Source organism: Gossypium hirsutum, chromosome A03 (genome assembly GCF_007990345.1).
Source record: "Gossypium hirsutum isolate 1008001.06 chromosome A03, Gossypium_hirsutum_v2.1, whole genome shotgun sequence".
NCBI classification, from domain to species: Eukaryota; Viridiplantae; Streptophyta; class Magnoliopsida; order Malvales; family Malvaceae; genus Gossypium; species Gossypium hirsutum.
The window spans coordinates 10,675,652-10,747,740 of record NC_053426.1 but is presented as its reverse complement, the minus strand read 5'-3'; the positions used below and the strand labels follow the sequence as shown (position 1 = coordinate 10,747,740).

The following is a 72,089-nucleotide window of genomic DNA, read 5'->3' as shown; positions in this document are numbered from 1 at the left end:
ATCATTATACATTTTCGTACTACCCGGATGAAAGGATAAATGACTGTTGTGAGCTTCATTCAAAATCATCTGTATTAACTCTGGATTTCTCAAAACTCAAATTTGATCTCAGAATCTCAGAAAATAATCTTTATCAACTCTAAATTCTGAATCAGAATCTAAATCACACTGAGCTCGTTTTGCTAAAATCTCATTATCAACCTTCTGAGCTTCGATAATCTGTTGTAAAAACAACGGTCTCGTTTTTAATTCGGCTAAAATTGAACCATCATCAGAAAAAGCTAAATGAGCATTCATAGCACGTAATGCATGCTTTTCAACTTAGAGCATCAGCAACAACATTGGCCTTTCCCGGATGATAATCAATAACAAGCTCGTAGTCTTTCAGTAACTCTAGCCATCTTCTCTATCACAGATTCAAATCTTCTAAGTCATCAGATATTTCAAACTCTTATGATCAGAATATACGTGAAATTTCTCACTAAACAGATAATGGCGCCATATTTTCAAAGCAAACACAATCGTAGCTAACTCAAGGTCGTGCGTCGGATAGTTTTTTTCATGCGGCTTTAACTGTCTCGAAGCATAAGCAATGACTTTGTCTTCCTGCATCAAAACACATCCCAGACCATTCAACGAAGAATCACTATAGATCACAAATTCTTTACTCAATTCAGGTTTTACTAACATTAGAGCTTCAATCAATAGAGCTTCCAACTGATCAAATCTTTTCTGACACTTTTTAGACCATTTAAATTTCACATCTTTCTGAAGTAACTTCGTCAACGGAGTCGCAATCATGAAAAACCTTTTACAAACCATCGATAATAACTAGCCAGTCCTAGAAAACTGTGGACTTCAAAAACATTTCTCGGAGGCTTCCAATCCAAAATAGCCAAAATTTTGCTCGAATCAACTCGGATACCTGATGCTAATACAATATGTCCCAGAAAACTGACTTCTCATAATCAGAATTCACATTTGCTAAACTTCACATAGAGTTGCTTATCTCTCAAAGTTTGTAACACTAATATAAGATGTTTAGCATGTTCAATTTCATATCTCAAATAAATCAATATGTCATCAATGAAAACGAAAAAAATTGATCTAAATACGGTCTAAAAATTTTGTTCATCAAATCCATAAAGATAGCATGTGCATTCGTTAATCCGAAAGGCATAACTAATCTGAAAGGCATAAATAAAAACTCATAATGGTCATACATCGTTTTGAATGTAGTTTTCGAAATGTCTGAATCTTTTACTTGCAACTGATAATAGCCTGATCTCAGATTTTTCTTTGAAAACACGGTAGCTCTATTCAATTGATCAAACAAATCATCAATTTGGGGTAAAGGGTATTTATTCTTAATAGTCACCTTATTCAAATGATGATAATCTATGCACATTCTCATTGTACGGTCTTTGTTTTTCACAAACAGAACTGGTGCACCCCAAGGTGAGAAACTCGGTCTAGTAAATCCTCTATCGGTCAACTCTTTCAACTGAGGCTTTAATTCTTTTAACTCGGTCGAAACCATTCTATATGGAGCTATCGTAATCGAAGTAGTTCCCGGTACTAATTCAATGTTGAATTCAACTTCTCGGATCGAGGTAATCCAGAAGTTCTTCAGAAAACACATCAGGGAATTCACAGACAACATGCACTGATTCAATTTTCTTTTCTGGCAATTTCGAATAAATCACATAGGCAAAGTAAGCTTCACAACCTTTTTCTCACATTACTCAATGCTTTCATCAAAGATATCACTACAGACAATCCATTCAAATCACTGGACTCAATTCGAACTATTTCATCATTTTTACATCTCAAATCAATAGTTTTCCATTTGCAATTCACAATAGCATCATGCAAAGTTCACCAATCCATGCCCAGAATTATATCAAACTCATTAAAAGGTAATAACATCAAATCAGCTGGAAAGCAAATGTCTCAAAATATTAACAGGCATTTCTTGCAGACTTTATCAACCAAAACACATCTGCCTAGGGGGTTCGATACTCTAATCACAATTTCAGTAGACTCAACAGGCAAAGTTTTACTGTTCACTAAATTCATGCATATATAAGAATGCGTTGATCTAAGATCTATTAAAGCAATCACAGAGGTATCATAAAGTGTAAATGCACCCGTAATCACATTTGGAGATGAAGCTTCCTCACGAGCTCGAATGCCATAGGCTCTGGCAGATGCACGAGCCTTGGATCTAACAGCAGTGTCTTTTGTTCCCCCCTAACTGCCACTCAAATTACCTGTATTTCTGGGAATTCTACCACGAGATGCATTGCCACTTGACCTCAGATTTTGCACAATCTCTTGCTCGATAGATTCAGGACAATCGAGGATGAAATGATCTAACGATCCACATTTGAAACAAGCCCGATCATACAATCTACAATTTTCGGGATGTCTTTCACCACAGTGTTTACACTCGGGTTGATCAGATCAAACATTTCCAACACAGACAACATATGTAGCTGGAGCTCTGAAGCTTGAATGTGATTTAGCACGATCTCTACTTGAATGTCCCACATTAGTCTTTGAACAGCTAAAATCATATCGAAACTTCTTTGACACAGACTAAAATGGCTTGCTCGTTGATCTTTTCCGCACTTCTCTAGCTTCTGAATCAGCTTTTCTTTTCTCTTTTCTGAATTCTTCAGCTTTAAATGCTCGTTCAACAAGCACAACGAATTCTTTGATCTCAAGAATCCCGAATAACAAACGAATATCTTCATTCAAACCGTCTTCAAATCTCTTGCAAATTATAGCTTTAGTCGAGACACATTATCGTGCATATTGGCTTAGTCCCACAAATTCTCGCCCGTATTCTGTAACAGACATACGGCCTTGTTTAAGCTCAAGAAAATCTTTACATTTCTGATCAATAAATCTCTGACTGATGTATTTCTTTCGGAATTCAGCTTGAAAGAAATCCCAGGTGACTCGTTCTCTCGGAACCACGGATATCAAAGTCTTCCACCAGTGATACGTCGTATCTCTTAGAAGTGAAACGACACATTTTATGCATTCATCTAGATTCAAAGACAATTCATCGAATACTCGTATTGTATTTTCTAACCAGAACTCAGCTCTCTCAGCATCATTACTAGTTGTAGCATGAAAATCTTCAGCTCCATATTTTCTAATCTTATCAACCGGAGGCTTAATCAACTGATTCAGATTAGCTTGTGACATAGCAGGAACTTGCGGAGGATTGACCGGGGTTGGAGGTTGTTGAACAACTAGATTAGTTCTAATGTATTGACTGAACCAAGCATTCATCATTTGATAGAAGGCTTGTCTAGCCTCTCCATCATAGCTACTCGTAGCCGGTCTAGAATATGATGGCGATGTCCCTTGCGCGGAAGCAAGTGCATTACTCTCGATATCGTCAGCTACGGCTTGTTTGGGATCCATTTGCTATATAAAAACACATTTTCATCGTCAGGATTCATCACACTATCATAGTTCATAAATATGGCATGTATAGCTAGACTCACATACGCTACGCTAGTCCTAGAATCGAATAAACCGTAGCTCTGATACCAACCAAATTAACACCCCTAACCCGTATTCATCACCGGACTAGGGTTAAAGGTATTACCGGACAAATTGAAACACTTTACAAACAATTCAATATCATCATCCTCAAACATAGTCAAACATCATTATAGGGTCCTTTATATAGGTCAGTGAGACCTTAAACATGCATTAGAAAGGGGTCGAGACTAAATCGAGCTCATACAAAATTCTTCAAAACTTAAATAATTTTTCAAAGTTTCACAGGTCACATGCTCATGTGAACAGGTCGTCTACCTCACATGGCTTTAGACACACTCGTGTGTCTAGGCCATGTCAAAACAGGGCATACATACTGACTTGCCCACACGGCCACAAGAAACACCTGTGTGCCAGGCTGTGTGAAAATTAGGGAGGCTACTGACTTGGATCACACGGCCAGTCACACGCCCGTGTGTCTAGCCCGTGGTCGAAACTAACTTAGCCACACAGCCTAGCACACGCCTGTGTGTGCGACCGTGTAGTCTGCCCAGGCTCATTTCAAAATAGCCCTCGAGCAACATGGCTGAGACACACGCCCGTATTGGAAAAAATAGGCCATTTACAAGGCCAATTTTCCACCCATTAAGGTCCTCCCTACAATCAACAAAACCACAACATTTTATGCCTAAATCTCAACCATTTCTCAACCAAAACATATACCATTCATGCCATAACATTATCAACCAATTTCATACTTAATAGCCATACTAAAATATGCCAAATCATAAGACAAAATCATATTTAATCATTTGTTTCATAACTTTTTTTTCAATTCATTCATTCTCATATTAAAATCTTACCAAATCCTCAAATGAGCACACATCAAAACTTACCAAATTGATCAATTCACTTGGCCATTAATGAACACATCACATAAGCATAATTTGCATCGCATATCATATAACAAAATCAAACTATAAGATCAACCAAAACCAAGCCATATCACATGGCTAAATATATACATATCACAAAACATAATCTAATTACTTCTAGCCTATACATGCCATACTTCAATATATACACTTTCAAAACATACCAAAGTAAGGTTCCATAGTGTGGTAACAATCCTCGATGATCGCCGAGCTTCTGGTAGCTACGATATCTATAAAATAATGTAAACACACACAAAGGAAACTTTCGAAAGGTTAGTAAGTCATATGCAAATAAACTTATCAACTTAAGCATATACACATCATAAAATACATTTATTTCATGGCCAAGATACTAACATATACCTCATAGTTCACATACATTTCACATATTTCCAATCCATTTGCTCAAATAACAATTTTCTCATAATTATACCATATGTTCACAAAGGTACATATACTTACCTTTCATCATCAAATATGATACTCAATTCAAACGTACCTAAATAGGATACATGTTCACATAACAATTCATTTTCTCAGAATGTCTGTTGAACCGTTCGAAATCATAAGGATACACGGATAGCTTGGAAAGCTCGTACAATGCCAACGTCCCAGACGTGGTCTTACATGTAATCAAATATCGATGCCACTGTCTCAGGGTCTTACATGAAATCAAATACGATTCCAACGTCCCAAACGTGGTCTTACATGTAAATCATAAGTGGATACCAATGTCCCAGATGTGGTCTTACACCAAAACACATATCGAATCCTATGTCATGACATATGTATCCTAACTATTCCTAAGGTTCATACGGGGATTTTCGGATGTTGGAACTTTGTCGATACTTTCTCGGATGTCTCATACTCAACTCATATAACCATTTATCAATGTTCAATATCATATAATCAATAATAATTCAATTCAAAATACATTTTTTTGTATATCGACTTACCTCGTACGGATTCGGACGAACAGAGTCGACTATTCGATGACTTTCGACTTTCCCCAATCTAATTTCATTTTCTTTGGTTCTTGATCTAAACATATTTAAATTTAACCATTTTATTCACCTAATCATTCAAATCAATCCAAAAACACATATTTAGGGTATTTTTCAAATTAGCCCTCTTATTTTTACATTTTTATGCTTTAGTCTCTAGTTACAAAAATCAGAAAATACACAAAATTTCCTTATACACATGCTTAGCCAAATTTCCATAGAGTTAATATAACCCAAGTATTCCATTTATTTCACATTTTAGTCCCTCAAAATATGATTTTCACAATTTAGCCCAAATTACTCAATTTCATCAAAAATTCAAAGACAAAACTTAATAAAGCTCATATTATCATCAAACTTCATAAAGCTCATATTATCATCAATAGCTCAACTCAAAATCATCAACAGTTTCAAAAATTCAAACATGGGCTTTGGAGAACACTAAGCAACAATCACAAAAACATAGAAATTATCAAAAACGGATCAAAACACATACCTCAATCAAACAAAACTATAGTCGAAACCCTAACTTGTGTTTTATTCTTCTTTTTTTCTTCAATTTTAGCATATACAAACATAAAATGGCCTATTTTCATGTTCTGTTTAATTAATATAACTTAAATATACATTTTACCATTTTAACTTTATTATAAACATTATAAAATCATATATATTAAGGCCATTTATGTCCATTATCAAAACCAAAGGTTTAATATCAACATAAGGCCTCTCAATTAATTAGCCCTGTCATTTTAACACTTTTAACAAATATCATACAACTTTTACATTTTACGCGATTAGGTCATTTTTTCAAGTTAAGTACACAAATGATCAAATTTTCATACGAAACTTTTATATGTGCTAATTCACATATCATAAGCATGAAAAATAATATTAAAATATTTTTTCACTCGAATTTATGGTCCCGATACCACTATTTTGACTAGGGTCTAAACCAGACTGTTACAGTTGAGAAGTATTTGAAAGTTTTTATAGAAAAATTTTCAGTATTTGGAGACACTTATGATGATTGCTTAACCAATCTAGCCAAGGTACTCAGGCGAGGCAAAGAAACAAGCCTCAAAATCAACTGGAAAAAGTGTCATTTCATGGTACGAGAAGGTATTGTTTTGAGGCACCAAATAACGAGACATAGAATTGAGGTAGATAAAGCAAAGGTAGATGTTATCGGGAAACTCCCACCTCCAACATCTGTAAATGGTGTTCGGAGATTTTTGGGACAATTCAGATTCTATCGAAGATTTATCAAGGACTTCTCCAAAATCGCTAAACCCTTATACAAATTATTGGAGAAGGATAAAATGTTCAACTTTGTTGAAGAATGTTTGAAAGCATTTAATGATTTGAAGAATCAGTCAATTTCGGCACCCATTATCATCACACCAGATTGGGATTTTCCATTTCAGTTGACGTTGATCAAGTGACTTCACGATAGGAGTTGTGATGGGCTAGTGAAGGAACAAAGTTTTTTATCCTATCTACTATGCAAGTCGGACTCTGACGAGAGCTCAATTGAATTAGACGGTAACAGAGAAAGAGTTACTTGATATTTTATTTGCCTTTGAAAGGTTTTGATCTTATCTTGTAGGTACCAAAGTGATTGTCTATACAAATAATTCGGCAATTAAATATTTACTTGCCAAGAAAGATGCCAAGATGAGATTGATTCGATGGGTACTTCTACTCCAAGAATTTGATCTAGAAATTCAAGATAGAAAAGAGGTAGAAAACCAAGTAGCAGATCATTTATCCAGATTAGAGCCACAAGAAAGAACTTCATCTCTTGTACACATCCAAGAGACATTTCCAAACGAGCACATACTTAAGGTAAATCATGTCTATAACATCCCTTGTTTTACCGATTTTGCTAGCTATTTATCTTGTGACTTGATACTGATTGATATTACATATCAATAAAAGAAAAAGTTTCTTCACGATGTGAAGCATAATTTTTAGGAAGAGCCATATTTGTTCAAAAAGAGCGTAGATCAAATGATCAGGAGATGCGTGGTAGAAAACGAGGTACATAAGATTTTATATCATTATCATACAGCCAAACTATTACAAGCTCGATTATTTTGGACAACACTATTCAAAAATGTGTATGCCTACATAAAGAGTTATGATTGATGCCAGAGGGTTGGAAATATCACCAACAGAAATGAGATGCCCTGAACAAACATCATTGAGGTAGAATTATTCGATGTTTAGGGTATTGACTTTCTTGGTCCATTCCCTCATTCTTTTGGTCACAAGTATATATTGGTAGCAGTAGACTGCGTATTTAAGTTGGTTGAGGCCGAGGCATATCCGACGAACAATGCCAAGGTTGTGATGATGTTTTTGCAGAAAAATGTGTTCACAAGTTTTGGGACTCCGAAGGATATCATCAATGATGGAGGGTCCCATTTTGTGAACAAATGATTGAAATGGTTATTCGACAAACATGGAGTAAAGCATAAGGTTGCCATAGCTTACCATCTGCAGAAAAATGAGCAAGATGAGCTGGCAAACAAAGAGATAAAAGATATACTTGAGAAGGTAGTTTGTCCAAATCGACAAGATTAGTCCAAAAGACTGGATGACGCTTTATCGGCCTATAGGATAGCATACAAAACACAGTTGGAGCATAAAGCTACTAGGCTCTCCAAACAACTCGATTTGCATCCCAAGCTTGCCAAAGAGAAACGGATGCTTCAACTTAACAAGTTAGAAGAGTTCTGAACTTTATCATATGAAAATGCCAAGTTGCTCAAAGAGAGATAAAAAAGATGGCAAGATAAGCACATCTGAGTTTTAGAATTTGAAGCAGGTCAGTAATTTTTGTTGTTCAATTCCAGATTAAGGTTTTTCCCAGGTAAGCTGAAATCACTGTGGTCTGTTTTATTTACTATTCACTAAGTTTTTCCATATGGAGTTGTCGAACTTCAAGGTAAGGGAGGTAATTTTCGAGTTAATGCTTAACGCTTGAAACATTACTAGGGGGATAAAATTGAGTGGGATAATGTCTCGTTCATTTTATCAGATACTTAATTCTTCTCGTTTTCTTTTAAATAAAAGACTTAGGGTATATTTTCTGGACTAATATGTTAAAATAAATTTTTTTAAGAGATTGAAACTTAAGTGGGATTGCTTGTGACCCTTCCAATCTTTCCTAGGAATTGATTTTAACATAATCTTTCAAGAAATTATTTCCTAAATGGCAAAATAAAATTTTTTATTTTGCAAATAAAATGTCAATTTTGATCCAAGTTTTAATTGCAACTCAATTTTCAAATTTTCTTTAAATTTAGGTACTTATTTGAATTATTTGCAAAATTTGGTTTTTTTGTAAATATTGAAATTAATTGTATTTTTTTTAAATATATTTAAAAGAAGCTAAAATAAAAAATTTTAATTTATTTTTAATAAATAAGATGATAATAACTAATATATAATTATATTTTATATAATATATATTAATTGTTATAAACATTACATAGGATTAGAATTACTTTAATATTTTATTTAAGAGTTTTTATTTCAATAAATAGAAAATAATAAATTAATATACATTATATTATTTATTAATTGTTATTTACTTTATATGATATTAGGTCTTATAATAATTTAGTATTATTTTGTTTTAAGAATTCAAGTTAAACTCCTCCCTTCTATAACTTTAAATACTACCTTCATCCCTCATTCACACTACTCACCATCTATCAAACCAACCTCCCCATACATCCTACCATCATCGGCAACTGGCGACAACACCACTAATAGCCACCATTGCACACACCGCCCAGCAGTTCCCGCAATAGCTCGCGCACCCTGCAACCCACGCAACAACTCCCGCCTGCCTTGCTCGTGCCCTGCTAACCTTGCTCGCACGCTGCTGCTGCTAAAGGCCGCAAGTCCCTATTGTAACACCCCCTACCCGTATCCATTGTCGAAATAGGGTACGAGGCATTACCGGAGTTTACTGAACATTTTTAGATAATTCTGAGTCATTTATTATTCATATTTTAAAAATAATCATAACGTCTCTCTATTGGGCCCTCGAAGCCCAAAACATACATTAGAAACCAACCGGAATAAAATCAGGATCATAAAAAATTTTTCGCAAAATCTTAAATTATATTTTCATCTAAGTACTTACCATTTCAATGCTCCTTATAATTAAACATGTTACCATTCAATCAATAGCCTGGCACTTGTCTAAGCGTCAAACAACAACATTGTTAGTATACTTGCACATATTTCATATAAATTCAACATTGATATACCTATTTTCTCAACATATCACACTTGAGTTTAATAATAGTCTCAACTTACATATTTTCCTTGTATCAACATATCAATGATAATTATATATGTACATGTCACAAAATATATTATTCTCTTACTGTTTCTTCATAAGCATATATCATTCATTTCGTTATATCAATATATCATGCACCATCATTTCCTTATATTTTATGTATATTTATTTCGGTAATAGTTCGTATTAAACTTAACATAAATTAAATTCCATGTACCTATACTTATTTCATTTATCTATATTCTTAATTATTTCATACAACTATTTTGTACATATATTTCCATATGACCAATTCTTGTAAACATTTCACACAACCATTTTGTATAACCAATTCATATAATCATTTGTCATCTGGTACATATTACCTGAATATTAGTTGTTCAACAGAGATCTTGGCGTCTCTCTTCCACGATCTTATTTATCTTCGACATGATGCCATAGTATCTTTCAACTAAGGTTTTACTCGTTTTCTGTCATGTTGCCATGGTATCTTTCAACCATGATCTTATTCATTTTCCCGTCATGTTGCCATGGTATGTTTCAACCATGGTCTTATTCATTTCATGTCACGTTGCCATGGTATCTTTCAACCATGGTCTTACACATTTCATATCATGTTTCCATGGTATCTTTCAACTATGGTCTTACACATTTCATATCAGGTTGCCATGGTATCTTTCAACCATGGTCTTACACATTTCATTTCAGAGAGCACACTCCCGCGAACCTCATCCTTACAGTGGGATTACCAGTCCAGGCTAAATCCCCTGAAATATAAACTCATAGAGTATTGTCGGGATTACCAGTCCAGGCTAAATCCCCTGCAACGACAATTACTCTAATGAGCTTGGATCTAAATTACCAGTCCAGGCTAAATTCAGACCCTAATTCGGATTACCCGTCCGGGCTAAATCCATTTTCCACATATTCTTCGGGAGGGCTATATTAGGATAGGATCACCCGTCCGGGCTAGATCCTTTTTACCGTCAATTCCTTTTCAGAGATCCATCGAAATTTCCTTTCATTCAACCGGGATTTATTCCCCCTTTTTTATCAAATATATCAATGTTTCATCAATTTTCATACAATGATCATTCAAATCATATTCATATCAAAAACATACATTTCAAGCATTTAAGAATATAATTTAAATTATACGAACTTACCTAGCAAAATTGCAGAAATATCAAGATTCAATGACATTTTGGTAATTTACCATTTTCCCGATTTTCATTCGATCTTAAATTGACAATTTCATTCAATTTATTAATTTAGATAATAAAACAATTCATTCTCTTCAATTTGGTCATTTTGACATTTTTACAAAATTGCCCCCTGAAGTTTTACTTTTATTCAATTTAGTCTTTAAGCTTAAAACAAGCAAATTAGACTTGCTAGCTGAATATTCATATATATTTTCCTCCACCTCCTCTCTGTTCCACATCCTTAATGTATATAACACATTTGTAAGTAACATTATCTATAGTCTTTATTATTTACTTTTATGAATATTCAAGCTATCTATCTGTGTCATAGTCACTAAATTATTTATATCTGGAGCTCTAGAACTCCAAATTAATATACATTAATTTTTCCTAAAACTAGACTCATATATCTTCTTACCATACAATTTTCAGAATTTTTTTATTAACCAATAAATACAGTTTATTCTTTAAAGTTACCCGTCTTCTGCTGTCTGACAGTTCTGACCCTTCTTCACTAAAAATTAATTATCTCCTCGCACAGAATTCAAATGATATTCCTGTTTATTGGTCTTGAAAATAAACTCATTTAGGATTCTAAAAATATAAATTTAAGCCCATAATTATTTTTATCTAATTTTTTATGATTTTCCAAAGTCAGAACAGGGAAACCCGAATTCATTCTAACCTTGTCTCAAAAAATTTATTATATCTCATGATTTACAAATCCATTGCTTACACCGTTTCTTCTATGAGAAACTAGACTCAATAATGTTTAATTTCATATTTTTTTCATCTTCTAATTCGATTTATAAAATTTATGGTTATTTTTCAAAGTTAATTTACTGCTGCTGTCCAATATTGTTTTAGTGCAAGCTCTTTATTACCATTTTTCCTTAAGCTTTAATAAATAACAATTTCGTCCCTACTCAATTAGCCTCTCAATTGAGCTGATTTTTCTCAATTAACACTTTATTCTATCACTTTAAACTACTTTACAACTTTTGGAGATCATAATTTCAGCACTAGACTTTAATTCCAACATTTTCACAATTAGGTCTTAAAATCAATTTCCATTAATTTTACTAACTTAATTCATACTCTATTTCTATTCAAGTTTCATCCCATCTCAAATTTAACTACTAAATTTTCAGCTTATTTAACTAGTTTCGAAATTTCCTCAAATTAGCCCTTCAACACAAAACTTATGAATTACTTTACAATTCAATCTTTATTTCATTTCTAACTTGAATTTCCATCAATTTAACCCTTACACCATGTTTGGTTGGGTGTATTGGCATAGCCAATACACCCCTAATCGGTGGGTCCCGCTTAATCCCTCCCTAATACTTTGTTTGGTTCAGTGTATTGCTATTACGGGTCTAATACACTACTGATCTAATCCCCAAAATCTACGGTTTTCTAATCCCTTCCTTGAGCTCAGATTAGGTGCTGCTTCAATTTTGGTCCCTGTTTAACCCTCCCGATTCATGCTTCTGTTTTACCCAAAATCCACGTTCTGTTTTCCTTCTACCTTTGGGCGATAGAAATCAGAGACAGAACAGGGTGAAAAAAGGGCTCATGTTATTGCCCTAATCTCAACCCCCGAAAAAACCAAATAAAAAACCAAACCAAAACTGAGAAACAAAAGACTTTGTCAAATGATGACGTGACCATCATCCATTCATCCCCCATTCCAGATCCCCACTACTTCATCACCCCTCCTAACTCATCGCTCAATTTCTTCTTCTTCTTCTTTTCAAATTTTTTACAAAATTCTCCCAATTCTACATCTGGGTTTTGTTTTTGAAAGATGGGTATGGGTATCTATTATAATGGGGGAATCATGAATCAATTTTGAGATTCCGTGAGTGGTGGGAATTTGGGTTTTTTTTTCTCTGCTTAGTTTATATAAATTTTTTTAGAACTGATAAATTGATCATCAATAAAGAAACAATAATTAATAGTTTAATACTAATAATTAAAAAAAAAATGGGGAATGTGAATGGAAGAGAAGATGGGAATAATAGCCCATCAGGGATTGAAGAAGAAGAAACAAGGGCTAACAGTGCTCTTGAAGCTATGGCGGCACCTATGGGTCACTCACCTCCACACAGTCCCACATCAACACATTCTCCTCTCATGTTTACTCCTCAGGTACTCAATTACTTTTATTTTCTTACATTTTTCTGCTTGGGATTTTGATTTCGTGGAATATGATTTGATTTTCTTGCATGGGAATCTGGTTTCGAACGCATAATATCAAGATAAAAGAATGATTATGAAAGTGAATTTTTAATTAGTAGTTCATTTGTTTATTGGTTCATAGCTACTAGCAAAACTGTTTTTCCCAATTAATGCGAAGTATCTGTAAATTTTCAATAAATATTGTGAGTTTCTATTTAAAACAATGTAAAGAAAAAAGAAAACTTATAAATGGATCAATGTGTTGTAAATTTAGAGGCTTCAAGATTTTCTTGTAAGTAATGAATCAAAGCTCTTACATTGTAGAATGAGTTTGATTTTGATTCATCATTTTCGCTTAAACTTGAGTATTAAACTTAGAGGTTTAAAAATTTTCATGTAAATAATGAATCAAAGCTCTTACATTGTAGAATGAGTTTGATTTTGATTCATCATTTTCGCTTAAACTTGAATATTTAACTTAGAGGTTTCAAGATTTTCATGTAAACAAGGAATCAAAGCTCTTACATTGTAGAATGAGTTTGATTTTGATTCATCATTTTCACTTAAACTTGAGTATTTAACTTAGAGGTTTCAAGATTTTTATGTAAATAATTAATCAAAGCTCTTACATTGTAGCAGGAGTTTGTTTTTGATCTGTAATTTTCGCATAAACTCGAGTATTTAACTTAGTGGTTGGTGCCTGATTCAATGAAATTAAAGTTCGCACAATTTGCAAAAAATTATAGTTTAGAAACTATTTTGTATATAGAGTTTTCATTTTTAAGAATACATAGTTTAAATCTTGAGTTTTGGCTTTTTATGTTTCTTCAAGATTCAATGAAATTGGAAAGTCACAAATGAAAATTGGAGACTATTATGTATTAGGGATTCAAGCCTAGTTTGTATTTAATTCCTTTGATAAATTCATGTTTTTTTTTTCGTGTTGCAATTTTGGTGGAAAGTCTTAGTGTGATCCCTTTGTTTATTGGTTAGTTATAATGCTTGTTTCATTTAACTTTTGCAAGAATTTATGTGTATACAAAGGGCCTCGGGTAGAGAGGAAACTTATTATGTGGAAATTGTATGGGTTTAATGTAAATGGCCGTAAAATTTGGTCACCTGATCGAGAATGCTACTGTCTATGCTATCTATGGCAGAAAATGGTATTCATTGATGCATGACGTGTTAATTTTCCTGCTATAGCTTTAAAACTTGTGGTGCATTATGGATAAAATTAACCTAATCTATAGGTTGTCTTCAATGCAGCCTTTATGGGCAGTTTAGGCAGTTCTTAATTTTTTTTTATGTCTTCCATGTCTGTGTTAAATTTAAGCCTAACCCCATACACGTTGCATGGGATAATTGGAAGACAAGGTTCTCGATATAAGAATACTTCCCTATGTTTTTTTATATCGAAAGAAAAATAGTTAGCTCTTTATGAACTGTGACATTTAACACGTGTTTGCTATCTTAATCAGAATCCCTTTGCAGAGATGTGGAAAAGACTTCACTATTATGAAAGTGTTACCATCAGGTGTTTACCAGTATAGGTTCATTGTCGATGGACAATGGAGGTATGCCCCTGACTTGCCATGGGCTCAAGACGGCACAGGCAATGCTAACAACATTTTGGACTTGCAGGTAAATTTATTGTCTTTATCTTGGTATGGTATTCGTAGTTTTAGGATTTCCAACTATTTGTTTTCATTGAATACGAGATATTTCGCTAAGGAGCCACCACTCGTCCCTCCTCACGTACAACTTCCACTCCTTAATCTACCTGCATCATATGTTTCATGTATGTTGAGTGCATTCGTTCAGTCCCTATATTGTGAGCCAAAAATTGGAGGTTATGCTATTTCACTGCTGCTGCTGTTGGCGCTGCTAACTATGAATTCTATTTTTATCTTGAAAACAGGTTGTGGTGGTTGATCCAGAGGCGTATACCTATGACGATGAGGTGCTAAAGAAAGCTGAAGCTATGGGCAAGCCAGGTCTTGTGGAGATATATGCCAAAGAAGACAGTTTCATCTTTACAGTTGAATCCATTGGTGCGATCAAAGCTTCTCAGTTGGTTCTTAATGCTATAGAAATCTTGAAACAGAAGCTGGATGCAGTTCGCCTGTCTGAGGATACTGTGGAAGCTGATGATCAGTTTGGTGAACTAGGTGCCCATATGCAAGGAGGATGATCTGCTTGTAATTAAGAACTAGCCATTGACATTTGTAGGTTTCAGAAAAGGCGTGTTTACATCTAACTAACTACCTTTTGTTTAAAACTCTTGAGATATTTTGGGTAGAACAGACTACTTGTTTTCCTCGATGAAAATTGTCAGCTATATGCCATCTGTTTTAAACTTAAAAGCCAGCAAAGCATGGACTGGCAAATCTTACTTGTTTTGAACCGATACAGTTGAAACTAAATTTTACTTAATTTATGTAAATCTTGGCGGTCCAAGAATTCTCTTATCAACTTAAACATGAAACAAGCCAAAATAATACAATGACACGTTTAATAATCGTCTTCCTTGGCACGTATGTTTGGAACTCGGATTGAGTGTTTATGCAGATTATAATTCTCAAGTTATATTTTGATTTTAGTAAATTCATATAAGAACATTTTATTATTAAGAATTTTATGAAATTATATATCATTATTAAATTATATTTAATATTAATTATTTTAAATTGTATAAATTCATATAAGAAAATTTATTATCAAGAATTTTATGAAATTATATATTATTATTAAATTATATGTAATAATAATTATTTTAAATTATACAAATTCATATAAGATAATTTATTAGTTATAATTATTTTAAATTTTATTAAATCATATATTTTAATTAAAATATATTTAATATTAATTATTTCAAATTATCTTTTATAGTATCATATATTATGATTTGAGTAAATTCATATAAGAATATTAATTATTAAGAATTTTATTAAATTATATATTTTAATTATAATATATTTAATAATAATTATGTTAATTTATATTTATAGTATCATATATTATGATTTGAGTAAATTCATATAAGAATATTGATTATTAAGAATTTTATTAAATTATATATTTTAATTAAAATATATTTAATAATAATTATGTTTAAATATGATTAAATTATTTATTATTAATAATAATATTATTAAAATTTAAATAACAATAACAATAATCATTTACCAAAACAAATTTATGCTAAGGGTATTCTAGTCATTTTAGTTTTTTCCATTATGCTATTACACCTCTATTCCATTCAACCAAACACAAGATTACTATTATGCCTCTATTCCATTACATTCAACCAAACAGTGGATTAGCTATTACACCTCTAATCCAATACACCTCTAATCCCAATACACCTCTAATCCAATACAGCGAACCAAACGCACCCTTATTTCATCATTTTACTCAACATGAACATTACCTAGAAATCTAATAACTTTCAAAATATCAACTTAATTTCATCAAAATCTTATTCCAAAACTTCTAAAACATCAAATTTAAGTAAAAAGGGCTAAATTGACTTACCTATTAAACTTCCAAGCTTTAAACCTTCAATTTTTCCTTTTCTTCTTTCTTTTCTCTTTTTTCTTTCTTTCCTTTCCCTGCTCTCTGTTCCGTTTGCTTTGTTTCTTCATTTTCTATCCTTTTTCTTTCTTTCTTTTTTTTATTATATATATACACATATGTATTTATACTTAAATAATAAGTATTATTTATTTATTCATGTGTATATTATTAGTACATTTGTATTCATTTATAACCATACATTTGTCATTATTTAATATATTTATCATATAAAATCTTATAAAATAATTATTTAATTAATAAATATATTTTATAAAATAATAAATATTTATTTAATATCTAATACATGTATTACAAATGTATGTGTTTTAATCCATACACTTGTATATTTTATTTACTATACATTTGTCTTTATACTAATTTATTTATCATATAAATATCTTATAATATAATTATAATAAATTTATTTAATATCATTTATTACTAATAAAAAAATATATATTATAATTAAAATCCAAGTGAAAATCTTAGATTTTTTTTACTTTATATGCCGCCTCACTTATGGTAAATGGCATAATTTCCATTTTGGTCCTTTATATTTTCTTTTAATCTATAATTAAACTTTCACACTTTATTCAATTTAATCCTTTTATCCAATTATCCTTAATTAAGCTAAATTCACTTAATTAAACTCTAATTAACCACTCAATTAACTTTTTAAATATTTTTTATAAATATTTACGGACCCATTTTTTAGTAACGGAGACTTGAAAATACACTTTTCCGATACCAAAAAATTCGGGTTATTACACCTATTGCTTCCTGCCCCAAGCTGACGCACAAGCTCTAGCCCTCGTACGTCGTTGCTGGCCTCAAGTTTTTGCGCGCTGTTGCTGCTCTTCGCCTCAAGTCGTGCGCAACCCTACATTAGCCGCACACCCCTTGTCATCCTTATACCACACATTCGTTGCACTTTTCCATAACCCCAAACTACAATTCGACCACCCTTTCTCCATAAACATTGCACCTCTTAGATTCACCAATCGATCACCCTCCAACCAACCCTCAATCAAAATCTTTTGCTTCAAATTTTATTTATTTTATTGAGTCCTTAATTTTATACAAAGGTGGTTAATCATGCCTCGCAAAAGAATTCATACCTTGTTCCAAGTTGAAGAATCACAAAACAAATTCCACTGTGAATAAGTCAAAGCGAGATACGATAGTGTTTTAAAAAATTAACAAATGCTCCCAGAAAAAAGCTTTACACTGAAAGAAAACAACTATACTAATTTCATGGTGAGCATTCAACAAGTTGCTGAAGCTTTAAATTGGAAAGTGTTTTTTGAGAAAAGACCAAGTACAGATGAAGAGTTAGTTCATGAATTTTATGTGAATTTGACCTCAAGCGAATTAACAGAACTCTCTGTCCGAGGAATTAAGGTACCAATAAATTGAAACACTATTAATGAATTCTTTTATTTACATGATTTTGAAGACGACGAATAATCTTCCTTAATGGAAAATATCGAGGCCAAAAAATTGTAAGAAATTCTCTAGGAACTTACAATTTCAAGTTCTAAGTGGACTATGTCAAAGCATGGAACTCACACTTGTCGCAAAGAATATTTAACACCACTAGCAAAGGTATGATTTTATTTCATTCGATTTAGCCTTATGCTTATTTCACATGGGACCACAATTTCATTAGAGCAAATAGTTTTGTTATACAAGAGTTTAACAACAAAGAGCATTGATGTGGGAAAAATCATTATGAGAGAAATTCAAAATTGTGTCGCTAGACGTTTTGGCCCAGCATACTTTCCCTTTACAATAACAATTTTGTACTTGAAAGCTAAAATTCTTGCAAATGTAAAGAAGACAGGTTATAGCCAAGGCATAATCACAGATTGGGACATCTAACGAGTAGTCAGAGATTCTGTTCTACAGTAATGAGTTGAATCGAGCGAGGATCCCGAAAAAGAATAAGAAGATCCCACAAATATCGAACCAATTAAATCCCTGATAAGGAAGCACCAATTGAACCAATGATCGAACCTGATATGGTGACCTCAACATTTAAGACTCATTCGCCTCGCCCAGATCTTTGTGATGAGCTGTCAAAGTTGATGGACCTAATGCAATATGCAGTGGCAGCAACAAGCTTACTAGAGATATTCAAAAATACGGGATGACTCAATGAGAAGTGATTTTACGAAAATATTCCATGACCCGTTTATTTTTGTACCTGAGTTTCTAGATTTTATATTTGAACCATGGAGTCCAATATCAAAGAGGGAACAAAGTGATTCATGCAAAAATAGAGACGATGAAACAAAAGACAAGTCGAATTCTGAGGGATCTGCAAATAAATAAAAAAATGGGGATTTTTAATTTATTTTATTTTCTTTCTTAGGATATTTAAAGTTTTTAGGATTAGGTTCTTTTAGGATTTTATTTCTCACATAGTAAAATAAGATGTAGAAATCATTAATAAAATTGAACACATTTCAAAATAAGAATTGTGGCAATAGATATGTACATGTCTAGGATTGGATTTGCCTTGGAAAAGTTTGGTATTTAAGCAGTCAAACTTGACTCACCTCCTTTTCCTAGGTTCCTACCTCATGTACAATATCTATTCACTTATATATTTTCATTAAAACTATTGTTTTTAGTAATAGGGACATTGTTCATCTTAAGTAGGGGATCAAAAAATTGAAATTGTTTTTCAAGATACATTATTATTATAATTATGATTAAGTCATAATTTGTTCAAAATTTTAAATTGTTTTTAATTATGCTAACTTCTAGTATAAATAAAGTTCTATTGTCTCAATAAATGCTATGTTATCTGAACTATGGCATAATGTTAATTTTAATAAAGTTAGCAAATCATACCATAAATTTTTTAATTCTTTAGGAGAGCTAGACATGCATGAAAGTCTAAGTCTCTAGAACTGACTTAGTAATTTCTTAAGGCGAAATCCTAGGAAGCATGAAATTTTGAAAATGACTTAAGCAAACTTTTGTTTGGATTGGTTGAGCCTTTCAAGCCAACCTTAATGAATATTTATCCATTGAGACTCAACTTTGAGACTATATGGCCTAATTTTGTTTGAGCTTTTGTAATATTTAGCCATCACTTCTCTCATAATTATCTTTAAATTGTTCCAAACACTAGATTCACTCTATCAAGAATATTCTTTGAAAATAAGTTTGGGGGAGTTGAAAAGAAATATCAAATGCTCAAAAAAAGCATATGTACTCAAAAGAAATAGATATACAAAAGAGCATGTGAAAGCAAAATGAGTTAGTGTATTAAAGGTACTTATTCCGAAGGTCCGATGCAATTTGAGTCTAGGGTTTTTAGCTTAAATTAACCCTAGCCCAGCCACGTTACAACCTATTTAAAAGACCTTTCGATATAGAATTCTGTGCCGCCTACATTAGTGGAGAGAAATTGCTAAGTTCAACATATGAAGACATAAGTTAAACTTAGTGATTGCAGTTTAGTCTTAAATGAAGAAATAAAAATTAAGTGGTAAGCATTAGCATGTCTTCATTAAGAAAACATTTAGTCTATTCTTGCTAGCATAATAACAATTGAGAATAATTCAAACAATATGTATATTTGAGTTGCATATATTCAAAATTCATGTTCTTAAGCATAATTACACTTAACTCATAATTGTGGAGGGAATGACATTTTTCAAAGGTGATTCAAGAACTTCCTCTTTTCAATTTTTGCATTGCTCAGGACGAGTGATGAATTAAGTTTGGGGCTGTGGAAACACAAAAATATATAAACTTTTTCAGCACCTTTTGAGCTCTAATTCATGCAGTTTTGTAGTAAATTATTTCGAAATTCACACTTCAATTATAAAATAATTAATTTGCACTTAAATTACTAATGTATTTAATTTTAATTATTTTTATAATAAATTTTCACAAATTTGGTTTATTTTCGACAATTTTGCTCAAAAGGTAAAAATTGGTTTGGCAAACACATCGAAAGGCTTAAACCATTGGAGAAATTTTTGCATCAAGTGAACTAAGAGCAAGGTTGAATATTTTTTTCCAGCAATGGACAGTCCAAATTATGATTATTTTATGTACTTTATATTTAATTTTTATCCAAATTTAATTAGGTTAAAAATTAATATAAGCCTGAAGGAGAAAGTGGCCCAGTATGCTTAGTATAGAAGACTGATGTACCAAGCAAATTGGCAGCCCAAAACCGTCCAATAAGCTGACCCAATCAGTTGATTTTTTCTAATTTTTATGCTTACAAAACAGCCCTCAAAGTTTTCCTAAACTCCATTCAAACCTCTCCACATTCAAACTTGCTTATTGTATGGCCGGCCAAGGAGGAATGTATGGCTGCTAATTATTTGCTATTTTTATCAGCTACTCACACATATAAATACCCATACCTCTCTATCTCTTTCGCTCACTTTCTCTCTTCCATTCCCTTCCCTATTTTCCCATTTCCCTTGCCGATTTCCCTCTTGAAAAAGAGCCTTCTTCCACCTTGGAATAGCAACATTCAACTGTTCATAGAGGCCTCGGTTCAACAGAACGAGCAGAGAAGAAGAGAAGTGCACTAGTCTAACTTCAGAGAAATCCTGGATTTACTTCTTAGGTCCCTTCTCTTTAATGTTCTTGTTTATGTTGTGATCATGAATATGAATAATTGTTATGTTATTGTTCTTATTCTAATTAAAATGGTTTAAATTTCATTCGTGTTAGATTAATTGTATCCTATCCACTTAAATTATTAAAATCATGTTTGTGCTATTATAGGTCTTGGTAAGTTGTTCAAATAAATAAAATCATGCCTATGTTATACTTGCATTACAAAATGTAAGGTAACAAATGAATCAATTATTAAACGTATTGAAATTGTATTTAATAGACACAATATGTAATTCATGCATGTTTAATCTTCTAAGGTAACTGAGGCTTAAATTAGCAACGATATTAAACGATACATTAGCCTTGCATATTTTTAATACATTAGCCTTACATTATGGCAAAGATCACTAAAAATGTAAGGTACTACTTAGTTAATTTTTAATTTTCAAATCAGTTTTTCAAAGCAACATATTTTTCCCATTACCAAAGTGTTTGAATTACATTTCATAAATATTTTTCTTTCACAATCTCTGTGGGTACGATAACTCGACATTTACTTGTCACTTTATTACTTGATACGATTGTGTACACTTGCACATTTTCATCATTCCAGAGTTTGCCAGGAAAAAAAGAAGGGTGTTGATTCTATTAGCCAAGTATCATATTCAATTCTGCGAATGAGGATATTAAACCATATTCAAGAAAGGAATCAAACATAGGATAAGTCAAAAAGCAGATTACCACAGAAATAGTACAACAAATTCATATGGAGTTTAGTGTAGATTAAAGGGATCAAGGAAGAAATTTGCAATTATAGTGAAGCCTCAGTTAAAATGCTAATAGGTGTCCCCAATCTATGTTGGCAAATACGAGCATTAGTGATGAGACATATCCTGAAGGGTACAAGGAAAGTCTATAATAATGATAAATAGAGTCAAGACCCATAAGAAAGTAATGTTTGATAGAGCATAATTATGGTTGGTGACTATGTCCATTGATAATTAGCCCAGAGAAAATAAGGCATTGACTTCACCAGTGAAATTTTCGAATTTTCCTACGAAATTCAAAGAGTCTACACTATGCTTAAGATTTTATTTTTCTTAATTTTAAAAAGTCTTCTATGAATACCAACATACAGGTTCTCACTAAGTTCTTCCAAACTTATAAAATTTACTACTTGTATACAGGGTTAATAAAGACTCGAGTATCGAGTGGGACCAAGCTAGACACCACTAGATTCTAGTGATGGACGCGGTAGCTGTTTCATGTATAAAGACGGGTACCCTTAGAGGCCATGCCTTGGGGATAAAGATGGATATACATGTATCAAAATCTTAAATTAAAATTTGCAAATAATTGCTAGGCCTATTAAGGTATGAAAGTTATAAGAATTTAGCACTCGTATGATATGAGATTCAGTAAAAGTTAAATTTTGAAATTTGAGATTGTCTAAGTACGTAATTAAATCAGATTAAAAATTTTGTTAAGATATTCGGGTTGATTGTGACATTTAGTACCCGAGCCTAGCGATCGGGTTGGGTATTGGGTGTTACAAATGTTTTCCATTATAAACTCAGGTCTTAGTGCCCAAGAAATAAGGAAATCAGCACAACAATTTTCCCCTCAAAAAATGTGGACGACGTAACATAAATACAACAACAACATCAACTGCTTACACTTCAAAATGTTAGGAGCAAAAGGATCACACATATTAAGAGCACCAGTGACTTTCTTGACAGCTAAAAGGGAATCTAATTCAAATAATACATTTTGCCAACCTTTCTCCATCACCAACTCTAATGCTAACATGATAGTACGAAACTCAACCTTTAGCGATATATATTGTCCTATATGTATTAAAAATCCCCCTAACCATGCGCCATCGCGGTCTCTTGTGATACCGCCCACAACAAGATGCCCAATATTAGATTGAGTCGCACCATCGATATTAATTTTAATAATGGACCAACCAAACGAACAGTCTTGCACAAAACCAAACGAACAGTCTTGAAAGATGAAAGTTTGCAGTTCTCCCGTAGGCTCATATACTCCCTTGCTCTTTCCAAAACCAATATAGAAACATTTAGGGGACGTTCATAGCTTTGATCAAAGATCACATTGCTCCTCTGTTCCAATGCATCCCAACAGCAAAATACAAATAGGAGCGGACAAGGAATGCAACAACGACTTTAGATCGTGACAAATTAAAAATTATCCAAGCTTTAATGTTTAGTGAACAAAAGTGATTCCATTTATCCCCTTGTAGCCACCTATACTAAACCAAAGCTGAGTATTTTCAGTTTTGCAAAACATGATAGAGATATTCAAGATAAACATTACATCTCGGGTATGTATTGGTTAACAAAATGCCTCTTATAACACAAGTTTCCTTTGTTAACACTCTACCATGGAAAACTAACCAAAAAAATGTTTAACTTTAGGAGGAGAAATAAGTTTCCAAATTTTATTCCAAGCCATATCTTTTACTGCACCAATTTGAAGAAGTGAATAAGTAGATAAAACTGAAAACAAACCATTAGGAACAACGACCAAACTGTTTGATCATCCAGGCCAGGTTGTAAGATTTGGATTTGCAATTTCTTATATCTTTATGTAAGTCCTAACTAGAGTCAAGGTGATCACAAACCTGCTCCTCCCCACAAACATCAACAACTGAACTAACAACATAATTAGTTAAAGGTAGTTCACAAAGCCACCTATCAAGCCAATAGATAGTATTTTCACCACTAAAGACCAATTGCCTTATACCCATATTAACCACGTCACGACTCCATAATATACTCCTCTAAGTGTGTGAGGTCACTGGTTGTTTAGTCAGTTCAAATAAACTCTTGCCTTTTAGGTACTTTCTATGGATAACCTCGGGCTATAAACTTTCATCAGCCGACTCTATTTTCCACATATATTTTTGTTCCTTCTTTTATATTGTGTATATATATTAAAAATGAGATTCGTTTAGTATACTTAAAAAAGAAAATATTTTGAAACTCAAATAATTAACTTAGAAATCAATATTTTTATATATGCTTGTGTTCCTTTATATATATATGAAAGATACACCTCTGCATTCCTGCTCGTATGTTAAAGGATTACTAATAAGCCTATGATTGGATTGGATACAATCCATTCACTGAAAAAAGTAAGCTTTGAAATCATTCTTTAACAAAAAAAAATCAATTAGAAATGATCATAGACATATAACTTTTCCAATGAACGATTTGATTTTGCCTGATGAGAGAAGAGGTGGTGACAATGTCAATAACAATTACAATACCAAAATAGTCAGATTTAAAGAGAGGGGAGAGGAGCTTGATAGTAATATGGTTGTAGATCCGACCCCGGTGATAGGCCACTCTTGGAAAGATAAATTGTTAAACGGAATTCTTCCTAGGTTGATGACTTCTCTGGGATCTGACATCTTAAATGGAGATGACTTTGAATTTATAGAAGGTGATGTTGTGCATTTCAATGTTAACGGGACTCCGACCATCGACTTCTAGGAGCGAATTTGACACCTTCTGGCCAAAGATATGGACACAGTTGTGGTAGTGAAATTGTTAGGTAGGAACATGGGTTACCTTACACTGCTTAACTGGATTTCAAGCCTTTGGAAGCCATCCCAACCATTCCATTTAATGGACATGGAAAATAGGTATTTCTTTGTTAGATTTCAGAGTAAGAGAGATTATGATATGCTTTTGTCACTGGAAGCTATGTCGCCACATAGGAGATCCAATACCGCAACATAGAAAGCAAAATAGAGAAAGGGAGAAACTGCCTTCAGTGTCGCGACACAGGCTAAGAATGTCACGACATCCCCTTGAAGATAACTGCAGAAGAGCATACTGGTTGCTGTGTCGCGACACAAGTCTTGGTGTGCCGTGACATCGACTTTGTGATGAAAATAAAACATAAAGATGAAACACGTCAACTAACCTATGGTTAAGGACGACGACTACCTAAAGGCTATAAATAGAGCTCTCTAGCACACATTATAAACACCATTCTATTAGCTCAGATTCTTTTCTTAGGTTTTTAAATTTATTTTCTTATTTTTCTTAGGTTTTATAGTTTAGCTTTTTTGTTTCTTCAAGAGATCTGATTGTAAAGCAAAATCAACTTCTATGGAATCATATGATTCAATATCAATTAGGCTTTCTTAAACTCTCTATTTTGCTTCATTCCCCATGGTCAATTCTTCCATTCTTTCCATGTTGTTTATTAAAGCCATGAGGAACTAATCTTTCTATAAGGGATTAGCGAGTAGAGGCATAATCTCTTAACTATTTTGTAGGGTTACTCAACAAATCAATTGTTTGGAAAAGGAAGAATGTGAAACAAACCCTAAGCTTGACAACCATGAGAAGTCATCAAGGTGGGAATTAACCCAAAATTGGTATTGCCCATTCGTGAACACCTTTACCTCAAGCCAGTCTGAATGTGAGGTCGGAAGATAAATAGTTCTTACTGACTCGTTATGTTGGTGAAAGATCGAAAATTCCTACTAGAGTAGCGACTAGTTGGTTGACGAAAACCTAAGACAACGATTAATTGGGACTGTAGAAACGAATTGATCACCCATTCTCAGATTTGATTCACTCTATTTATCTTTACTTCTTGCAATTTTATTTTTTTATGCAATTTTATTTTATTATTTTACAAACCCTAAACAAATTTCTTATTTTAATCCCGTACTATATCTGACCTAAAGTATTAATTAGATATTTAATTATTTAGGTTAAGGTTGATTTAGTACTCGCCTCCCTTGGGTACGATCCTCGGAGTACTTACCTACTTCGCTGTAAAATCTATATTACAACTCGACCCGTATACTTGCAGATACCGCCTCATAACTCTCTATTTTATTGCAGTATTCACACTCTAGATTTTAGTATGTCTGGAGGCAGTTAGCCCATTATGACTGTATTTTTTTATCTTGGGGCATGGTATTCGGGCTGAGATAGTTAATGGCAGGTGGAATCCTATTCGATTGTCTAAAAATGGTCTGCTGCTTTCCTATCTTTTTTTTACAGATGATTTAATCCTTTTTGGTCAGGCAGAGGAAAGCCAAATGAAAGTTTTCAAAGATGTATTAGATACGTTTGTGTACTTGGGTCATATGGTTAGCATGCAAAATTCAAGTATCTTTTTTTCTAAAGGGGTGGAGGAAGACCTTAAAAAGCGTTTAAGTAGATCGATTGGGTTTCACACAATTTAAAATGTCGGTACATATTTAGGATTTCCATTTTTTCATGACAAGCTGACTAATAATACTTTGCGCTTTATGGTGGAAAATCTGTGTAGCAAACTTTGTAGTTGGGATGCTAAGTAGCTCTCTCTAGCTGGCAGAATAAATTTGTCACAGTTGGTATTGCTCTCAATACCTAGTTACTTTATGCAATCGATGATGATTCCAAAGGGCTTGTGTGACGAAATTGAAAGCATTATCAGATAGTTCATATAGGGATCTTCTAATGGTTTTAAAAAATCGCCTTGGTTGGTTGGGATTTGGTTTTCTAACCCCAAGCGCATCATGGGCTTGGTATAAGATCATTACGGGATTAAAATACTTCATTTATGATGAAATTGGGTTTTAGTATTGTGTCTAATGCCTCTGCTCTATAGGTTCATGTTTTACGTTCAAAATATGGGATTCAAAGTGGCTTACTAGAAACCTTATCAAAAGGTCGAAGTTTCTTTTTATGGAGATCACTTTCAAAGGTATGGCTGCTTATTTGTGAGAATGTTCTTTGGTTTGTTGGAGATGGTAAGAGCATTAATTGTTGAAGGGACCCTTGGGTTCCAACTATTGAGCCTCTGCATAGGAAAATAGATCCTAACTCTAATCTTTATATGGAATGCACTCTCTGTGAGATGATTACAGAGAATGGGGATTGGAATTTAGAATTTCTTCAACTTTGGGTTTCTGAAAAGGTCATTCAATAGATTGTGGAGGTTCCACCACCTCAACCAAACTTGGGTTCAAACAGAGTCATTTAGGGGGTACTTCTTTCAGTTTATTTTCTATTAAAAGTGTGTATGAGAAATTACAGGAAGGGATATGGAATTCGAAGGAAGCAGTTTAACAACTATCATGGAAGTTTAAGGGTCCACAAAAGGTTAGAGTGTTCATATGGCTTATCCTTAAACATCGGCTACTTACTAATGCAGAGAGGACAAGAAGAGGAATAGGAGTGAATTCTGCTTGTGGAATTTGTGGTCATGAATATGAAATGGTTTTACATGTCAATCGTAATTGTATTACAGCTAGAGACATTTGAAATCATTCCTACGGGTATGTTTCTTCTTTTTTTGTAGGGACTTTACAAGAATGGATGAAGCATAATCTCTGTATTAATCAATTTGCCTCCCTTGTGGAAGAAGTTAATTGGCAATGTCTATTTGGGATGTTAAAATGGCGCATTTGGAAGAATCGGAACCTTTACATTTTTCAAGGTCTATCTTGGAATGCTGATACAGTTATAAAAGTCTCTTTAAATTGGGCAAAACAGTATACTTCAATGATGAATCCAAGTACACTCAAGCCTTTAAAAAAGTGTGTTGCTCCTTTGTCTAATTGTTAGGTAAGAATGAATATGGCTCGGTTAGAGCAGAGGACACGTTTGCTGCAGCTAGAGGGATTTTGTGTGATCATAATGGGATGTGGATAATTGGATTTATTGGGTATTTGGGTAATTGTGTTGTCCTTGATTCTGAGCTTTGGGGCATTATGGACGGGTTAAAACTCACACTTGATTGGAGATTTGAAAGAGTATTAAATCAGACAGATAGTCTGGAAGCTGTCAATGTCATTCAAGATGGGGACCGAGAGAACTCCAATTCCACCTTGGTAAGACGAATTCATTCTTTATTGAAACTCCTGTGTCAGTAGAGTATCCAACATGTTCCGCAAGAAGAGAATAAAATCGTAGATAATATTGTTAAGACAATCAGTGACAAAAGAACTGAGATAAGATCGATAGAAGACCCCATGCCGATGTATTACTCTTAATATTTAGCTTTTGATTTGTATTCCAATAAAAAAAATACATTTCTCTCATTTATAACTTAGAATATCTAACTTCTTAGTCAAACTTTTTATGTTTATATGCCGAGTATTTATGGGCATGTTTTAATATTTTTGTAGCCCAGTATATAATAATATGCTATATTTGTTATTTAAAGTCTTTGACCTTCAAATTGTATTTTTGGAATGGCGTTGTTTAATAGCATCAGTTATAGCTTTATTTTGGGTACAATGTGTATATGATTTTTAATAGGAAATATCCAATATAATTCCTGCTTTTCATCAATAATATGAGTTAATTGCAACTTAAATAAGTTTTAAGCTTTTCTTTATTCATTATTCATTATGTTTCCACACATCTTACTCTTACTGTGCCAAGTTTCAAGATTCTAACAATCCCAACAAAGCCTACGTACCAAATTTATGCTCATATATTACTATATTCATGTATTTTTGTTGTATTCATATTATTTTTTTGAAATTGGTGTGATGTTGATGTTATTTGTTTTAATTATTTTGAATAATGAATGTTTTGTCAGTATAACTTCACCATTTAACTCATGTACATGTTTTTTAATATATATACATATATATATGTATAAATAATTTTACCATATGTTTCACGCAAATAATATTTAAAATAAATAACAGTTTATAAATCAAAGAAGTTGGAATCATAACTTAAGTGATGGTACAATATTATTAAAATTAATTTGTGCAATGTAAATCAATTATGTATTATATATTTATTATAATTGAAAATATTTAATTATACATCTTATAATTTTTATCAACAATAACTTTCGAGGTAACTCATTAAGCTTATGTAAAATATTCAACCCAATGTCCAATAGCTAAAAGTAAGTTTTTCATTTTACTTTTTCATAACTTAATTGAGAGAAATTGGAGAATTTATCTAAATGCCCGAGAAAGAAAAAAAAAGTATACTACAATAATTTATTTTTTATATAAATTTAATTGATGAATGCATTTAATAGATTCCATTATTGTAAGTGTTGCTACTTATTATTATTGTTTACTAAAACTCAGAACAGTTTACGAAAGTGTTTGACTATAATAGCCATTATTAAAAATTGTGCAAATAAAATTAAAGAATACAGAGATTTGTTTACGCAATTCGGTTTTCTTACATTTGTAAAATCTAGCTCAATGAGTAACTCCATTATTTTTATTTGCAAATACAATAAGTGATTCACACTCTATTACTTCACATGTGCTCTCTATATTTAATGCTTTAATGCTTTCAATTTAGTTTGCACTCTTTCATAAAATAATTCCTCAATAAATAAATTCAATTGCTCTCTATATGCTCTCATACATAATCTAGGCAATCCTCAAAGCATATATCAATCTTAACTTGCTAACATAGAAACTACATAAACATAAAGTAACTCCTTGAATGTAGCTATTATAACATTAACATTCAAAGCATAATCAATCGAAGATATAATATTCAAAAATTAGCAACACAATCTCGATTAAATCTCCACATTCCAAGAGTTGAGTTGATTCACTTGAATCAAATCTAATCTTCAATAGTTAAAGATTAGTTTCCATAGATAGGCCATTGTATCTTCAATAGAACATTAAATTAACAGGTTTAAAAATTTTCTTCATTAAATTGTCAACTCAAATAAGACAAGTAATTTCATTGCCTCTGTGGTAGCCTAGAGTGGGCACTACTGAGTGCCACTCACCTCATTCAACACACATTGCCTCAATAATAAAGATGCTATCAAATTTCAATAGAGTTAACATTTACTATTTCAAAAAATGTCATTTATTGCTTAATAGAGTTAAAATTTTAAAAGTTTTTGTTCGTCATACAAATGAATTCTTTTGTTTAGAGTTGAATTATAAATGAAAAAAATATATGTTATTTTAAATAGTAAATATTACTTAATTCTTATTTAATTTTTTTAATAATAAAAAGATTTAATTGATTCATTTAATAATAGAGAAATTGGACTGGTACTTTCACCAAATTTAATTTTACCTGCTGTAATGTAATAGGACGAAAACTGAAATATATGATGAGTTTAAGCCCAAGGGATGGACCATCGTATTTGCTAATGGGCATACTTTGGGCTGGGTTTAGCATTGTGCTACAATAAGCCCACTCAAAACCCCTTCGTCCCAAGGGAAAACTATTTTTCCAACTAAACAAAGCTAAGGTTAAAAATTAAAATACAGGATTTATGATTGATAACATGATCACACATCATTTAATTTCTTTTATGTACAAATTCACTTTTTTTTGAATGATGTCATATTTGATTCCCAAGATATTATTGATTGATATAATTAGGAATGATTACGCGGTTAATAATAATTTTTCTGAATTTCATTTAATACTTAATTTATTCAAGTAAATTTGACAACTTAAATTTTGGCATGTCCCGTGAGAGCATAATAGATTAGCCGTTTATATAGTTAAAATTATTCATAGTGGTCCTAACTTTTGAAGACTCACATGATCATACTTGATCTTTATTTGAAGAAAATGCTTATTGAGCAATGGTTAATATAATCTCACATCAACCTTATTGTAGCTAGTTCCTTAAACTTTGTTTCTTTTCTACCCAAAAAATAAATCATAAAAAACTGATGAGTTTTCTTTAATACTTCTTGTATATTTAGTATTGGATCCCTTTTTATCTCTTTATACAATTTACATGTTTAGCCCCAAAAGTTAAATTGAAAAGAACAAAGCTCGATATGTTGAATAGGGTCGGGTATACCATTGAGTTAAATTTAAATATCGTTTGGTATCTTAGTTTGATACTTTTTTTTAATGTAATAGTGTTTTTTTTCTAATTTGGTATTTCTATTTGATAAAAAGTTATATATTTTGATACCAAAAATTAATAATGTTAACTTTTAGTGTTTAATTCGAGTTTTAAGGTTGATTTGATGAAAGTTAATTGTAATATTATTAGGTTTGAATTTTTAATGATTTTGGTAATAGAACAAAATTTAGTGTTAATTGTGAATTTGTTTAATTTTATGTTTAATTTTTCAAATACAGTTTGATGAATGTGATTTAATTCGGATTTTAAGATTGATTTGATGAAATTTAATTGCTAATATTATTAGTTCATTATAAATTTTCATCAAATTAACACTAAAATCTAAATTGAACACCAAAAAAACAGTAGTGTTACCTTCAAGTACCAAAATGTATAACTTTTGTCAAATACAGGTACCGCATTGGACAAAAAAATAGCATAAGTAATACATTAGAAAAAGTGTCAAACTTAGGTGCCAAATAATGTATAAAGCCGATTTAAATGGCTTAAGGGAAATCAATTGAGCCTTTGTGAAAAAAATGCACTCAATTGAGCCCTTAGTGATCCAAAATAAATTAACAGAAACCATTAATTGACCGATTTGACAGTTAATATGGTTGACGGAAGCCACTAAACTGTCAAGTGGTAATATACTGAAGTGGCATGCCATGTTAGCAAAAAATTAAAAAAAATCAATTTTTATAAAATAATTAAAATGTTCATATAGAATAAATCTGGACAAATAATTGTCCAAATTCATGTTGAATGAGTGCAAAATTAGAAAATTTTAAAAATTCTAAATAAATAAATATTGTTAAAAATTTAATATATAAATAAATTTCAAATGTGAAACTAAAAAAAATATTATTTATTTAAAAATAAATTGTCATTTTGTATTACCAAATTCAATTGAATGACTATTAGAATATATTTGTGAAATTTTTTCTTTTAGATTATTTTAATAATTTCAATGCAACTCCAAACTTGCCTTCATTTTGCAAACTAAACAACAAACCCAACATGCAAATCCTTCTTCTCATGGACTCATTTCATATTCATTATGCTTCTTTTCAACAAACCCATCTTTTCTTTGCTCATTTTCATCACTTTTGATTTATGCTAAGGGTGTAATTAATCAACTGGAGTTTTCGTTAACGAAAGAGATTGATTAACTTTTTTTTTATTGAGGGTTCAATTAGGTATATTTATTTTATAATAGTTCAGTTAATTTTTTGATTTTTTTACTGAGGAAAATTTTTACCCTTAAACCATTTAAATTAATCGAATTGATGACTACATAAGAAAATTATTGGATAAACTACACAATCAATCACCTAATTATTAGTGTGTTTCTATTTTGGCCATCAAACTATAAAAACTTTTAATTTCGTCATTTGCGTTTTCGATTAATTTTGTTTTGGTCGCTTTCCATTAAATAATTAACAAAAAATGATAGTATGACCTTTTTTAATTGGTATAATAATACATGTAGTTCTCAAACTTACACATTCTATCAATTTAATCATACTTTTAAATAATTTAACAAATTTAACCCTCCATATTTATAAATTTTATCAAAAATTTCAATTAAACCAATGAGCAACAAAAAGCTAATAAATAGATTTAATAATTAGTTATTTTAAAGAAAAAAGGTAATGGTCCCTAAGAAATAGATATATCTCGTATTTCTTTTCCATCCCCATCAGAGCTTGGAAGATAAAAAAACCTTCTGAGCAATCTCCAATAATGGGTTCAGGTACACTTTCGTATATAATTTTATTCTTAATGATCTGACATGACAAATCCTAGTTTGTTAATATTTATATCATATTTTCGATTATAACAAGTAGTGTTTGAGTCTTATCATGTTAAATCATTGAGAGTAAATTGATTATTCTATTTTCTATATATTGTTTGTTTTAATATTTCAAAGAATTAAATTATTGATTTGGTGTATTAATCAATAAAGATTTTGTTTCTTCATATTCGTTAAATAATCCATTGATTTTGCGTGGATGTTGATAGAAATTGTAACCCCCAAAACATTAAACCTTTTATTTGTTAAACGTTATCAAAAGTACGTAGATGTTTCAAGGGCGAAGGGCTTTGATGCCGTGTCATGGGTTCAAGCTCTTGCGCATAGAATCAAGTATTATTTTTGTTTGCGTTTTCTTGTGCCGCATATCTGGAATGTTTGAGTCAAATTGGATGGCTGAAAGAAGTTTAGATGTAGTCGGGTAGTGTTTTTGTTAATATAATATTTCCTTTCCTTTATTTTATTTTTTGTTTTGAAAATTGAAAATAATGGAATTTTATTCCTAAAAGTTTGCGTCATGTTACCCTTTTCTCTCTCCCCAATTGTTCTCATTCTTGCCAATTTGTTCCTCAGTAAAGAAATTCATAGTTTTCTTCCACTTTTCTTTTGGCAGTTCTTTCTTTTGGTTTACCTATTTTTCCTGTTCAAGTTTTTCCCTTTTCTTTCTTTTGATTTCGTTGCAGTTTCTACCTTCCTCATTTGCTACGAATTTGCTTTTGGGAATTTAATTCTTTTTGCTATTTCGTACTACGTTTCATCGCACTGATAATTGTTTGTTGGTCTTTGAGTAAGTGTTCTTTATTAAGTTTTTTTTGGAGGATTTTGATGGATGGAATTGTGTTCTTTACGTGGCATACTTTTGTTGTGCGTGAATCTTTGTTAGGTGAGGATCTCGGGATTAACGTTCCTTTGACAGTTTAAGTATGGTTTTGAGTTGCTGATTTGTTTCGGGTGAGTAATTGTTGTTAAGCTTGAAATTAATTGGTAAGCTTAAGTTTACTAATTGGAGTTTAGGGTTGAGAAAAAGGGTTTAATTTCGGGAGGATTGTTGCTGATTGAACATGTTAAATATCGTTTTTAGGTTCTAAAAGTCTCGTGATTGCTTCAAAATCGGACTAGGTTTGTAACGAAAACTCAAGAAAACAGACGAAAGTCAAAAATCTGAACCGTCAACGCCACACAGCCGTGTGCTGGACCGTGTGAGACACACAGCTTAGGCCAATAAAGTCGTGTGGGTCACACGGGCATGTGGGCCCAAAATTTTAAATTTTTCCCTAGGACCGTAAACATCATTTGGATCGATCGTAAGCCTTCCGTAGGGTCGGTATGTTATAAATTATGCTATAAAACACGAATTCTGACCATCTGTTAGCAAAAAATTAAATAAAAATACGTATGTTTTAAATGATATAAGATAAGTAAAATATGTAATATGCTATGTATAAACTGAAAAATGTTATGTATGTCCTGATATTTGATAAGTATAACTTGAGTTTGATATGGAGCATGAATGACATACGCATATCTAGCATTTAATATTTTTGTATGTACATTTAGGATGAGGTTTGTGTATTTGAAGGAAATGTGGGCAGTATAATAATTTATTGTATTTGGTGGCTCAGCCATACATATTTCTGTAAACGGCGATAAATCGCCCAATGATCTAGCAACTAAGCTGCAAATATTCTAAAAAATGTCATACCGACACCAAGCAGTGTGTAGGGTTGGATAGGTATTTAATACCTTATATGGTATATCAAGATGGTCGGAGATGGTGTGTAACGAATGGGATAGGATCATAAATTTGCATCTAATTCTATTTTTATATGTGATATATGTATTGTATCTGCTCTGTTATGAGTTATGCATGAAATTTAATATATTATACTGATTTAATAAGTTATACACTGAGTTTCAAAAGCTCACTCTCTGTTTGTCTGTCACTTTCAAGTAAGCTTCATACTTAGGCAGATCGGTGCAATGGAAGCTCGATTATAATATTTTGGTACATTTGATTTATTTAAATTTGGAATTAAGGTGTTTTGTAAATTTTGGACTATTTGGACACTTGGAACTGTTTTGATTTTGGACTTTAATATTGTTTTTTGATCAAAATTGATTAACCGTTTTTATTGATGACACCCGTGTAACACATCTATCCCGTAACCGTCGCCAGAATAGGTAAGGGCATTACCGGATGAACAAAACATTATAGAACAATACAGACTAACTGATATTAAATATCATTAATACAGAGGCATTCATCAACAATTCATTCATTAATATGGTCTACGAGACCTAAAATGTACTTTTAAGAAAGGTCTGGACTAAAACAAACACATTCAAAATTTTCAGAACTTAACCAAATCTTTTAAAACTGTTAAAGTCACACGCCCGTGTGGCTAAGCCGTGTGACACACACGGGCACCAGACACGTCCATATGATCTAACAGTGCCAAAAAGAGGTCCTATATTAACTTTTTCACATGGCCAACAGACACAGCTGTGTGCCATGGCCGTGTGGTACTTAGCTAGCTATTAAATTAAGCCCATAGCCATATGACACGCCCGTGTGTCTTAACCGTATGGCACAATGCAGGCTTGGTTTAAGCCAACTTGTCACCCCTATATGAGTCTTTCCTACTAGCAATGTTAAACAACATTCATACAACAATTTTCAGCCAATTTCATGCTTAAAACATGCTTCATTACAACTAAATCATCATCATTCAATAACCCATTCAAAACCATATCAAAACTTAACACATTCATACCATTTGCTAGCAAACTCTCAAAACCTAACATATATTTACAAATCAAAACTTCATGCATAGACCTTCTAGCCTATACATGTCATACTTTACGATATTTACACTTTCAAAAAGTACCAAAATGAGTTCAATAGTGTGGTGACGATCCTCGACTATCCCCGAGCCTTCAGTAGCTACGGTAACTGTAAAACAGGCAAAAATCACACAGAGTAAGCTACAAAGAGCTTAAGCCAAATACAATTGGTCTAACTACTAAAGCATATAAGTACAATTCAACCATAAAGATTTATAGCCATTTCATAGAATAATTCATAAGCTTAAACGTGCTCCTTTGTTTGCATTTATGTCATGCTTCATTTTCAAATTTCATACATATTTCAAAGAGACAGAGTCTTTCATATTCAGAATTTTAGTATGATTCATACGTACCTCTATAAGTTATACATTTCATATGCTCATTCTCATATTTCGTACTCTATCATTAAACGGTTTAAAAACGATACCGATGTCCCGGATGTGGTCTTACATGTAATTCAATATCGATGCCTCTGTCTCAGATAGGGTCTTACACGAAATCAGATACGATGCCAATGTCCCAGACATGGTCTTATACGTAAACCTCAATCGAGGCCTATGTCCCAGACACGGTCTTACACGATATCTCAGAGAGATGTCAATGTTCCTTTAGAAGCATATAGAGCTTTTCGGATACTAACATATTATGAGACCTTACTCAAAAGATATTCATCAGGCTCTCAAGGCCATCCAATACAGATTGCTGTTTATATATGTGGAAATTAGTCAATTTAACACATAATTGTAATTTGACTTACCTTGGACGGATTTCGGATGAAACGAGTTGACTATTCAACTATTTTGGACTTCCCTCGATCTAAGTCTGATTTTCTTTGTTCTTGATCTAATACAATTCAAATTCAACCATTCAATCATTCATTTCACTCAAAATAATCCATGAACACATATTTAAGGCACTTTGCATTTTAGCCCTTACATTTTCACACTTTGATAATTTAGTCTATTTCCCATAAAATCACAAATATGCAAAATTCACCAAGACTTTAGCTTAGACGAATATACATGGATTCCATACAAGTCCAAATAACACATTTAATTTACAATTTAGTCCCTCAAAACTCATTTTTACAATTTAGCCCAAATAGCACATTCAATCAAAAATTCAAGAACAAACACGATAATCTCACATATATCTTTCATAATCCATATAAGAAAACTACAAAGCTCATATAATCATCAATGGCACTTCATGAAATCTTTAACAGAAATAGAAATTCAGACATAGGTTTTGAAGAACACAAAGCAACGATCATAGAAACGTAAAAATCATCAAAAACCGAACAAAATAGGCTAACCTATTCACTCATGCAATGGCTGAATAACTTGAAGCTTCAATGGCTTCCTTTTTCTTCTAATTTTCGGCAAAGATGAAGCATAATGGAAATATTTTATGCTTTGGTTTTATTATAATATACATTAATAAACCATTTACCTAACCACCCTTTAAAAATAACCATATTAACCATTATGCCAAACCATATATTCCAGTATCATATAATTGGATTTATTTCATCATAAGAACCTTACATTTAATGAGCCAAAACAAATAGGCACTTTTAACAAACAGCAGACAACTTTTACACTTCACGCGATTTAATCATTTTTCATAATTAAGCACAGAAACAGACAAATTAAATCACAGAAATTTCACAAACATAAATTCACATATCACAGACACAGAAAATAATATTAAAATATTTTTCAAACTCGAATTTGTGGTCCCGAAACTACTATTCTGACTAGGGTTAAAACCAGACTGTTACAACCCAGTTTTCCTGTAAAACAATAGGTTTTCAAACAACAAATGATGTTTTTCAAAATTTAACGCGCTAAAGATTTTCGCTGCAAACTTATACGTTTTAGAAAATGTAAACAAACACCATTTCACAAATCGGTTAAGAAAGATATGTTCTTGAATAAATCAGATTTTCACATAACAAAAGCTAATGACGTCTTTTCAAAACCAACGAATTCTGGGTTTTCGAATGAATTTGCAGTAATATATCCTGATCTGGCTATAATGTCTAGGCCTGGTTTGGGGTGTTACATTTTGTGGTATCAAAGCTAGGCTACAAAACTTGGGCTGTAAAATTTTGGGTTCAAAATTTTGTGAAAACTATTCTCTGAACAAAACATATTTTTGTTTTAATCTGAAAAAAATAAGTTTAAGGAATATTGAGTCTCCGGTTCCAATCCTGTAAGTACTTCTGACTTAGTTAAACTTATAGTTTAGAAAACTCTAAAACAATTAGAACTACTCTCTAATAGTTAGATTGTAGCAAACTTCATAAATTCTTCTGATAACTTTCTAAGCATAAAATATCTGTTAATAAATATTAGAACTGATACATAAAATTCTGTAATGTAGATAACCTACAATAAGTGTACATGGAACTTGTGGAAAAGATATTCATGGGCATAACGGGTACCTACTGCTGAGATTGGGTCTTAGACTTAAATGGTTGGGGATGACACATTGTCTCAAGCCATGTTAAGAATGCTTGAGAGGGTCACAAAAACCCATACTAGATCTGGGAGCCATGGGTCAATAACTGAACGTCTCCGATCTAATGATGCGGAACTATTTGCGGGTGTCAATGGAGTCGCTCCGACTGTGGTTGAATATTAGTTTTAGGCCACAAAAAGAATTATGAATGATATCGCTGCATCCCTGAGCAGAAGTTGAAAGGTGCCAAAATAGCAGAAAATCTACATTAGGCTATATGTATCTGTTAGTTAGAGGAGCTATATCTTGGAAAAATGTCAAATAGACACTTGTAGCTTCTTCCATTATGGTAGCAGAGTTTGTAGCATGCTAAGAGGCATCAAACCATGAAATATGTATGTGAAAATTTGTCACTAGGCTGCACATTTTAGAGAATGTAGAAAGACCACCACTCAAATTATTTTGTGACAATAAGTCAGCGATAATGTATTTCAACAACAACAGGAGCTCATCTAAGTCTAAGAATATTTACATAAAGTTCCTAGTTGTGAAAGAGAGAATGCAAAGTGGACAAATATCTGTTAAAAAATGTGTCCATATTGTAGTAAACATGTAAATGTTTTCTATGTAATTTCACATTTCACTATTATGTCTTTTGTGTTTCTGTCTTTCATGTTTTGCATTCATAGCGAAATTGTGACAAGCAAATATTAGTTTATTGATTGTCTCAGTTCAAACTGATGATAAGTGACATTATAAGAATGTTTACATTGCGAGAAAGACAATTTACTTTAGTAGATAATCTAAATGAGTCTGTAATCGTATAAAAGAACAAAAGTGAGCATTTGATTTAAATACTTAGAAGGATTACTATGTCATTTATAATTCCAATTCGGGAGATATCTAATTTGTCTATCGGAGCCATTGACTCCACGGGTAGAGACATAGATGTATTCATTCAGAATTAATTCACTTGTGATGTTCATGGTATGATTTACCTAAATCCTAAGTTAATCACTAACCATGCGTATGTAATTCATGTGCTTTAAAATAAGTAGAGGTTTATGTTCTAAAGATGATCGAACCTTTAGCCGATATGTTGGGTACATGACTTGTGTATGACATGGCTTTATTAGCAACAATGAAATTCATAGCTTAGTTAAAGAGTTAATGATATCCTCTCATTTGCATTATGTGGATTGATAAATATGGAACGTGGCCACGGGTTGCTCTTTCTTGAACGAGTAATTTATCACAGTCATCTGTTGACAGTGGTCATATTAATCATTAAGAAGACACAATGGTGACAATGAGATAAAATATGATTGTATTGAGTGAATGGATTTAACTCAAAGGAATCAAGGATATCATATAAGGATAACGCACATGACGAGGTCATTGGACAAAATAGTTGATTGAATTGCTTTCATAAAGAGTATACAATAAGGAGTTTTCGATCATGGTATTTCTTGTGGACTGATTCCATGATTAAGTAAATTGTAAATTATCGAAACGATGCTTCTGAACATAATTGTAATTAGTCGAGCCTAATTGTATATATCCGATTGGTCTTTTCGCTAGCTCAACAAAAGCTCGATCAAACTACATTTGAATCAGAAGGAAATTCTACAACTTTGAAAATAATTTAATTGAGTCGATTTATTCGATGTGGAATTAAATGAGGCAGCTGTGAAAATTGTTCAACTAAAGAATTTGATTAAAGATTTTTTCTTGAAAATTTAATTTAGAAAAATCCTAGTGAATTTTGGAAAAATTAATTTTGATTAAGTAAAATTAAATCAATCAAATTAATTAAAATAAATATGATATTTTTAGAAATTAATTTTTAAGTCAGACAATTGGCCCAATAGGTAATTGAACTTGAAAATTGGATCTGAGATCGAAAATTGGGCCCGAGAACCCAAAACTAAGACCTAAAAACTAGTTGAATCGGATCTAGAATGTGAAACTGAGTCGACGATCCAACCAGTGGTAGGACCGGACAAAGCAAACCGTTATTGGCCTGAACTGAACCGACAATAGCCAAACCGACTCGGGGTGCCGTGAGGGTGTCGCACCTGCGATGGCACTACTGGATACAATGATGCCAATGACGACGACGATGACAGCACTCCAGTTGTGAGTGTTCTTTTGGCGATTGAGCAATGGAGGAATCACACTCCTACTGTGACTCTACTGCATAATTTGATTTCAGATTAACTTTTCCAAAAATAATATTATTTTAATATATTTAATATTTATCTTATACATAAATATTCTATTAATTTAATATATTTAATATTAAATTTAATTTAATAATAAGTATTATATTAATTTAATATTAAAATGATTACGTTTAATCATAATTAAACTTTTTAAACTCTCCCTATATAAAGAGAGCCAAGAGTTATTATTTTTTACACATTTAAATTTAAGAGAAAGTTGTAGAGAGAAAATTCTCTAAAAAATTTATTTCAAAAAATTTCTAGAAATATTTTTATTATTTATAACTTGACCCAAAAATTTAGAGAAATTACGAAATTACTCTACTAGTAATTTTGTGGAAAACTTTCTAGTTCGAAGCGAGCCTACAACTAAGTTCATCCTAAACGAATCGAAAATATATAATTTTAATTAAGTGTTTATTATTTTAAATATTACAACCAAGTTCTAATTTTTAGAAAAAAATTAAATCTCTAGTTTTCATTAAACTTATTTTTTAATATGTACAATTGGTATCATGCTATATCTAAAAGTATAAATTTTTAAAATAAAAAAAAATCTAAATACTACAATTGATTAGAACTAAAATTTCAAAAATTAAAAAATGCAACATCTAAAAATACCAAACAATAATAAAATAACTAAATTCACGACTTAGAATTTTAGCATTACAAAATTTACTTGTTTTTGGGAAATGGACGTGGGCAAAGTGCATTGTTACTATTTTGACACGTGTGAATCCCATATCCATACTTGCTAAGATCAATCACCTCCCCCTCCTTTATGTTTCCTCCTCTCAAAAAGATGAAAAATCACAAACAAAAAAATAAAATAAAATAAAAACCATTAAAATCATCAACGAAGATAAGACGCTTGTGGAGAGCTCATGCTACAAAACTTTCCCATTCATCATCTCAAATCCCGATCCAACGGTCCAAATTTAACAGCAGACACCATCCCCACAGATATATATATTTCCACTGTAACTAAACATCCTAAGCTTCTACAATCTTCATCACCATTTCAAAAGAAAAGGGTAAACATCTAAGCTAAGTAACAATGGCGTCACTGCTAATTCCCTTTGCTCCTTCCACAACAAGGGTTTTCGCAGCAAAAAGTTCAGCTGCAGGTGGAACCAAACAGGAAAAAGGGTTTCTTGATTGGATCCTCGGGAACTTGCAGAAAGAAGATCAGTTCTACGAAACCGATCCTCTCCTCAAGAAAGTTGAAGACAAAAATGGAAGTGCCCGAACTTCCAATGGCCGCAACGACTCGGTTTCAGCCCCTCAGAAGAAGAAGGGCAGTGTTTTTGGTGGACTTTTCGCCAAGAAAGGAAATTATACTTGCAACTTACAAATCGTCTAAAGGGGGAAACTGGACTCATTGTCTATGGTATCCCCTGTTTAATATATCTTGTTTCTTTTATATTCGTCTCTCCATATAAACTATTAAAATTATTAAAAATACGAAATTGTATTTTAATTTTTATAAAATTTAATAATTTAATTTTGATTCAACAAATTTTCTAATCTCCTTCTTATTCACAAGTTAATTCGTTATCAACTTGTTTCGGTTAATATTTTTATTGAAATTCTAACTACAACCATTTAAATTTTACTAAAATTTCAAAAATTAAAAATATACATGTCTAAAAATTGAATTATTAATTTTTTTAGAAAGGTTAAAAGTAAAAAATTCTCATTAATTAGAGGATTTAAAAAACTTAAATTATAACTAAGAGGCCAATGCCCTACGCCCCTTTTTGCTTTACCTCTTGTTAGAATATAGGTCTAAATATGCTGTCTATAAAGTTAACAAATTATGGATTTGAAAATTATAGTGAAATCAATGAATGAATCACTACACGAAAATAGGGCTTTAGCGGTATTTTTAGCGGCGTTTTATCAAAAAATGTCGTAAAAATTATAAAACACAGAGCACGCTAAAAATGGAGCAATATCGGCGTTTTTTGTTAAAACGCCGCTAAAAATAGAGAAATATCTGCATTTTTTTGTAAATCGCTGCTAAAAACCAGAGCATTAGCGGCGCTTTTAGTAAAACGCCGCTAAAAGTCATATAACCCCTAAAATCCTAAACCCAAAAAATATCATAAACACTAATCTATAACCCTTAAAAGAGTAAACCCTTAAACCCTAAAAATCCTAAACACTAAATTATATCCCCTAAACCCTCCCACCGCCAAGATTCACCCCTCCCACCGGCCTTCCAGTCAATATCCCGTAATCTCATCTATCATTTTCCCCGTTTTTTCCCACTTCTATTTCCCCCTTTTTCCTCATCCTAAATCCCTAAAGTATTATCACCCATTCCTAAATTCGACATCCCACATCCCTAACGATTTTTCCCCGATTTGAAATCCCCAAGATTCACCCCTCCCACCGGCCTTCTAGTCAATACCCCGTAATTATTTTTGGTATATGACAAATTATTTTTTAATTTATATGTTAAATATTTTCTTATATAATTGTAAAAGACATAGTATTAATTTTAAAATATTGAATTAATTAGCATTATAGTTTAGGGTTTACGGTATATGGTTAAGGGTTTAATGTTTATGAGTTACTATTTTAAGGTTTAGGGATTATGGTTTAAGTGTGGTTTAAGGGTTGGGGTTTAAGTTTTAGGTGTTAGGGGTTAAGGGTTAAGGGTTAAGGGTTCTTGATTTAGGGTTTATGTTTTAGGGATTAGGAATTTAGGGTTTAAATTAATTAGTGGTTTTTAATTTATATGATAAATATTTTTTTATATAATTATAAAAGAGAGTATTAATTTTAAAATATTGAGTTAATTATATTTAGAGTTTAGAGTTTATAGTTTAAGACTTATGATTTAGGGTTTAGGGTTTAGTTTTCAGTGTTTAGGGATAAATATGGGGATCAGGGTGCAATTGTATATATGAACTTTAATTTAATCTAGTTCTTATAAGTTATTAACACAATTATTGATATAACATCATTTTATATTTATATATTGCAGACATAAATATTTATATTTATTCAATATAAAAAATATATTCACTACAGGAAAATAGACTTTTAGCGGCGTTTTTTTTGCCTTTAGCGGCGCTTTCCCAAGCGCTCAAAAAACGTCGCTATATGTAACGCCGCTAAAGACTAGGACCTTTAGCGGTGCTTTTATAAAAAACGCCGCTAATTTGCCCAGTTTTGTAATATGTATTTTTGCACCTATATCCAACCCTCCTGCAAGAAATTCAACCAAAAACAGCAAATATACCATGAAATCCAACAAAACCCGCAAATTTAAATAATACAAAATTATACAAAAAATATATTATATAAATTGTAAATGAATATTCAAAATATTCTTATAATAATGTTAAAAGTTACAAGAAAACAAATGTCTAAGATGACGGATTTTGAAATTGCTGGAACATAGTCATCATAGACTGAAGCTATAACTGGAGTTCATTGTATTTTCTATTCTGCTCCGCCTCCCTCGCTGCTGCCTCCACTCTAAGCTGAGAAATTTGCTCATCTGTGCTAGCTTGTATCTGAACTATCTGATCTTTTAGCCTCTGAACTTCAGCTTGACTTTGACTCCCGGGAGGTGGATCCAAAATATTGGGTCGGGTTAACACCAGATCCTTGAAATCTAACCCGACCATACCTTTCAGGACCCAAAACTTCATTAATAATTCTGTTATCAATATCCTCAAAATTAACAGAACTATCAGTCGAAGCAGTTGCTTCATACTCTGCCTTCTTATCTTTTAGTTTCTCCTAATAAATCAGTCAAAGAGTTAGAAACGAAATATACAATAAAAAGAAATACAACATAACATTATTTAAATTAAACTAATAAAAACGACGAATTAAAACATTATAATTAAATATTATAAATATTTATAATGAAAATCAAATTTTATTAAGTAAATATACCATAATTTCTGCAGCCTCAGATGTCATCGGAGTTCCATCTTTTTTCCTGTGCGTAATGTTAAAAAGCTGAAGGCATCCAACTTTTTGACCGGACGAAGCTTCCTACAATATAGTAGTAAAAATATTATTTAATAGTAAAAAGTCATTAATACTTGATAGAATTAATAAATATATAGTACCGCGGCCTGAGCTACACAAGCAAAACTTCTCGACCCTGCCGTGTGCGTAAATTTTTGTTTTTGCCTGCTGCTTGTTCCAACTCGCTCACGATCCTACATAATGAAATTATTATTACGTATATAGTAAATACTATAAACCGAAAAATTTATAAGAGCTTGCAAGTACATAATACCTCTCCTTTCTTCGAATTCCAAAATCGAACCGCATCTTCCCATTGGTACCTTAGCATTCCCGGTGGGACATTTTGTAATTTTTCTTCGAGGCTTATGGGTTTTTTTAAATATTCTTTTTTCAAACTGCTTTTATGGTCTCTCCATTTTTTACCCAATGCCTTCTTGATATAGGCATCAGAGACCTCTAAAGTAAACCTCTCCTAAAAAACACAAGTTTAGGAATTAAATATAAATGAAACTTAAACCAAAGTATTATAAATTACATTAACGTTTTGTTACCTTAATATTAGAGAGAGCTTGATTTTTATTGCTATCAGGCATGTTATGCCATGATTCGTAGTTGATGGGCAACATATTGGCATTTCGTGCTATAATGCCCAAATAGCCTGCTAAAAGTTGAGCTTCTTGTCCAACAGGCTGACCATGGCTGTTTCGAGTTACTTTGACACGCTTGACAGAATTTAAGTTATATAAATCTGTTAGGAGCGTATGTCCTCGACCTCTGCGCGTCCCATTATTTTCAGCTGAAAAATAATATATTATTATATTGAAATTTAAAAATAAATCAGTAATAAAATTTAATACAATTTGTAAAATAAACTTAACATTACTTTGAAATTCCACAGACTCGTCAAGTGTCTCCAGCACGCTTGAAGATCCAACAACTGTCTGCTGTTCAGTACTTACTTCTTCCGAATTTGTAGTATTCTGTACAATACTAAGATCTCTTAATCTTCTTCTAAGCATTTCCTGCAACACATAAAATAGTTACAATTTTAGTAAGAAATAACAACAATAGTAAATATAAAATAGTTAAATTATATAACATGACAAATGTTAAAATTATAAAATTACATATAAAAAAAATCATAAAATCTTACTACATCATAAATCGTAAATATCTTCGTCCACATCCTGACGAACCCATTGAAATTGTGTACTAGTACTAGGGATATTTTCATTTAAGTTTTGTTCTGGAAAAGGCAAAGTTTCTGATCTTTCAACGATATCATCTCTACTTCCATTCCCCATGTCAAACAAGTCTCTAGGGATGTTTCGGAGTACAATGTACCAACCCTCATCAATTGGATCTTTCAAGTAAAAAACTTGTTTAACTTGAGAAGAAAATACATACGGCTCGTCTATCAAATGTTCTCCAATGTGAATTAATCGAGAGAAATTCACCATTGTAAAACCAAACTGATCATTTTTAATTCCGCGAGCAGTATTAGCATCAGCCCAATCACATCGAAATAAGACAACTTTCCATTTTCCATAGTAATCCAACTCAATAATGTCGTTTAGAAGTCCGTAATACTCCACATTTCCCTCGACAGGATTACTGTCCCTAGCACTAGCATAACTTGTAACTAAAGAATTAACAACTACTCCACAATTTTAAGTTCTCCTCAATCTCTCGTGATATTTGGTATGAAATCTGAATCCATTCATGATGAAGCCACTATATCTTTTTACTACTCGATTCAGACCTTGGGAAAGCCATTTAACTTCGTCATTAACGACATTCCCACTCCAAACCTATTGAATCAAAAGTAAATTTAGTAATTGTAAATGTTATGAGAAAACATTATTATTTGTCAATAAAATGTTGAGTTGCATACCGTTTGGCTTAACCATTCATGAAAAGATTCTGCGAATAACCTATTAATCTCGCGATGTTGTAATCTTCGTGAGCGTGAACGAGATCTTAAGACTTGTTTGTACTCACTATGTTAAAAACATGTTTAATTCGTTAAAAAATAAACAAATCAAAAAAAAGATGAATATTTATCATATTCTAGAACTTACTTGCGTAATTGTTCAAGTGCATCGTGGTGGAAAAGAACATATCTATGTGCTTGTATCCAAGATCAGTCATCTAATTCTGCAATTTCAACTTTGCCGATTGGCTCTCCATAACTTTGAAATAAATAAGTTTCGGCCAAGCTAGGATCATTGAGTCTGGCATTTCTACTTGGTCTATTCAATCTTGTTTCAACTTGTTCTAAATATCTAGAACAGAATGTCATACACTCCTTTGCCAAGTAGCCTTCAGTAATTGATCCTTCCGGATAACGCTTGTTACGGCAATAAGACTTCAATTTGCTTAGGAACCTAAACACCATATACAACATTATCAAAACTGGTAACTATAGGTATAAAGGTGAATGCCTTTGAAATAAATTAGCACCTTTCAATTGGATACATCCAACGATAGAAAATCGGCCCACCAATTATTGCTTCACGAGGGAGATGAATGACAAGGTGCACCATAATTGTGAAGAAGGAAGGTGGAAAGATCTTCTCCAAATTGCATAATGTCAAAGCGGCTCGATCTTGTACTTTTTCAAGTTTTTCAACATTCAGAACTTTGCCATAAATTGCTTTCATTATATTGGACAGTTCAATTATACAGGACGTTACCTTCTTTGACATACAGCACCGTAAAGCAACTGGAAGTAGATCTTGCATCAAGATGTGATAGTCATGTGATTTTAATGAATATAGTCTTCGATCTTTAAGACTTACACATTGAGATATATTTGATGCATACGCATCCGGAACCTTTATATCCTTCAACACCGTGCAGAACATTTCTTTCTCTTCCTTTGACATTGCAAAAATTGTAGGCGGCAACCAATATTTTCCATTAAGAAGTACTTGGGGATGAAGATCACGCCTAGTTCCCATGTGAACTAAATCAAGTCGACTCTGAAGATTATCTTTTGATTTACCATCGACGTTCAAAATTGTCTAGATGATGTTCTCGCAGACATTCTTCTCAATATGCATCACATCAAGATTGTGGTGTAATATGTGATGTTCCCAATAAGGCAACTAAAAAAAATACTTCTTTTCTTCCACAAGTCTGCCTCATTAGGGTCATCCTCCTCGTCAAATTCATCATCAGATTCATCCCTTGATCGTCTATTTGTTTGCTTGTTAGATGGTTGATTCAGCTTCCCGTAACTGAAATCCATATCTTTTAACATGAATAAGATTTCAGATCCAATGGTCTGCTCAGGAGCTTTTTTCAACTCTTCAGTACCGTCAAATAAAGCCCTCTGAAATCTATAGCTATGATTTTCATCTAACCACCGACGATGCCCCATATAGCAGAACTTCTTCCCATTATATAACCACTGTGAACACGTTTGAGCAGCATAACAAGGACAAGCATAACGTCATCTGGTACTCCAACCAGATAAATTCGCATATGCCGGGAAATCATTAATTGTCCACAGCAAAGCAGCACGTAGGTAAAAGTTCTCCTTTCTCAATACATCATACATCTCAACACCCGCCCATAAATGTTTTAACTCTTCAATAAGTGGCTGCAGATATATGTCAATATAATTTCCGGGGCCTTTCTCTCCGGGGATAATCATAGATAATATCAAAGAAGATTGCTTCATGCAGATCCATGGAGGCAAATTATAAGGAACAAGGACCACAGGCCAAGTACTGTACGAGGTGCTCATGATTTTAAAAGGATTAAATCTGTCAGATGCTAACTCGAGCCTTACACTCCGAGGATCACTTGCAAAGCTTGGAAATTTATTGTCAAATAATTTCCATGCTAAAGAATCTGCAGGATGCCTTAATAATCCATCATCCGTTCGTTGATCATGATGCCACGTCATAAACTCGGCTGTCTTTGACGACATGAATAGCCTTTGAAGCCTTGGGATTAGCAGAAAATATTGCAAAATCTTGTTATGTTTCCTTATTGACTGTGGCCCATATTCATCCTCATTAACATCTTCTGCATCTCTATTCATCCAATGAGATTTACCGCAAACATGACAAGACTGTTGATTTCTCCGATCACCCCAATACAATATGCAATTATTTGGGCAACTATGAATTTTGTTGTACCCAAGGCCCAAATCTTTTATCACTTTCTTCATGTCTTTACACGATTGAGGGATTTTTGCAAACGGGAACATTTCTCTCAAAAGCTCTAACAGCATTGTTAAAGAGTTTTTGGTCCACCCTCCTAAACATTTTAAGTGGAAAAGGCGAATACAGAATGACATTTTCAAAAATTTTGATCCCTCATAAAGTTCTTTATTCATTTCACCAAGTAACGTGTAGAAATTCGCCGCTTCTTCATTTGGTTGTTCATCCGGTACACTTCTTCTCGTTTCCATAAAAGTATTCCCATCGATATTATAATCATCGGATGCAACATAGTTTGGTGGAAATGATTGGAAACCTTCACTCTGCATATTAAATGCATCCCACATCATACCTTCCATGTCATCTTCTCTAACATACTGACGGTAACCACTATAAGGATAACCCGGATTAATCGTCGAAGAGGCTCCACTAGGTGTACACTCTCCATGGAAAATCCATTTTTTATACCCCCGAATGAAGCCATCAACAATTAGATGTTCGTAGACAACTTCACGATAATGCCAATAGATATTGCCACACTTCTTACACGGGCAAAGAATCATATTCTCTTGGCTTGAATTGTGAAATGCAAAATCCAAAAAAGATTGCACTCCATTTTGATACTCGTTGCTTGCCCTTGAGAAATTCATCCAAGTCCTATACATTTCGTAGTTGTTGAAGTCTAAAGTTGGCAATAAGTTACACAGATAAGTTGTATATTATGTAAGTCTTGATATGATATATTTTTATGTTTTATGTAAGTTATGTAGATTATGTAAGTTATGAAATTTGAACTTTAAACTATATGCTTTTAAGGAAATTATTAGATTAAACTACATGTATTAGTTAAGTTATGTAAGTTGTTATGTACGTTATGTGAGTTATGTAAATTATGTAAGTTATGTGAGTTATGTAAGTTGTTATGTAAATTATGTAAGTTATGCGAGTTATGTAAGTTGTTATGTAAATTGTGTAAGTTATATGAGTTATATAAGTTATGTAATTTATTTAAGTAATGATCAATATTAATACTACTTTGATAAAAACTAGTTATAACTTTTAAAGACATTTAAAAATATTAAATATTAAAATCAAACATTATTAATATAAAAAAATAGCAATTTGAATATAATAATATCAAAAGAGAATCGTAGTTTAATTTTTATAAGTAAATTGGAAATAAATTAAGGTTATATAAATATTCAATAGTAAATGAGATCGATAGAACTTTTTCCAAGTCTTTTTGAATTTTTTAAGATTCATCATACGTGGCGTTGTTACACCTAGAGAGGATCCATTATATCTTACAGCTCGATATAAGGCAACCCGTCAGGTTTCCAGCCTATATACTTTGAATCTTTAAAATATTTAAAATAAGGTTGGAGAGAAGGTCAGCTATTGTTGTAATTTTAATGGACAAGCAAGCTACATGGTAATAAATATTCAATAGTAAATGAGCTCGATAGAACTTTTTTCAAGTCTTTTTGAAAATTTTAAAATTCATCATACGTGGCATTGTTACACCTAGCGAGGATCCATTATATCTTACAGCTCGATATAAGGCAACCCGTCAAGTTTCCAGCCTATATACTTTGAATCTTTAAAATATTTAAAATAAGGTTGGAGAGAAGGTCAGCTATTGTTGTAATTTTAATGGACAAGCAAGCTACATGGTAATAAAATTAATTCATACTTATTCATACTTAAGTTGAATCAAATAATAATTAAGTTGAACCAAATATAAAAACTTATTCATACTTATTCATACTTCAAATAATAAATAAGCTACAAGAATCAGGTCTGGTTCAAGTTTATTTAAAGGGCTGCAATTCATACATTTAAAAGGCTGCAATTCATACATTTGATTAATGTTATGAAATAAAGGGTGTGCTTGTTTTTCTATCCCATAAAGGATATCCCACATGCGTATATTACTGTAAGTTGAACTATACCTCATGGTTAAGTAAGCAAAATTGTACAAACACATACAAGCATATCTAAATAACCAAATTTCACTTGCAACATAACCAATTCATACATTGCTCACTTGACTAACATTAATCATTTTTCATGTCATTTAGCCAAATCAAAACATGTCAATTTCATATGCTATAAATCATGCTGAAATTTCATATACACAAGTAAATCAATTTATATATATTCGGTCATTTAATATGACTTCAATATAACAGTTAAAACATATTCATTCTTGCCATCGTAAACCAAACATAAATAGTCAAATATCATAGCCGAACATACAATAACATATATATATAACAATTTGACCTTTACATCCCAAATCACCAAAATTCATGACATAAGTACATATGTATTCATTTATCTATCATCAACAAAATATAACAGCTCATCACTGCCATTTCCCAAACTAATAAATAAACAAATTACAGTCAAAATGTAATTCAGTAATAAACCATAACCAAAACACATCCAACAACCATACTTAATTCACTTGAGTCGAATTATAACAACCACAAATGCATGTCATACCAATTAACAATCTTACCAAGATGAGCAAATTATAAACCATACTTATCATTACTTCATACCAAATCATATATCTAAGTAAAATGATTTTTTTCAAAATCATCATGATGAAACTATTATTTATGCGAATTTTGAACTAAAATGTACCTTAATAATTTCAACAAGCTGGTCTACTCTTAGAAATTGTAAATTGGATGATAGGTCAATTCCAGCAATTTAAATTACACTTGCAAACAATGAACAACCATGAAATTAAAAAATTAAATAACATACAATATCGTTCTTTATTCGTGACAGATTATAGGAAATGATTTGTTTAAAGTTCTGAAAGAAAATTGCGAGAAAAATTTCAATTCATTTATATCCGAGAAAATTACACTAATTCCTGGAGATATATCTCATGAAGATTTGGGCATTAAAGATTGTAATTTAGTACAAGAGACGCTGAATGAAGTTGATGTTGTGGTTAACCTTGCTGCAGCAACCAACTTCGACGAAAGGTAATATATATATTTATTGTCTTTCAGTAAATCAAATGATAGTTAATGTCTGCCACTCTAACTATGCCTTTGAATGTATGTTGTCAGTATATTAAATATTAGAAAATTATTTTTTAATTATAATGTAAATTATATTTGATGTTTTTATTCTTATTTTTTGATGTAGATATGATGTGGCACTTGGTTTCAATATATTTGGAGCTAAATTTGTTGCAAATTTCGCCAAGAAATGTGTGAAATTAAAAGTTTTGGATCATGTATCCACAGGTTGGCAAAAAACAATGGTTCTTTTTGGTAAAAGTGTATAATAGTCCCTATATTAGACATTAATTTTAAGGAAAAAATTATTGAACAAAAATTGAATGACCTGAGATTGCTAGGTGCTTCATACAAGGTTATTTAGCAAAAATTAAAAGGTTGCAAATTGAGCAAAAATTCACTTAGCTAATGGAATACATGGCAGATTTCAATGGAGAGACATCAAATAAAGATTTAGCAAATTAAATATACATACCTCTTACAAATTGTAAATTGGATGGCAGAGTCAATTCCAGCAAATTAAATTACACCTGCAGACAATTAACATCCATGAAATTAAAAAATAATCCGAGGATAAACAAGAATAGTAATTTGAGTTTTTACATTTAAAAAATGAACAGTAATAAACTTGAAAATTTATAGACTAAAATGGAAATTCAAATTATATGTATTTGCTTAATATGGTAACTTATATACATATATTCACAAGCAGTTGGAAGAAAAACTAGAAGAAAATGGGGATGGGTTCCTTACTTTATACTTCAAATTGCATTTTGATCCTTTTATTGAAGAAAAAAATTTTCATTCACTTAATTTTAGCGAAAGACTTATTTGATCTAATATATAGGGATCGGTTTGTTAATTTGTTTCCAAAATGTAATCCTAGATATAATATAGGGACTGCTGGTAATTTAACCTTTTTTCAATACAATTACATGATTTTGAACCAATAAAATGTAATTCAAAATGTAATTGTTTTTAAACCAAAAACAATCTAATTAACTGCTATAATGAAATCGATTTCTGGTTGGGTTACATGATTTTGATTTTTTTTAAGACAACACATGGTTTTGATGCTTACATCTAGCAGGCTAGTATCAAATTACCAAGAAAATGAATACTCCCTAGTCCCTAGACTAGTCCTTGAAACATATGCAAATGAAATTACACTAAGGTAACTGACATAATTAGTGTGTGATGATTTTAGGATTTGATAACCCTCCCAACAGTTATGATTTTAGGATTTGATAACCCTTTCTAAGGTGGAAAAAGTAAGAAAAAAAGAACAGAAAAGATTAGACAACAAGAAACATACAAATTCAGTGACAAGAACATCTGTTGTGTACTCCCTGATAACATCACCCTGATAACCATCTTTCCAAAGCTCCATATTTTCCTGAAAAAACGTATGTTAAAATTATAATCAGATGCATGTATAAACTATCATGAGCAATTATCAATTATTCACTTTAAAAGGGTAATAAACAAAGCATTCCATATAAAGAATTTGTGGAGATGAAAAAAAAATAATACGAGGAATAATAAATGAAAATGATTATAGCCCAAGTCAACGAATAGAAAATGACAAACTAGTAAACAGAATTTGGTTTGGTCAAGCTACTTTTAAAAACAAAATGGAATCAAACTATAGAGATGAAATACAACAGCCAAAAAAGATTACATTTTCTCAACCAACATATTAAGTAGTTCGATTCAGCCAATTTAAGAATTTTAAACAGGTGACACGATATGGATGTCTACTTCAAACCATATTCAAATATTATTGGAAAAACAAATTTTCTGCTTGCTCGATTGTTATTTTCAAAATAAATCAGCAACAACAGCAATGCAAGAGATAAGGTAAGGCAAATCAAGCAGTCAAAGCCCAAAAGTGAAATTTCTCATGAAAGCTGCTAGAATACCAAGTTTAATCAACAAGCGTAATTAACACAACTTCAGCTCTCATGTCATTTATCCTGCATATAATTTAAATACATGTCAACACTCATAATTAACAATGTGGCATCAATGAAATGATTAAAACATGAATTAGTAATATATTAAATATATATAAACAATGTGGCATCAATGGGCAAACAGTAATTGTTGTATATGAACAACATGAACACAATACCTATAGAATAGGACTCGAAATTCCAGCTGCAGCAGTGTTGAGAAGAGGTAGATGCAGACGCAGACGCAGACTGAGTTAGGTAAAATGAGAGAAGAAATTGGGTAAATGGGGGAATGAGATCGAGTTTAGGTTGGGGAACACGAAGACCAGTTAGGGTTCAAAATAAAAAATTTTGATTTGGGGTTATGGGATAAATACTGATAGCTGAGCAAATCAAAAGGACTTCGGGGAAAACGATTTCTGTATATCTTTTTGGGGGAAATTATAGAGGATTTCTGAAATTAGGGTTAGGGAGTAATGGGAAATTTTAGGGATTTCTGAAACAGATGAAGAAGGAAGTAATCGAGGTAAACTGAACTGGGGAAAGTAAAGGGCAAATGGGGTTCAAAAAAACGACAACGTTTTCAATCTGGTGAAAAACATTTGTGGCGTTTTTTAAAAGCGCCACTATTAGAAAGACTATAAAATGATACAGTTTCTGCACTCTATTAATAGATTTTTGTGGCGTTTCTAGCGAAAACGCCGGCATTTCACATCTTTGTGGCGTTTATAAAAGCGCCACTAATAAAAGGCTATAAAACGTTGACGTTTTGAAATCTCTTTACATGTTTTGTGGCGTTTTTCCAAGAAGCGCCACTAATAACTTGGTAACAAATGACGCCGTTTTTCATTATACAAATGAATGTTTGTGGCATTTTTTAACAAAAACGCCGGTAAGTGACATATTTTGCGACATTTATATAAGCGACACTAATAAGAAGGATGCAAACGATGCCGTTTTACATTCTCTTAATAGATGTTTTGTGGCGTTTTTAGAAGCGCCACTAATAACAAAGCTTCAAAACGACATAGTTTAAAGTATCAATACATGTTTGCGCGTTTTGTTCTAAAACGCCACTAAGTATGCAATATAAATCCTTTTTTTCTCTTTATTATTATTATTATTATTATTATTTACTATTTAATACATGGTTAAATTTTAATTTGGTCTCTCTAATATATTTAAATTTCAGATTTATTTTCATATACTTTAATTTTTAATATCATTTAGTCTATATATTTTTATAATATTATTAACTTTTTTATTAAAACATTACATGATAATATAAAATTTGACAATTTAGAGAATAGAGATTGAAATGTGGTTTCCCATTTTTTATATGTTTGTGTCATTCTTTCACATTAATATATATATCAATGTATATCCAATGAAATTTATTCTTACAGGTTTAGGATTTAGTATTTAAGTAGTACTTAAGGGTTTATACAGTCTATAGTTTAAGGTTTTATGGTACTTTTGGATTTAGGGTTATGGTTTAAGATTTAAGGTTTATAGTTTTAAGACGTTTTATAATTTAAGGTCTAGTGATTTAAGTTAATTTACATTTTTATGATTTAGGAATCTATATTTAAGGGTTTAGTACTATTTATAGTTTTGGGTTTTATGGTTTAGGATCCAAGGTTTAATATTTAGGGTTTAAGGTTTATAGTATATGATTTACGACCATATATTTAGGGTTTGAGATTTAAAAGGCTATTGATTTAAGGGGTTAGGGGTTAGGGTTTAGAGAAAGCCATATAACATTGATTTTAACAACTTCGTAACTTAATTAAATAAAAACTTCTAATCAAATAGTTTATTTATCAAAGTGTAACTTTTCATAGTTAAGTAACTAAAATGAAAGTAACTTTCCCATAGCTAAGTGAATGGTGTAGTTAATTTTTATTGTTTATAAAGTCGCTTTTAGATATGATCAAAATAAAATCAAATTCAAAATAAAAATAAAACCTTATTTAATTTGTTATAATTTGGTCATATCCAAAATAGATAGTTACCTATATATCCATATCAATCTGTTACTTTTTTATTTATTTTTCAATAAATAATTTGTTACAATTTTAATATATTATCTCTTTTACAATTATATAAGAGATTATTTAGTTTCATATATAAATTAAAAAATAATAATTAATTTAAACCCTAAATCCTTAACTACAATCTCCAAAACATAAACAATTAAGCCTAAACCCCAACCCTTAAACTCATTATCCATTAACCTTAAAATAGTTTAGATCTATAGCGGCGTTTTTCAAAAAGTGCCGCTAAAACCCAAACTATTGCGGTGTTTTCTGAGGAAGTGCCGCTAATGCCACTGAAGCTGAAAATAAACGACGTCGTTCCGTTTAATCTTTTAGCGGCGTTTTCCTACAAACGCGTCGCTATAGGTCAATCTTTTGCGGCGCTTCCTAAAAAACGCCGCTAATTCTCGATCTTTAGCGGCGCTTTTCTAGAAACACCGCTAATACTCGATCTATTCAATTTTTTGTGGCATTTTCTTTTCAAACGACACTAAAAACGCCGCTAAAACCCTATTGTGGTGTAGTGATTGATGTATTTATTTTTTTAAAATCTCTATGATTAAATCAAAAATAAAAAACTTAAAAATTTAATATTTAAAATTTAAAATTTTAGTCCATATTTCAATTAAAAAGTTTAATATTCAAAATTTAAAAAAAATCTAAAAAATGATAATCTCAACAAAAAAATTTTGAAAGAAAAAAATAGAAAAAAATATGTTAAAAAAATTAAAATTGAGCAATAGTGGTGTTTTTAAGTAAAACACCGCAAAAAGTTGAGCTATAGTGGCATTTTTATTGGAAACACAGAAAAAAATCTAAGAATTACCGGCATTTTTTAAGAAAACGCCGCAAAAGGCCATTATTTTTTATAAAAAAAAAGGCAAAATCCCGCTCACCCAATTTGGTTACCCGCTCGTTAACCAAATCCCCAAATACAAGTTTGTACTTATTTCTTTTTCCCTTTTACTCTCAAAATTTGAATTCACCCACCATAGCTACTCCTTTTCTATCGATCAGTTAGGGTTTTGGAGAAACAAATAGATATTGAAGAGAAGGAGAACGAGGAAGAAGAAGAAGAAGAAGAGGAAGAGAAGAGGGGGGAGGAGGAAGAAGAAGAGAGTGAAGATGAAGGGACTAAAAAGGTCAAAGGTAGTAGTAGAAAGGGGAGTTCTAGGAAATCTGGTTGAGATTCGGCTGAGAAGAAAGAGCCAGTGACACCTAGTAGTGATAGGCCTACAAGGGAAAGAAAAGTCGTAGAAAAGGTATGCTTTCTTTTCTGGGGTTAAGGCATGGGTTCATCTCCTGCACCACTTCCGTCCAACGATGGTACTGCCATTGATCAAGGAGTTGCTTTCATTCTCCTTTTACTTGCTCTGGCCCTCTTTGTTATACCATAGCTCCAGTTAACGATGGGATTAATTAAAGTTGCATAACTCCAGTTAATATTGGCCCTCTTTGTCTTTTCTCTTTGGTATCTAAACTGGTTATATTAACGTTTTTGTTTCTAGTATTTATAGGTTCTACTTTGGAATCAGAAATTATTGGTAGGAAGTGCTGAGAATTGGAGCTAATTTGGTGTAATATGCTTGTTTGACAGGTTCCGTGGTTTCTTTTAAAAGGCAGCCAGAATAGGTGGGTCTCCTTTGCTGCTTGGTTAACTTCTTTCTGGTTGCATTGAGAATTTGGAATAGTCATGTAGTGTCCCCTTGTTCTGAATCTTATTTGGACATATAATGTTTATCGTGTATGAAGCCTTTAAATTAGTTGATAATAAATATGATAGTGATAGGCTCAAAAATGCAGGATGATAATTATCTATATTCTAAAATGATTCTGGAAATGAGACTAGAAGTGAAAGACAAAAATTTAGCTATATCATTTTTAAATAATCATATTGTATAGAGAACTTGTGCTTTGTTTTAGAATTAAAATCTCATAAAGTCGTGAATTAGAATAGGGTGGTAATGATATTTTGACTGGGAGGGGATGGGGATGGGGATTAATCTTTGAACACAATTGCAGGGAAATTGGTTTAAATGAATTATTTAGTCCAATGCTATGTTAGTTTAATTATATTGTCTTCCTTTCTTTTGGGGGTAGAGACTTTAGAGGTTGGGGGAATAGTTGAATCGGATTTCATACATTTTGGCTTGGCTTTTTGGAGAAGAAATAGGAGTAAAGGGTGTTTCCTTTTGATTTATGTTAAGTTTGTGCTAGCTGAAAGTCAAAGAATGGCCTGAAGATGCATTTGTTGGGTCTAATAATGAGCATTGTATCTTATAGTTTTACTTCGGTTCTTTCATCTGTAACATTTTCATTAATCAATGGAAGTACAATGACATCAACATTGCAGCAAGCAGGCTAAAATTCATGAGGGCTGTTCTGAGCTTGGCTGCACCAAGGAGTTCAATAAATGACTGCAACGAGGTCTTACAAAGTGGAACGTGCAAGAAAAATAAGTCCTCATGCTTGAATGAAGATAACTCAAGATTGATTCCTTGTCTTCCTGATGAGCTGTCATTGCAGATCCTTGCTCGACTTCCTAGAATTCACTACTTCAATTTAAGGTTGGTGTCACAGAAGTGGAAGGCGACTGTTATGAGATTTTTAAATAGTATTGTTCATGGTCACTGAACTTTGTTGTTATTGCATGGCCTGCACTATTTATTTCTGATGCTGTAACTCGTTTCAGTGGCTTTCAAGTTGTCAAAGAAAGCAAAGGTGATTGAGGGTTATATTGTCTTGTTGTTCCATGATGTGTTTTTTATGTACTCACTGTATTACAGGAAAAATGGTGCATAAAGCAGGATAAGTGGATTAATGGTGCAAATGGTGAAGCTCGAGCTCGCAGTGCAGGTAAAAAACCATTGCTTCTAAAGTTGCACAAGGGAGTTTCCAAGGTGGTCGCATTCATGAAGCCATGACTGAAGCTTTTGTTGTTAAAGACCATCGTGGCGAATGTAAGTATCCTTTCTTAATGATGCTAATTTTTAAAAGTCAAGTAGCTTAATATCTTGATTAATTTTTATTTATCAACAAGTCATATTGAATCATTTTTGTTTCATTTTATATTTCCCTCCTTGTGTTACTTTGCTTCTGACCTTACCTTAGTTTAACATAAACTATAATATATTATCAATTTGTTGATTTAAAATCTTTTTACTCTCTTTCTTTAATAGATTTGGTTATATAATATATCAACCTATATAGCTCTAAAATATTGAATAAAAAAGAAAATATTTTCCAACTTAATTAATTATAAATATTATTTCATATTTCTAATTACTTTTCTCATGTTTAAAACATCTATTTAGGATTTGGAATCTATGCCTTTATCTGGTCGGCTTTGTCAATTTATAATAAAAAGGCTATTTATTATTGCAAAATATTTCACTTTTTTGGTATTAATCCATTTGGATAAGGGTATTTCCTTTTCGTGATTTAGAACCATACAAATCATTTTCAGTCAAAAAGGGCTGCAATACCTTTGCTTTTTTAAGTTTGGTAAAAGGAATAACCTCCTACAAATTAAATTATATTTTTTTATTTAAAAAATAGATAATTAATTTTGTAAATTGGATTAAAGATTAAAAATTTTCTTTCTATTTTTATTGTTTAAAACTAGCATGATCGACAGAATAATCAAATAATTATATGTGATATGCCATGTACACCTTCATGTTAATATGTATGGATCGGTTTTTAACAATAAAAATAGACATAAATTATTAACAAAAGAAACATTTTACTCTTTGATTTAATATACAAAAAATAGTTTACTCATTTTTTTAGCAATGAGACAAAAATGCTATCTGACTATAGTACAAGAATCTCATAATACTTTTACCTCATATATAAAATATTTTGTTTTTATTATTTTACCTTTAATCAATTTGATTTACTTGTAATAATCTAACACAAATTCAATGTTAATTGAACTGTACAAGAAACATCACCCACCAATGTTGGGAGATGAAGTTTGGCAGCTAGAAAAGATTGGTAAGGATGGAGCATTCCATAAAAAGCTAGCATATGAGGGGGTTAACACTGTTCAAGATTTCTTGAAAATGTCGGTAGTTGATCCACCCAAGCTTAGAAAGGTAACAATTTACATTTGATATGATGAATCTTGTTTGAATTGGATGGATCCATCTGACGATAAAAATCATTAAATGTTAACTGGTTTTTTTCGATGATGTTGAACAAATTTTAGGGCTTGGAATGTCTGAGAAAATGTGGGATGAATTAAATTTACATTTGATACTTTGGCTTCATCTAAGCTTGAACCAGCCCTTTGTTATATATTGTTTCTTCTTCTTTTCTGATCTTTTTCCTTTGATTAATGAGAGGTGATAATGATTTGGTATTCTTTTCTCACCAGGATAAATTTTGTTTTAGAAATTGTAATACTTTGTGAGTGTGTTTGTGTTTTTTTTTATGTATTAAATTACATATTGAATCAATGTTTATGTATTAAATTTAAATTATTAATTTTTATATTTAGTTTTGAAGTTTAAATTTTAATAGAAAATTTAATTTAATTAATTTTTTATTTATCCTTAAAAGGATATAGTTTAAAGTTCAAATTCAAAAACTAAAAATAATATAATATTTATCATAGAAATAAATATTATTTAATTAAAATAAAATATTTTTTTAAAGGTCATGGTTTTTAGCGGCGTTTGTGAGAAAAGCGTCGCTAAAGGTTTGTTTTATAGCGGTGTTTTTGGGAAAAGCGCCGTTAAAAGCCGTGGTCTTTAGCGGCGTTTGCGAAGAAAGCGCCGCTAAAAGTCATGGTCTTTAGCGGCGTTTGCGAAGAAAGCGCCGCTAAAAGTCATGGTCTTTAGCGGCGTTTTTTTAAAAAAATGCCGTGAAATTTTAAGGCGCCCGCTATAGCGGCGTTTTTTGCGGCGCTTGTGAAAATGCCGCTAAAAGCCAAAAAAAACCGTTAAAAGTCTGTTCTCCTGTAGTGAATCTTAGTTTGATTGGTATAAGTATTATTGTTCATGAAGAAATATGTGAGTTTAAGTACGTTGAAATGTATTATCCTCTCATTTATGAATTGGGTAAGGGTTATAGATAGTTCTAAGTATTGTGTAAAAAAATAAATATGATTAGAAGCTATAATAAAATTATTCAAAAGAAAATTATGATCTAATTCTCCTTTAAAATATAAATCATAAAATTATTATTTTTTAGTAAAATTTATCATTATTATACTCGTACAATCATATCAACTTCATAAGAAAATCATTATAAACCATATTTAAATGAAAATAATTTTTTAAATACAAATTCAAACTAAAGATGGGACATATTTTAGCCAAAGCCCATGGACAAGATTAAGTGAAATATAAATCATGGTTTGGGTAATTAATTTTTTTTATCGTAAGATATGAGAAGATGTTAAGGAAAATGCAAAAAATTGACGACACAAATATTTGTGAAATACTGCTATATATTTTTTGGTTGAAATTAAGATTGATTATTGTTTAAACCATTTTTTTAAAAAAAAAGAGAGAGTCGACTTGACTTTGAAAATGAAAACGAGAAAACGAGAGTCGTCATCAATCCTTTTTGATGAGGTGTGATCAGGTCACCTCGTAAAAGTAGTTGTCTTTAATAAATGATTTGATTTATTTAAACAACGATTTTGGTCCACAAAATTCAGAAAAATGGATTTGGGAGTCGATTACGTACAAGGAAGGATTAGCACCCTCGTAACGCCTAAAAATTGGTACCTAGTTGATTAAATAGTGTCTTAGTGTTAAAAATTGAAAGCTTGAAAGACTTCAAAATATAATCCCTCTTTTTGTAAAAAACACTCGAATGTTAAAGACCTTCTCGTCTCGAAGTATTAAAATGTCACATCCAGTAAGTTAGGACACGACATCTCAAACTTTTGAGAATGAGCTTGCCTTTTATTTAAAATTCATGTATTTTAACCTTTTTTTAAAAGATATTCGATTATTTAGGGTAAACGAGGAAAATCGAAACTCAGTAAGTTAGGGCACGATCTCTCGAACTTCCAAATACCGAATATTGCATTTATTTACAAAAATCTTGTCTCGAGGTAACAAGATGTCATATCCGGTAAGTTAGGGCACAACACCTCGAATCTCAGAGAGTAAGCATTTTATTCAAAACTCGTATTGCAATTTAAAAGAATGTTCCGTTATTTAGGTCAAATGAGAAAAATCGAAACCCAGTAAGTTAGGGCACGATTTACTCGAATTTTCAAATACGAAACATTGCCTTTATAAAAGAATCAATTTTGGGTCGGGTAAAGGTTAATATAACATAAGTTGTAATAAAATGAGATAATAAAAAATGCATAAACAAATTCCAATTTCGATATTGACAGGCATAACAGAATAAACATAGACGCGAATATGAATGATAATGATACGAGCAAAAATAAAATAAATAAAAAAAACGAATAAGCTAAAATAAAAAGGAAATAATAAATAAGCTAAAAAATATTTGAAATTAAAAAACTAGTAGTAAATAAATAAAGATTATGTAAAACTATTAAAAATGATAGTAATAGTAATGATAATAATAATAGTGTGAAAAATATAACAATAGTAAAATAATGATATTAATACATAAATATAAATAGAGATATAATACCTAAAATATAATAATAACAAAAATATAAATAAATAAGGAATATAAATAGATAAGTAATAAGAAAATAAATATAGATGAAAATATAATAATAGTAATAATACAATAGTAATAGTAATTACAAAATTGATAATAGTAATAAAATAAGATGATAATAATAATATTAATAAAGATAAAAATAGTAATAATAGTAATAATAATAAAGCCATAATAAAAAGAAAAAGAAAAAGAAATAATAACATGTAAATGATGATAATATTAATAATAATAATATATTATTAATAATAATGGTATATATTAATAATGACAATAATAGAAAATAATAGAAATAAATATACTATGTCAACAAGGATAATAGTAGTAATAGTAGTAAAACAATAATAATAATAAATATAATAATAGAAAATAATAATAAAAATAATTAATTTTGAAATAGCAAAATAATGGAAAAGGACTAAATTGAACTTAAAACGAAAGTTTGGGGCAAATCTAAAATAAATAAAAAGGAAATGGATCACATTGAACGCGCGAATAACAATGAGGGACCAAAAGGAAAATTTTCCCTTCCCCCTGAAATGCATAGCTTCTAAGTGGACTAAATTGGAAATGAAAAAAGTTAAAGGGAAAAAATTAAAATTAAAAAAAAAACTTGATTGCAAAACCATAAAAAAGCGGAAGGGCTAAAAGTGCAGTTAGCCCTTCCAAAATAAAACATGCGGATCCTAGCTTGAAGCGGGTCGGGTCGCGTGGGTCAGGCATGAAACGACGTCTTTTTGGGCATTTGAGGCCAGTCCCAAAACGACATCGTTTTGGGGGCCTATATAAGTCAATTTTTTTTGAAAAAAATCATTTCATCCTTCCCCACCCCAAAAAAGAAAAAAAAAGCTCTCAACACCCCCTCCCTCCTTCTGATTTTCAGTCATAGGGCCAATCACCGGACCACCGTCGTTGACCGCTGTGCACGGCGGGCGGAAAAGGTAAATTTTTTTATTTTTATTTTACTTCACATATATATATAAATAGTCATAAAAAATATAAATAAGAAATATATATATGTACATAAACCGTTATGAGAGAAAGGAAAATAAAGAGAAAAATAAAAATAAAAAGAACCTTAGCGCGATTTTGATTTTCCTTCTTCAAATATTTGCTGTTTTGTTTTTATGCTTGAGTCTTTGCCTGTTTTATTAGAAAATCTATTATTCTTTTGTATTGATTCTCCAAAAAAAAAACCCATTACAAATCTATACTATGGCTTTTATAACCATTTGATTCACTATTTGCTACTTTCTTTATTTTTCTACTGCTTCTTGCGTGTTCTTCCTTCTTTATAGGGTGGTTGGTGGAAGAGCTGGTAGAGGCAAGTAATATCAGAGGAGCGGCGGCAGAGGGTGGTTGAAGACCTAGGTGCAGCGCACTTAGGGTTAGGCAAATTAGGGTTTTTTTCTTTTCTGATTTTGGGTTGTATTTGGGCTTATGGATTTGGGTTTGATTTTGTAATTGGGTTTGGCTGAGCTTATGGGGTTGTATTGGGTTTAATTGGGTTGGTTTAGTAATTGGGCCTTGTTTTTTATGGGCCCGGGTAAAATTTGGGTCTTACAGCTGCCCCTCTTTGCTCGTTGTCGTGTAACGAGAATAGGGTAAAGACTTTTGAGAGGCCAATTTTGCCTGGTCTCACCAAGTCTTAACTTCTTTGATGCTTCTCTTCTTCCGGCATCCTTGTTCCAGTCCACTGCATCTTGTTGCTTTGATCCACTCCACCGCAACTACTTGTAGCTTTAACCTGTTCCACTGCAACTTCAGGGAGATGAGGTTTGTGGCGTTAATCTGTTCTTCTACAATTGTAGCTTAATCTGCTCCATTGCAACTTCAAGGAGATAAGATCTGCCATCTTCAGTCTGCTCCATTGCAACTTCAGGGAGATAAGACTTGTAACTATAACTTGCCCCACTGTAATTTCAGGGGGATAAGGTTAGTGGCTTCAATCTACTCCACTACAACTTAAGGGAGATAATATTTTCTATGATCTGCTCTACTGTAACTTCAGAGAGATAAGATCTGTTTATTTATAACTTCAATCTGTTCCACTGCAATTTCAGGGGGATAAGGTTAGTGGCTTCAATCTACTCGACTACAACTTAAGGGAGATAAGATTTTCTATGATATGTTCTACTGCAACTTCAGGGGATAAGATCTATTTATAACTTCAATCTGTTCCACTGCATCTTCAGGGAAATGAGATTTGCTATCTCCAGTCTGCTCCACTGCAAATTCAAGGAGATAAGACTTGTAACTTCAACCTGTTCCACTGCAACTTCAGGGAGATAAGGTTTGTGATTTCTAGCTTCAATCTACTCCACTGCAACTTAAGGGAGATAAGATTCGCTATCTTCAGTCTGCTCCACTGTAACTTTAGGGAGATAAGACTTGTAACTTTGACCTGCTTCACTGCTACTTCAGGGAGATAAGGTTTGTGATTTGTGGCTTTAAGCCGCTCCAATGCCATTTCAGGAAGAAGAGATTTGTAGCCTTGATCTACTCCGCTGGAACTTCAAGGAGATACGAATTGTGGCTTCGAGTCGCTCCAATGCCGTTTCAATGAGAAGAGATTTGTAGCATCGATCTACCCCGCTGGAACTTCAAGGAGATACGAATTGTGGCTTCGAGCTGCTCCAATGTCATTTCAGGGAGAAGAGATTTGTAGCGTCGATCTACTCTGCTGAAACTTTAATGAGATACGAATTGTGGTTTTGAGCCGCTCCAATACCATTTCAAGGAGAAGAGATTTGTAGCCTCGATCTACTCCGTTGGAACTTCAAGGAGATACGAATTGTGGCTTCGAGCCGCTCCAATGTCATTTCAGGGAGAAGAGATTTGTAGCATCGATAAACTCTGCTGAAACTTTAAGGAGATACGAATTGTGGCTTCGAGCCACTCCAATGCCATTTTAGGGAGAAGAGATTTGTAGCCTCGATCTACTCCGTTGAAACTTCAAGAAAATACGAATTGTGGTTTCAACCTGCTCCACTACTGCTTAGGGAGATAAGATGGTGGCTTAAATTTGCTCCACTACTGCTTAGAGAGACAAGATTCACCGTCTTCGATCTGCTTCACTACTGCTTAAGAAGATAAGATCTGTAATTTTCAGCCTACTCCACTACTGCTTAGGCAGATAGGATGGTGGCTTAAATCTGTTCCACTACTGCTTAGGGAGACAAGATTCGTCATCTTCGATCTGCTCCATTACTACCTCATGGAGATAAGATCTGTGAATTCACCGATGTTGCTATACTGTCCTCTAGGGACATGATCTATAGAATTGGTTTCATGTACTTTTACTTATGCCAAATGATTAGGATGCTATGATCGAGATGAATCAAATGCTCCTAACTAGACGTGTTATGAATGATCTATGAATGTAGAAATGTCATTTTTTTAATGCTTAATTTGATATTACTTGATGTTCATCGAAGTTTTATTATTTACGTATTACTCTGTCCTTTTTCTTCAACTAGTATCTTTAGCAGAAAACCCGAAGACATAATTACAATTTAGGCCATTCTTTTCCCAATGTTTCCAACCCCTGAATTTGAGTTTGAATTGGTCCCGTTTCAGGTCTTTGTATCATTTAGAAGCATTTTAGAGTAATATGTAGAACTCCTTTTTTGAATATCATTAGTCCACTAACCATCATTTCAATGAAAAATGCTTGAAAAAGATTATTGCAATAGACAAGATGAAACTTTATTGAGAGCAAAGCTCGAAGTGAATAAGGTAATCAAGATAACAACTTTTGCTAAGATACAAATGAACAAAATGAAAATAGGTGCCCCAGATATCGTAGCATGAACTTCTCTGCACAGAACTTCTTGAGGACCTTTTGAACTTGATATGTGTTTAGCCAACCGATAGTACTTTGTTGATGCCCCAAGATGTAGCATCCCTTCTTCTTGTTAATTCAGGGAAAACAAGACTACCACATGCCCCATCGTCGATCAAAATTTGAATTGCCTATTCCTGGGTTTTCAACTCAAAACCCCTTTGGTCTCAAAGCGCCCTTTCGCAGGTTTTCACCTTGGCCTCTCTATTTTTATTAGGTAAAATACCTCTTGACCAAATCTGAATTCACGGGATTAGGTAGGCTTTTGCCATCCATCTCAGTCAATACCAGAGCTCCTCTAGAGAAAGCCTTCTTTACCACATAAGGTCCCTTCCAATTTGGCATCAATTTTCTTCTGAAGTCCTTTTGTATGGGGAGGATCTTTTTCAAAACAATGTCTCCTTCATAGAATATTCTAGGGCAAACCTTCTTGTTATAAGCCCGCATCATTCGCTTTTGGTACATTTGACTATGGCGAATAGCTTTTAGCCTTTTTTCTTCAACTAAGTTCAACTGATCATACCGTGACTGGATTCATTCTGCTTCATCTAATTTTAGCTCTAACAGCACTCGCATAGAAGGAATTTCAACCTCAATAGGCAGGACCGCCTCCATTCCATAAACCAAAGAGAAAGGTGTTACCCGGGTAGAGGTTCTGACTGACGTTCGGTAGGCGTAGAGGGCGAATGGTAATTTCTAATGCCAATATTTATAAGTATTAATCATTTTCCCACGATCTTCTTGATGTTCTTATTGGCCGCTTCCATTGCGCCGTTCATTTTTGGGCGATATGGCGACGAGTTATGGTGTTTGATATTGAATTGGCTATAGACCTCCACTATCGTGCTGTTGCTCAAGTTCTGTGCATTATCTGATATGATCCTCTCAAGCATCCCATATCGACATATGATCTTCTTCTTTAAGAACTTGCTGACTGCCGATTTTGTGACATTGGCGTAAGAAGTAGCCTCTACCCACTTGGTGAAGTGGTGACATGAAGAGGTGAAGACGGTACATGAATCTTATCTCCATAAATTTGGCATTTATGACACTTCTTAGCATAGATGATGTAATCCCACTCCATAGTGGACCAATAATATCTAAATCTCATGATTTGTCTGGTCATTGTGAAACCATTAGCGTGTGTTCCACAGACACTTTCATGGATCTCTTCCAAGATTTTCTTTGCCTCAACAGCGTCCACACACCTTAGCAGCACCTGATCCTTCCTTCTTTTATATAAGATCTCTCCATCTAAGACATAGTCACTGGCTAGCCTTCTCAATATCCTTTTGTCATTCTCCGTCGCTTGGCCTAGGTATTCACAATTCCTCACATATCGCAATATATCATGATACCAAGGGTGACTATTCTTTTCTTCTTCTTCTTCGATGTTGTAACAATGAGCCAAAGTCTCACAGATACTCATCTGGATAGGTTTCACATCCTCTTGCTTGTTCACTTTGATCATAAAAGCTAGAGTTGCCAAGGCATCAGCTATCTGATTTTCATCTCGTGAGAGGTAGTAGAAAGTGATATCGTCAAACTTCTCAATTAACTCCAGAACCAACCTTCGGTGATTTATCAACTTAGGGTCTCTTGTTTCCCATTCACCTTTAAGCTGATAGATCACTAATGTAAAATCTCCATATACTTCTAGCACCTTAATTTTGCGTTCAATGGCCGCACGGATTCCCATGACGCATGCTTCGTAGTCCACCATGTTAGTTGTGCAATCAAAATCCAATTTACTAGTAAAGGGATAATGATCTCCATTTGGGGATACCAGAACTGCCCCGATTCTGTTACCCACAGCATTTTGAGGCTCCGTCAAAATTCTGTCTCTAGGGATGATCTTCTTGAGAGTCTTCTTTAGTGGTTGCAACATACATTAGATCTTCATTTGGGAAATCAAAACTCAAAGGTTCATAATCTTCTAGAGCCCTACTGGCCAAAAAATCTACTATTGTACTTCTTTTTATAGCCTTCTGATTCATGTAGACTATGTCAAACTCAGAAAGCAAAATTTGCCAATGAATCATTCTTCCGTTCAAAGCATTTGACTCCATCATGTACTTCAGAGGGTCTAGTTTTGAGATGAGCCAAGTTGTGTGGTACAACATGTACTGTCCCAATCTTCGGGTTGTCCAAATCAAAGCACAACATAATTTCTCGATCGGTGAATATCTTGTCTCACATTCAGTGAATTTCTTACTAAGATAGTATATCGCTTTTTCTTTTCTTCCTGACTCATCATGTTGGCTTAACACGCAACCCATAGAGTTTTCGAACACTGCTAAGTACAGTATTAGTGGCTTATCTGGGTAAGGTGGCATAAGTACTAGGGCATTGGACAAGTAATGCTTGACCTTATTAAAAGTTCTTTGGCACTCCTCATCCCATACACCTAGGTTGTGTTTCTTAAGAAGACGAAATATCAGGTCAAATTTCTCCGTTAGTTGTGAAATAAACCGAGCGATATAATTTAGTGTTCCTAGGAAACCTCGAACTTCTTTTTGTGTGCGTGGTGGAGGTAATTCTTGTATGGCCTTGAGTTTTTCTGGGTCAATCTCAATCCCTTTTTCACTGATTACGAATCCTAACAGCTTTACTGACCTGGTCCCGAATGTAAATTTTGCGGGATTGAGCTTTAGTAGGAACTTTTTTAATATTAAAAATAGTTTCCTCAAGACTTGTACGTGCTCTTTTTCTGTTCTAGATTTCGCAATCATATCGTCGACATAAACTTCGATCTCTTTATGCATCATATCATGGAATAGAGTTACCATGGCTCTTTGATATGTTGCTCCTGCACTTTTTAGTCCCAATGGCATCACCTTATAACAAAACGTTCCCCACATGGTCACAAATGTGGTCTTTTCCATATCTCCAGGATGCATCTTTATCTGGTTGTATCCTGAGAAGCCATCCATGAAGGAGAAAAGTGAGTAACCTGCAGTGTTATCCACTAATGTATCAATGTGAGGCAGCGGGAAATTGTCTTTTGGGCTAGCTTTGTTCAAATCCTGATAGTCCACACACATTCGTACTTTCCCATCTTTTTTAGGAATAGGGACTATATTGACTACCCATTCTGAGTACTTAACCACTTGTAAGAAGCCGGCATCGAATTGCTTCTTGACCTTTTCTTTTATTTTTAACAGAACATCGGGTCTCATCCTTAGGAGTTTCTATTGAACTGACTTGCACTCTTCCTTTATGGAGAGTCGGTGTACCATGATATCAGTATCCAAACCGGGCATGTCTTGATATGACCATGCAAAGACATCATTGAATTATTGTAGTAACTCAATGAGGTCACGCTTTGTCTCTGCGGCGATACAGGCTCCAATCTTCACCTATTTTCCCTCTCCTAAGCTCAAAATTTCCACTGACTCCTTGTGAGGTAGGATTTGTTTCTCTTCTTAATCTACCATCCTTAACAAATCAGGAGATAGATTACAATTCCGATCATCTTTAAAGTCTTGAGAATCCTCCGCACACATATCTTGCTCAAAAGGAGACTCTGAGTCAGTAGCAGCGTTACTCATATCATTGATATCTGGAGGCTTGTTATAAGGATGAAAAAAAGTAAAAAGAATAAAAGAATCTATGAATATTTATTGGTGGTATGATTATGAATGAAATGAAAAGAATAAAAAAATATTTGCTCAAGATGATACGCAAAGATGCATTTTTCTTGAAATAACGATATTAGACAAGAGCCTATTTCACAAAAGGATTCTTATTGCCTCTAGGCTTAGAACAATAAGCTTGTTTTGGACATTACTCTGAATTAATTTTAAAAGTTACAGGGATCTCCTCCGCGGTCCAATTGTTCAAAACGCTCCCCGGCATGTATGGGCAAATGCCTAATTGATCATCTTCTCTCATTTCTTCCTCGAATATGGCGTTAATGCTCAAGTTTTCCAACATTTCTTCGGCAGAACCTTTCCCTATCGATCCTCTTTCGGAGTAAATAGTCCCTCCCGACACGAATGTTCTGGATATGTGAGGAAAGGTCATTGGCTCCCATTTAACCTCTTCTCCGCTTAAACGCGCTCTTCTCCTTTCTTGTTTTTTCTCTTGCTCCTTTTTCTTTTGCTTTGCATCTAGCTTGAATTCTAAGTCAAAGCGATCTTATTTTTCCATAAGTATGGGTGCCTCGATTCTTCTTTATAGGCTTCTTTCAAGCCCTCTCCGGGGCAAAGCTCCTTTCCCAACCGTCATTTGTAGGCTCATCCTTGTAGTTTTGGAGATATTGGGCGTCGGGACTTTATTTCCTTCAACAATGAAGGTCGCATTTACAAATTCTAACGACTGAAAAGAACATTCTATGGCTTCATTATCTGTCCCCACATATGGTGCATCGCTGGTAACGGATGCAATGATATCTTCTTTCGTGTTTATGGCCACCAATTGGCCTTCTGTTATAAATTTGAGCTTTTGATGTAACGATGACGGCACTGCCCCCACTGAGTGAATCCATGGCCTTCCCAATAAACAATTGTAAGAGGGCTTAATGCCCATTACTAAAAAATCTACCTTGTACGTGCTTGGACCGATTAGAAAGGGTATTTCAATCCTCCCCATTACTTTCCTTTCGGTGTCATCAAATGCCCTCACTACGTTTTGGCATGTCTTCATATGGGAACTATCCACTGGCAACCTATTCAGTTTGCATAGGGGCAGGACATTTAGTACCGATCCATTATCAATTAATACTCCCGACAATGTATATCCCTTACAATGAGTGGTGATATCCAAGGCCTTTGTGGATCTCATACCTTCCGGTGGTATTTCGTCATCATTAAAGAAAATAAAATTATCGGCGTTGATATTGTTGACCAGACGGTCCAGCTTGTTGACAGATATGTCATCCGCAACATAGGTTTCGTTTAGCACTTTCATTAACGCGCTTCGATGTGTCTCCGAGCTCAAGAGTAAGGCTAGTACTGAAATACGAGTCGGCTGCTTATGTAGTTGTTCTACCACGCTGTATTCATTGTGCTTTAAGAATTTCAAGAATTATCTAGCCTCTTTTTCAGTTATTGGCTCGTTAATTAACGATTCGAGCCTAACTGTCTTCTCTTTCCGCTGCTCAACTATTGGGGCCTTTTCTTTGACAATTTCGATTCTTGTACCCGCAGGATCATAACGTCTCCCACTGTGTGTATAAAAACCTACATCTTGGCTCTCCCCTGAAGCACTAGTCGGATTCTCTTCCCCCGGGATTGTCATATTGCAGTCATAGTTCCAAGGAACCCTTTTGCTATCCTTGTAGGGAAAAGATACGGGTTTCTGAATTATGACTCTCGGCGCCATTTGTATTCCTACTTTATTGGTCCTTGGTCGCAAAATGATCACCCCAAGGTGATTAACTCTTTGGACCCCTACTGTTGTTCCCTCTTCTGAGGCGTAAACCTCCCCTTTTTCTGATCCTTTAATTTCTTCATAAAATTCCATCTCTTTATTGTCTATCATATTTTGTACTATAGACTTGAACACATTACACTCTTGAATGTCATGGCTCTTATCGGCATAAAACTCAAAGTATTTTCTCGCTTCTCTGGGCCTTTCCCTTGAATGTTGTGCGATCAGACCTCCATCAATCATATGTTTTGAAACCCAACTTAATGGGGTTTTTACTTCTGCCACGTCAGCCTTGATCCTTTTGCTCCCACTCTCGACTATCGCGTTTATCCCTTTATTAACATGATCGGGCAACAGATTTCCTGCTACGTTGGGTCCTAGTGGGTCACCAAACTTTACGATACCCATTTCGATAAATTTTTCTACCAACTTT

At 32.7% G+C, this 72,089-nt stretch overlaps 2 protein-coding genes and 2 long non-coding RNA genes across 7 annotated transcripts; all 4 read left to right on the top strand.

Annotated features, from left to right (window-relative positions):
• Nucleotides 1-12,420: 12,420 nt before the first annotated feature.
• On the top strand, nt 12,421-15,577 carry LOC121224651 (SNF1-related protein kinase regulatory subunit beta-1-like). Its single transcript, XM_041108347.1, has 3 exons — nt 12,421-13,144; nt 14,653-14,815; nt 15,093-15,577. The coding sequence occupies exons 1-3, from the start codon at nt 12,993-12,995 to the stop codon at nt 15,363-15,365; spliced, it is 588 nt and encodes a 195-aa protein (XP_040964281.1). The 5' UTR covers nt 12,421-12,992; the 3' UTR covers nt 15,366-15,577.
• A 17,310-nt stretch (nt 15,578-32,887) lies between these two features.
• LOC121224650 (uncharacterized) lies at nt 32,888-34,507 on the top strand. The gene is made up of 2 exons (XR_005922296.1): nt 32,888-33,974; nt 34,105-34,507. It is a non-coding gene; the product is annotated as an uncharacterized lncRNA (long non-coding RNA).
• Nucleotides 34,508-41,179: 6,672 nt separating this feature from the next.
• On the top strand, nt 41,180-41,984 carry LOC107888008 (uncharacterized). The gene has a single exon (XM_016812197.2). The coding sequence runs from the start codon at nt 41,619-41,621 to the stop codon at nt 41,922-41,924; it is 306 nt and encodes a 101-aa protein (XP_016667686.1). The 5' UTR covers nt 41,180-41,618; the 3' UTR covers nt 41,925-41,984.
• Nucleotides 41,985-56,648: 14,664 nt separating this feature from the next.
• Nucleotides 56,649-60,139, top strand: LOC107886048 (uncharacterized). 4 transcript variants are annotated; one of them, XR_005922281.1, is made up of 6 exons: nt 56,660-57,035; nt 57,371-57,405; nt 58,127-58,340; nt 58,560-58,733; nt 59,721-59,873; nt 59,987-60,139. It is a non-coding gene; the product is annotated as an uncharacterized lncRNA (long non-coding RNA). The 4 variants fall into 4 exon arrangements; XR_001680627.2 differs by having other exon boundaries at nt 56,650-57,035; nt 58,560-59,873; XR_001680628.2 differs by having other exon boundaries at nt 56,661-57,035; nt 59,721-60,139.
• Nucleotides 60,140-72,089: the final 11,950 nt, after the last annotated feature.

What these genes read in the sequence shown, in the direction of transcription:
- LOC121224651 (XM_041108347.1), top strand. Translation starts at nt 12,993, where the DNA reads ATGGAAGAGAAGATGGGAATAATAGCCCATCAGGGATTGAAGAAGAAG. An exon ending in CTCTCATGTTTACTCCTCAG is followed by an intron (nt 13,145 to 14,652) that starts GTACTCAATTAC and finishes TATCTTAATCAG; the next exon opens with AATCCCTTTGCAGAGATGTG. An exon ending in ACAACATTTTGGACTTGCAG is followed by an intron (nt 14,816 to 15,092) that starts GTAAATTTATTG and finishes TCTTGAAAACAG; the next exon opens with GTTGTGGTGGTTGATCCAGA.
- LOC107888008 (XM_016812197.2), top strand. Translation starts at nt 41,619, where the DNA reads ATGGCGTCACTGCTAATTCCCTTTGCTCCTTCCACAACAAGGGTTTTC.